The following is a 68,916-nucleotide window of genomic DNA, read 5'->3' as shown; positions in this document are numbered from 1 at the left end:
CGCCGGCACTCGGATAGTTATCTTGGGCATAGCATTTTACCAAATCACCTCATTCTTTGGGGCACACGTGAGGAACACAAATGCGAACAAGCCTGAATGGTCCCCAGGACAATATGCAACTGAAAACTCACACCCCAGAAGTGACTTGAACCCATACTCCCAGAAGCAACGCAACTGGTATGTACAAGACGCCTTAATCCACTTGACCATCACGACCGGACATAATGAGGTGATAGCCGAGGCTATTTGAACCACCCCACCGCCGGCACTCGGATAGTTATCTTGGGCATAGCATTTTACAAAATCACCTCATTCTTTGGGGCACACGTGAGGAACACAAATGCGAACAAGCCTGAATGGTCCCCAGGACAATATGCAACTGAAAACTCACACCCCAGAAGTGACTCGAACCCATACTCCCAGAAGCAACGCAACTGGTATGTACAAGACGCCTTAATCCACTTGACCATCACGACCGGACATAATGAGGTGATAGCCGAGGCTATTTGAACCACCCCACCGCCGGCACTCGGATAGTTATCTTGGGCATAGCATTTTACCAAATCACCTCATTCTTTGGGGCACACGTGAGGAACACAAATGCGAACAAGCCTGAATGGTCCCCAGGACAATATGCAACTGAAAACTCACACCCCAGAAGTGACTCGAACCCATACTCCCAGAAGCAACGCAACTGGTATGTACAAGACGCCTTAATCCACTTGACCATCACGACCGGACATAATGAGGTGATAGCCGAGGCTATTTGAACCACCCCACCGCCGGCACTCGGATAGTTATCTTGGGCATAGCATTTTACCAAATCACCTCATTCTTTGGGGCACACGTGAGGAACACATATGCGAACAAGCCTGAATGGTCCCCAGGACAATATGCAACTGAAAACTCACACCCCAGAAGTGACTCGAACCCATACTCCCAGAAGCAACGCAACTGGTATGTACAAGATGCCTTAATCCACTTGACCATCGCGACCGGACATAATGAGGTGATAGCCGAGGCTATTTGAACCACCCCACCGCCGGCACTCGGATAGTTATCTTGGGCATAGCATTTTACCAAAACACCTCATTCTTTGGGGCACACGTGAGGAACACAAATGCGAACAAGCCTGAATGGTCCCCAGAACAATATGCAACTGAAAACTCACACCCCAGAAGTGACTCGAACCCATACTCCCAGAAGCAACGCAACTGGTATGTACAAGACGCCTTAATCCACTTGACCACAGAAGCTGCTTTCTCTAGTATGTTAATGGTGGCCATATTGTTTCTATCATATTCCTGTCTGGGTCTTCTGTAATTTGGTGGTGGATTATATATGACTACGACTCTAATTTTTTTTGCCCTCCAGTTTTTATTGTTCCTATTATGTGAACTTGAAAGCCTGGAAACCCACTTCGGCCAATCATTAGCCAGATACCCACACCCACGTACAGACTGGCGAAGCGACTCAACGGCCTGCTGACTCCTTATGTTCCTTGCGCCTTCAGCCTGAAGTCTCCAAAGGAATTTGTGGACTTACTGCGGGGCGCACGGGCCACAGGGATAAGAGCCTCGTTGGACGTAGAATCGCTGTTTACCAACGTACCTGTGGACGAGACAATCGGAATGATAGCCGACAGAGTGTATCGTGATCCAGCCTGTACTCCTCTTGACATGCCTGAAAGTATTCTGAGGAAACTACTCCAAGCTTGTACTAAAGAGGCACCCTTCTTGAGCCCGGATGGGCACATGTATAAGCAAGTAGATGGGGTCGCCATGGGTTCTCCCCTAGGTGTCCTGTTTGCAAACTTCTACATGGGTACCATCGAGCAAAAAGTCTTAGTCGACATGAACTTGAAACCGGCCATATACTGCAGGTATGTTGACGACATTTTTACACAGGTACCTGATGTCAGACATCTGCAGGAGCTGAAGGAGGCATTTGAGCAGAGTTCCGTGCTGCGTTTCACTTACGAGACGGAAAAGGATGGGAAGCTGCCTTTTCTAGATGTAACAGTCATGGAAAAGGGCGGAGGTTTCCACACTGCAGTCTACACAAAGGAAACAAACATAGGAATGTGCCTAAATGCCAACAGCGACTGCCCTGACAGGTACAAGAGGAGTGTTGTTAACGCATACGTCGACCGTGCTCTCAGCCACAGCTCAGAATGGAAGCAAGTCGACGAAGAACTCTGTAGGGTAAGGCAGGTCCTAGTCAATAACGGCTTCTCCAATGGTTTCATCGAAGACATCATAAGAAGGAAAGTGAAAAGCCATGCAACCTCCGAAGAGACAACTAACACAACACCTATACCCCCTATTAGACTATTTTACAGGAACTTCTTTTCCACAGCTCATAAAACGGAGGAAAGGGTCCTGAAAGATATTGTTAATAGAAACGTTATCCCTACAGACAAAAATCAGAGGATACAACTGACGATTTACTATAAAACCAGAAAAACGGCCAGCCTACTCATGAGAAACTCTCCAGACACAAAACAGAACGCTTTAAAAGAGACTAACGTCGTCTATGCCTTCAAATGCCCACTTGGGGACTGTAAGCTCCAAAAAACCCAGTATATAGGCAAGACAACAACATCTCTTTCTAGGCGTTTAACGATGCATAAGCAACAGGGCTCCATTAAGGAACATATAATCTCTTCCCATAACCAAACCATCGCCAGAGAAATCCTAGTAAACAACACAGAAATCATCGATAGATACAGCGATAGCAGGCGGCTTGACGTTTGCGAGGCACTACACATCAAGAAGTCAACACCAGCAATCAACAGCCAATTATTGCACAACTATATTCTACCCACCTCAAGACTCCGCTCCAATATAGAAGCATCAAGAAATATGGACCAATAGGCTTTCTACAAACACTTCTATTCAATACCCATTGTTTCTGTTCTGTCTTGTGTTGATACTTTTAATACCCTATTAATATCCCCTAGTGTTCTGTCATGTGTTAATGCCACATCACCCTTCCCACCTCACTCAAATGTAGATATAAAATCAGGGAAACGCAAGTTCTAATCAGTTGTGTATTTGTGAAGTCTTTGAAAATGTAATAAGTTTTACGAAACGCGCCCGTGTCGCGTCAGACTAGAAATAAAAAATGAATTTTGGAGAAGTGATTTTTTATTTACCTCCAACAGTGAAGCGTAATGTACGAAAGATTGAGAAAATTCGTGTTAGAATTATTAATCTTACTTTTTCGGTCATATTTAATAATATATATATATATATATATATATATATATATATATATATATATATATATATATATATATAAATATATATATATATATATAATATATATATATAAATATATATATATATATATATATATATATATATATATATATATATATATATATATATATATATTTATGAAATATATATATATATATATATATATATATATATATATATATATATATATATATATATATATTTTTTTTTTATATTATATATATATATTATATATATAATTTTTTTATATTATATATATATATTTATATATATATATATATATATAAATATATATATATAATATATATATATATATATATATATATATATATATATATTTATATATATATATATATATATATATATATATATATATATATATATATATATATATATATATATATATATATATAAATATATATATATAATATATATATATATATATATATATATATATATATATATATATATATATATATATATATTTATATATAAATATATATATATATATATATATATATATATATATATATATTTATATATATATATATATATATATATATATATATATATATATATATATTTATATATAAATATATATATATATATATATATATATATATTTATATATATATATATATATATATATATATATATATATATATATATTTATATATATATATATATATATATATATATATATTTATATATAAATATATATATATATATGGCACAACTCTCCTAAACACGAGAGTTAAGTATACAACTTTAGAACACTTTCCCACCAGGAGACTCGAACCCTAGCCAGCACAGAAGCCTTCCAGCAACTGGCATAACAGGTACGCCTTAACCCGCTCCACCACCCGCTCAGACCCTTAAAAGAGATGGCAATTTCGGAGTATTTAAATACCCCAAAGATCAACACCTCCCAAGAGCACCAGAGCAAGTGAGGGGTCATTTATACGTTAATTTCATCAAGTCCCTGTTAATATGGGAAGACACAGTGTCTCTGCTTAAGGCACAACTCTCCTAAACACGAGAGTTAAGTATACAACTTTAGAACACTTTCCCACCAGGAGACTCGAACCCTAGCCAGCACAGAAGCCTTGTCAATGAGCTTGGAACCAAGATCCTTAAGAAACCTTCTTGCACTCTCTCCCCATGGGCCTAGGGTCTCAGACCCTATTGGAACGAAGTTGTACCGATGATCTAATTGCCTGTACTTGGCTGACTTGTCTCTTTCTCTGCGTGTCGCCGCGGCTCCTGCTGTGCCGGCAGAGAGGTTGATGTATGTGGTTGCCAGGATACACAAGTATAGTCCCATGCCAACTGTCTGCCACCTTTCTACGGTCGCAGTGTGATTCCGTCTGGTCGGCCGGCAAAGCTAACCGAGTCACGGTTCAGTAGGTTGCGGGGCTCTCTCTCCGCTGGACACTGAGCAGAGGCAAGGCTTCTTTTAATGATGTCATTGACTTCGTCGTGTCTAGTGTGCCAACCACCAGATTTTCCACAGTGCAGGCCATGCAGTCCATATTCGTCAGCATCTGCCTCGCCGCAAATACACCTAAGAACAGTGTGGATAGGGGCAGCAAGACGGAGAGCGATTGCAATACGGAGCTCCTGCGGATCAAGACGTGTGCCTGTCGCAGATATAAAATCGGAGATACGTAAGTTCTATTCAGTTGTGTATTTGTGAACTAAAGTCTTTGAAAATGTAATAAGTTTTACGAAATGCGCCCGTGTCGCGTCAGACTAGAAATAAAAATGAATTTTGGAGAATTGATTTTTGATTTACCTCCAACAGTGAAGCGCAATGTACGAAAGATTGAGAAAATTCGTGTTAGAATTATTAATCTTACTTTTTCGGTCATATTTAATAATATATGTCTACAGGAAAGACTGCTACCAAAATATACTAATATATATATATATATATATATATATATATATATATATATATATATATATATATATATATATATATATATATATATATATATATATATATATATATATATTTATATATATATATATATATATATATATATCCCCCAAGGATATATATCATATATATACACACACATATATATATATATATATATATATATATATATATATATATATATATATATATATATATATATATATATATATATATATATATATATATATATAATATATATGCATATATATATATAATATATATGTATATATATATATATTAGTATAATATAATATATATATATATTAGTATATTTTGGTAGCAGTCTTTCCTGTAGACATATATTATTAAATATGACCGAAAAAGTAAGATCAATAATTCTAACACAAATTTTCTCAATGTTTCTTATATTCTTTTTCACTGTTAATAGTAACTGAAAAATCAATTCTCCAAAATTCATTTTTATTTCTAGTCTGGCGCGACACTTGAACGCGTTTCGTAAAACTTATTAAATTTTCAAAGACTTTAGTTTACACACACAACTATAACTGAACAGAGTTTAAAACAGCTTCGATTTTTTATACCTGCATTTGGGTGAGGTGATATGTTATAACAGTTTTGGATGAGATGAAAACAAACTTTCAACACAAGACAGAACACGAAACAATGGGTATAATATTTTGTAAGTTAAAGGGAAGAATGGAAGTAACTGCAAAGGGCCTATTGGCCCATATTTCTTGATGCTTCTATATTGGTTCGGAGTCTTGAAGTGGGTAGAATATAGTTGTGCATTAATTGGCTGTTGATTGCTGGTGTCAACTTCTTAATGTGTAGTGCCTCGCAGATATCTAGCCGCCTGTTATCGCTGTATCTATCGATGATTTCCGTGTTTTTTGTTAAGACTTCTCTGGTGATGGTCTGGTTGTGGGAAGAGATTATATGTCCCCTAATGGAGCCCTGTTGCTTATGCATCGTTAATCGCCTGGAAAGAGATGTTGTTGTCTTGCCTTTATACTGAATTCTTTGAGGCTTACAGTCCCCAAGTGGGCATTTGAAGGCATAGACGACATTGGTCTCTTTTAAAGCGTTCTGCTTTGTGTCTGGAGAGTTTCTCATGAGTAGGTTGGCAGTTTTCTTGGTTTTATAGTAGATCGTCAATTGTATCTTCTGATTTTTGTCTGTAGGGATAACGTTTCTATTAACAATATCTTTCAGGGCCCTTTCCTCCGTTTTATGAGCTGTGGAAAAGAAGTTCCTATAAAATAGTCTAATAGGGAGTACAGGTGTTGTGTTAGTTGTCTCTTCAGAGGTTGCATGGCGTTTCACCTTCCTTCTTATGATGTCTTCAACGAAACCATTGGAGAAGCAGTTGTTGACTAGGACCTGCCTTACCCTACAGAGTTCTTCATCGACTTGCTTCCATTCTGAGCTGTGGCTGAGAGCACGGTCGACATAAGCGTTAACGACACTCCTCTTGTACCTGTCTGGGCAGTCACTGTTGGCATTGAGGCACATTCCTATGTTTGTTTCCTTAGTGTAGACTGCAGTGTGGAAACCTCCGCTCCTTTCCATGACTGTTACATCTAGAAAGGGCAGCTTCCCATCCTTCTCCATCTCGTAAGTGAAACGCAACACAGAATTCCGCTCAAATACCTCCTTCAGCTCCTGCAGATGTCTGACATCAGGTACCTGTGTAAAAATGCCGTCAACATACTTGCAGTATATGGCCGGTTTCAAGTTCATGTCGACTAAGACCTTTTGTTCGATGGTACCCATGTAGAAGTTCGCTAACAGGACACCTAGGGGAGAACCCATGGCGACCCCATCTACTTGCTTATACATGTGCCCATCCGGGCTCAAGAAGAGTGCCTTGTCATAGTGGATTTGTAATAGAGTTTTATGTGAGGGATGTTATGCCATTAGACATGTCAAAGGTCCAGGGTGACTACAACCTAGAATACATTTACGGTAATAATGTCAAGACCCACAAGCCTGGGTAGCCCTCCACGACCCATCATCAACCAGATCCCCACACCCACTTATAATCTAGCTAAACTACCTAACACTATACTGACTCCGTATGAATAGCTTGAGCTACCTCATTCCTTTGTGTGTGTATTTGACCTCAATAAACTTATTTCAATTTCAACTCCATATGTACCAAATATGTACAGCTTGAAATCAGTCGACGACCACTTAGATATAGTGCTTCTCCAAAGATAGACATTCTAGAGTCTGCCCTCCGTAATTATCTGGAGATTTGCACCAATATTACCCCATTCACAACCTTTTGGCAAGACATGTACACGGAGATAGACGGATTTCAGTCATGGGTAGTAGCCAGGGGCCAGATTCACGAAAGCACTTACGAACGTATACATCTTTCCTCAATCTTTGCCGGCTTTGGTTACATTTATTAAACATTTTACAAGCATGAAAACTTCCCAATCAACTGTTGTTATTGTTATAAACAGCCTCCTGGTGCTTCGGAGCTCATTAACTGTTCAATAATTGGAAACAAAGCCGGCAAAGATTGAGAAAAGATGTACAGGTTCGTAAGGGCTTGCTTGCATATGTGCTTTCGTGAATCTGGCTCCAGGGGTTTTAGATTTTTAATACAATAAAAATTAATTATTTTATATTCTTACAAAGCCACTAACACCCAGAGCATTTCTTATAATGTTTCCATTATTTCTGAGTTGGCCCAGAAATTTATTCCCCTAAATAAATAAACAATATCATCATTATGATTGACTAAATCTAGTCCTCGAAGGAGAGCTCGGTTGTGAACGCCAGCTAGCGTACAAATAGAAGAGCGCCCAAAATTAACACATAAGACATATGGAGAGAGACTTCTGACTTTGTTTTTATTAATTAATATTACATGTTAGGCGTTTATCTTTCTATTCCAGTATTTAATGCATATTATATATAAGTATAACTATAGCACAGTAAATGTAATAGGAATCTACCCAAAAACCGGCCACAGGCTAGTGTTTTGTGCGTTCGAACATGTTTGTGGGCCTTCAGATGTGAAGTGTTGACATTAGCTGGCGTCGTTCTTATGAAGCCTGGATTATGTCCGTCACATCACTCAACTTCATTAAATAACTATATACCTGTTAGTAGAAGATTTTAACTGTTATTAACACTATATTGTGGCTTTAAAACATTGAGCAATATGTATACGAAACGTATTTAGCTTTGTGTCCGAAATGGTAAATTATATGTATATATGTGCGATCCGTCATATGTTTCAAGTGTCTATAGTATCCTTTTCAAACTCAGTTGGCTGCGAGGTCTCGCAGCGTGTGGACGTGGGTTCCTCACCGCTGTTTTTAATTTGGTAACTACCTATTAATCTCTCTCCAGGTTTGGCTTAATATATTAGGCATGTTACTAATAATCACTTATTAATACTGCGATATTATTGTGGTGTGATTTTGACTATTATATTATTTCTGAGTGATTGGATAAGTGATAGTGATTGGCTCGTTAGGTAGTTCATAATTAATTTCAATTACAGCTTTACATTTATCAATTATAATGTCACTGGTGTATATTACTAGGTCATGGGGGAGCCTTGCTATCGTTTGTGTTATCTGGAACAGTAATTATAAGCAGCCATTGAACTCATAAATTTTGAACCCCGCAATTAGCAGTGCGAGACACTGCTAAAATAACTATTGCAGTGCCTTTGCTAGCATTTGTGCCTATTAAGTTTTCTTTCTATTCCTGCCTATTAATAAACCCTATTAAGCGTTTAAGAGTATTAATTTACTGGCACGTTGTCAAATAGATCTGTTACGATCTTGTATAATTTATTCTGCACCTGTGAAGAAAAAATACTGGTCAAATGTGAGTGGGTGTTTCCGACACTCTAAATTGTTGTTGACGGAACAATTTTGACGTTATCCGTGCTAGGATAACAGCAGTTGACGTTATTCATGGTAGGGTAACGTCAGTTTTGACGTCATCCGTGCTAGGATAACGTCAGTTTTGACGTTATCCATGGATTAAGGATTAAGGTAGGGGGGCTTAGCCACTTACTGGGTTAAGGTTACATTTGGGTAGTAGGGACGAGTCTAAACGGTTCATTTTTTTTTTGGGGGGGGGGGGGGGGTGGCGTTTAGACTGTCGGTTTTTAAGTTAATTTTAAATGGGCTGTTTACGCTGTCAGGTTTTCTAATAAATTTCCGATTTGGAGTATGAATTCTCTGAAAGGAAAATATTTTCAGATATCGTAGAAGTTTGTTATATAAGTCGGGGAAGGGGGGGGGGGGAAAGGTCCATGCCCATCTTACCGAGAATAAACTACGTTCATAAACGGATATTTTAGGCTACTTTTAAATTTTTACTTGAGTATTTCTATATAAGTAAATATGTAGCATTACATGATTACATGAGGCGTAATTAATTACCTAGCCTAGACCTTTCTCCCCCCTTCCTGCCAGACGCCGCCGCCGTAATATTAGGTCAGCTACTCCCCCCTTACCTGGTGTGGTTCTCAAGCTATATCTTGCTCTAGTTAGGCCCCATTTAGATTATGCAGTTCAGTTTTGGTCGCCATATTATAGAATGGATATAAATTCACTTGAACGTGTCCAGCGTAGGATGACTAAGTTAAATTCCCCAAATTAGAAATCTTTCATATGAAGAAAGATTAACAAAGCTTAAGTTGCATTCACTGGAAAGGCGAAGAGTTAGGGGTGACATGATAGAGGTTTACAAGTGGATGAATGGACATAACCGGGGGGATATTAATAGGGTATTAAAAGTATCAACACAGGACAGAACACGAAACAATGGGTATAAATTGGATAAGTTTAGATTTAGGAAAGACTTGGGTAAATACTGGTTCAGTAACAGGGTTGTTGATTTGTGGAACCAATTGCCGCGTAACATTGTGGAGGTGGGGTCCCTCGATTGTTTCAAGCACGGGTTGGACAAGTATATGAGTGGGATTGGGTGGTTATAGAATAGGAGCTGCCTCGTATGGGCCAACAGGCCTTCTGCAGTTGCCTTTCTTATGTTCTTATGTTCTTACCCTTCTCTCTACCTGTATACGACCTTACCTCGCTCCTTCGTATTTTCTTAGTTCTTTATGCATTTTGTTAAGGAAAATTAGACATCTTGGCAGTATATTGGACCCAAATATTGACAGTCTAGCAAAGAGACCTAAATTATTGTCCATATAAGATCAAAATGAAAGTCTAGTTTGAGACCTAAATTTGACAGTCAAGCTGTAAGACCGAAAATTAGTCAGTCCAGTAAAAGACCAAAATTGGTCAGACCAGTTGTAGACAGATTCATCAGAGTTCAGCTGTAAGATCGAAATTCAAGAGTACAGTTTGAGACCCAAAATTAATCAGTCCAATTGAAGATCCAACTTATAAGTGTAGTTTCGCTATTAACAACCCAATTTTATCCCAATTTGTCATATATCAAACTCTAGCTCATGTCCCCGCCTTAGCCCCTTCTCGTATTTTCGTTAATACCTGAAAAATTTCCCAGATATGTCGTATTTCAGACGTAGTAAATCAAATCAAAGCAGTTACTGAGTACCAGCTCCTGTCCCCCCCCCCCCCACCTTGGTTCCCTCTCGTATCTTCGTTAATACCTGAACAATTTTCCTGAAATTTAAACCCGCTGTATTTCAGACACGGTAAACAAGATCAAGTCAGTTGCTAAGCTCTAGCACCTGTTCCCTCACCTTAGATCATTTGTATGACTTAGTAACAGACCAATTTCCCTGAAATTTAAAATCTATTTGACATTTTTTTTTATTTTTTTTTTATTTTTATAAAAGAATACACAATGTACAAAACAGACACCCGCCGAATAAACAAGTTATGAACATACACAGGACAATAGAATAAAGGAAGTAAACACGGATACACTAAACATACCCAACAAAAACAAAGAAAGAAAACACATGACACAAGGCACAAAAAAAGAGAACCCAGAAACGGGGACAGTATGTACCACAAAAAACAGAACATGACATAAATAGCACACAATTGAAATAACATAAAACATAGGCACATCCACACAACCTTAAGTACAGAAATACAAAAGGAGAACGCACATACAAGCCCAGCCCAACAACCCAAACACAGGTGCATAAAAGTACAGAACAACAGGCCTCCGAAACCCCTAAGAGGCAAAATTACAAAACTACATTAAACAAAAAACATGGAAATACATACATTGAAAGTCAAACAGAAATAACTGAGTACATTTCTTTTTTCTTACTCCGTTTCCTCATGCATAATTAAAAAGACAGAATACAAAGGCAGAACACAAAACACAAATCAAGAAAGAACAGATAAATAATACATAAATAGCACAAGGCAAAGTACATGGCACATAAAAAGAGAAATAACAATCAGTAATGGCAAAAAAACACTCATAACACAGGTACATGAAAAGGGGGGGAGGGGGGGAGGACAAAACATAACCCGGGCACCCCAACCCCCACACAGAAAATCATCTATTTGACATGGTAAAATCAAAGCAAATTAGTTTCAGCTCATGTCCTCCGCTTTTGTTCATCAAAATTAATTCAGATGAAGACGGCCCCCAGTCTATCAAAAGTAAACATCCTGTCCTTTAATACCCTTTTTAACTCGGCTATGTAAATAATCACTAACGAGCTAATATTTACACTGTAATAATCACACGGTCAGATCATTCATAAACATTCAATAAACTTTGTTTACTCGGCTATGTAAATAGTCATTCACACATTAATGAATATCAAGCGGTCAAAGCGCACCTTGCCTTTTCCTACCCTTACCTTCCAAAAGCCTTACTCCACCACCCTTTATCCCCTAACCTTCCCCAACTCCCCACACCCTTTACAGCATTACAGTTCCCCCTATAAATTCACCCATTTTTATTTGCAAAAATAGTCAAATGAAATCTTCCAACTGTTCATAACTAACTACATCAATTGGCATTCGACTGAAAATAAAGGTTAACTTCTTTCAACACTTAACTAAAATTACTCGTCAGTCAACTGTAGCGTTCAATACTGTCTTAACTAAAATTATACTTGCGTTGCTTCAGGACCTCAACTTGACACACTCGATCATTTATTAGAAAAGATAGAGGCCCACGGGGGTGTTTTATTAAGTTGGATTGGTATGAATGGAGAAAAGTCAGTGGGAAAATGTTATAAGTGGAGTTCCTCAAGGCTCTGTCCTGGGACCTCTGTTATTCATAATATATATAAATGATTTAGATTTAGGTTTGAGCAGCGATATTTTCAAATTTGCCGACGATTCGAAAATCGGGAGGGTAATATATATACGGAAGACTCGCTATCACCTCAAGACGATCTAAATATGATTTTTGAGGATTGTCAGATGCAATTTAACGCTGACAAATATAAAGTTTTGAAGATGGGTAATAATAGTCAAGATACGAGCTGGATGGTGTTGAGTTAGCGAAGTCGGATTGTGGAAGGGAGAATTATTAGAAATTTAAGATGCATAGCATAACTACCAGGTAACACAATAGACGTAGGATCCATTGTTTGTTTCAAGCTGACAGGATAATCCTGGTCAACTATCACAACTATTGTGATTTGTGTGTATTAATAAAGTAAGTTCGAAGAGGTAGAACATCTGGGTGACAGTCCGGGTGCATGGGGGGAATTTTGTAAAACCCCTGTAACGTACGATTGTTACGTTGTTGGGTTGATTAGATACAGTGTTTAGTGAGTTTCATATTTATTTAGTAGTCCTGGATACAGCAGTGTCGTAGAGATGAAGCTTGGAGCAGAGCAGAGAGCTGAGTGAGGCCGGAGTCGTGGAGCTCTATGTGGGAGAGTGTGGAGGCTCGATTGGGAATTACGAGTGTCTGAATTCGGGGAGCGAGAGCGTTATAGCTGGATGCGGTCGGTCGTAGTCTGCTGTCTGCTCTGTGTCGAAGCTGTAGCGTCTTGGGTCGATTAGAACTGCCCACGCCGAGTACTACATTCTTGACTGGAAATTGTACTGGTTTGCTATTCTCAGATCGCTGACTTATATACGGTTACTACACCTCACAGTAAGATTGGAGCGTGGAAAAACCGTTACTTGTAAATAGGGATAGGATTATAGCTTGTGTAATTAGTTATGCCATTAAGATGAGATAATGGAGCTACACCCAGGTTTGTGTGTAGGAGAGGCTGCGGGATCCGTATGAAGGCAGTAGCGCTCCAGATTGCAATTCTTATACCTTGTCGTGGCGCATTCGACTAAGGCACGTCTGGAATCATCCCGAATTTGGATTTGAACCCTCATCACGGCCTTTGTGGATTTGTTCATTTGATGTATACGCTATTGTGATTTGTGTAAACAGCAATGAGTTTTGGTGGATATAAATAGCAGCAGCCTCGTGTGGCTTAATAGGCTTCTTTAGTATCCCCGATTCTTATGCTTTTATGATTTGGGTAATATTGTTAAAGAAGAATAATACACAATTAATATTGTGGATGTTTATTAAAAACTTTCATACATTTTTCAAGTTGAACGAGTGAGATTTGTTACATTTATATATAATACATGAAATAATAAATACAATATGCAGTACTTATAGCTCAAATACCATAAAACTGGTACAGCAATTTGCTTAGTTGGCACTCTTATTAACACTACTGACGATAATATAGTCTGTGTGGTTGTCACTGTCACCACTGGTGTCGTCGTCACCACAGTAATCGTAGTGACCATAGTCATCATCACTGGCGTCCTTGTCATCACTATTGTCGTCATAGGTTCTACTGCTAACGTTGACGTCATTATGACCTCTGGAGGTGTTCCTCCAGGCAGCAGTGTCAGCTTGGAGATCGGGCAGGCGACTGAAGGAGCCGGGGTCCAGAGGGCACCGAGTGAAGGGGTCGGAGGGGGACTCCAGCAGTAGGTGGACCAGCGTTGACTCGTCCACCACCATCTTGGACGACTGTAGCAACACTGGCTCCTCCATCACCACCTGCGTCAGGCTGTCCACGAACTGCTCCGGGCACTCTTCCGTAGACTCCTCCGGTGTTGGAAAGTTTTCGAAATGGAACCCTGTCACTGCCACCTTCTCGTTGAGGGAAGACAGCAGCTCAGCGTACCTTATGCGCAGAACTCGAGAAACAGTGCGGGTAACATGCGTTGTTGAAACTTCTTTGTAAAGGTCGTCCAGGCTAGGGAAGAGTCTTAAGAGGAGCGTATCATCTATAGCGGCAAATGAGGGGCTCATTGCGACTATAGAAGACGTTATAGTAAACAGAGAAACTGCAGCCGTCTGAGCCAAACCCGGACAACTGTATGCCTCTGTGGTGGGCTCGGTTGTCACCAAGAGCTGAAATAAATATACAATGTTTTCGAATGATTTTGCAGCGTGATAAATGCCCATAGATTTTGCAACATACTTTTCTGGTATTGCTTCTGCCGTCTGCTTCAGCAGCTGCAACATGTGGTTGAGAAACGATGCTTCTGGTCCAATCTTCAGACTTTTCACCTGGTCTACGGCTGCAGCGGCAACAACATTCATGTGACCGTACATATTAAGGCTGTACAACACTTTGACGAAATGATAGCAAAAGCTCATCACTGGGTTACTAGACATAATATGTTCCGTCTTCAGATAAGCGCTCGTGGCCACCAACCCTGCAGCTGCCTGCCTACCGGAAGTGCTGTCTTTAAGATAAGCCATTGGCCACATGCCAATAAATCTTAACATTTCCAGGCGAAGGTAAGGGTTTGGACACAATTTGGGATCAACGAATAACCTGAGAATCCAAGATCTGAAGATAGGAGAATGTTGGGCATTATCTAGTGTGAAGTCGAGCTTATAATGTTTAACAAGCTTGACAATGTCCCAGAGAACGTTCTCCCACTGACCAGTCATAATAACCGACTTTGTCCCCATAAACGAGGCAAATGTCTGTGCCCAAAACAGACCAAGGTTAGTCTTGGTTAAGTATAGCCTAGTTATATCAGTGTCTGTAAAATTATTTACATTCCTCATTGTTTCTAAAACTTGATCAACGCAAATTTTGGAAGGGTCGATCCTCGACGTGGCCGTGAGGAAAAATGTGCGAGTAGGAACGGAATCTTGGGTTAAGATCTTTTTCAAATGTTGATAATTTTTCTGTAGACAAAGTGCCTGCATTTTTGTGAGAGGCAACTTCGATGTTCCACAGAAGTCTTGGACTGAATAATTAATCAATGAGCCGGACATATATAGGGGGAGTGAGGTGGCGGAAGGAGTCGGTATCTGGGTTTAAATATGGCTGGATGGCCGAGTGACCACTAATTAGCTATTAATAACACAATTTTCAAGGAAACTGCAGAAGCCCCATAGGTGGCAGCTTTTATTTATATCCCTCCAAAGTCATTCATATATCTACTGTTGCCCGCTAATTGGTTCCACAAATAGACAACCCTGTTACCGAACCAGTATTTACCTAGGCGTCTCCCAACTCAACTTATCTAATTTACACCTTTGTTTCGTGTTCTATAATGTGTTAATACTTGTAATACCCCCCGTTAGTGTCCCCCCCTTCGTTATGCCCAGTCTTCCTCTTGTACACATCAGGTCATCCATAATTCTTCGCCTTTCTAGAGAATGTAAACTAAGCTTTGCCAATATCTATTCATATTAAAGGTTTCCGATTTGTCATCCTACGCTGGACGCGTTCTAACGAATTTATATTCGTTCTATAATATGGAAAAAGAGATTTCTTAGGTGGAATAGATTGGACACACTTGGGCACTGGGGGAGAGGCGTTCTCGTGAACCCAGCGGTGGTTGACGTAACAAGGAACTGCGATGTGGATTCAAAATATAATTAGTTAAACATATTCAAAGCAAAGCTCAAGAACGTGGTATACCATACAAATTAAACAGATGAATAATAATGACCTGAAATGGATAACAATGTATGTGAAGAACCTTAGCTTGGTACAAAGGTTTAAGAATGGTGAACATAAGTATGGAAGCAGTATGGAAGTTGTAGTGAAGGACCTGGTGACTCTAGTGGGAGCCCTGAGGACAGAGTTGGACTCTCTGCGGGAGGAGGTGCGTCAGCTTAAAAAACGAGAAGTAACGAAGGAGGAGTCCAGCAGTAAAGGGACCTCGTCTTGGAGAGTTGCGAAAGACAGGGGCCTTAAGAAGACTTTGATAAAGCCGCCTTCAAACGCCATAGCAACTTCAAATTCATTTGACGTTTTGGAGGACGAGTGCTGTGGAGAGACTGTGGATCGCGCAAAAGGGAAAGCAACGAAGAGAAAGGAAGCGCAGGCCCCTCAGAAAGTAAAGGAAGTACCTAAGCAAACATTAGTTGTGGGAGATTCCCAGATAAGGTATTTGGATAGAACGTTTTGTGCTAGAGATAGGGGGAACAGGTTAAGGGTTTGCTATCCCGGAGCTGGCATTGGTGATATTATAAACAACATGAATGATATTATGGCTGGTAATGGGAACAATCCCATTATTTGCATTAGCGTGGGAGGAAATGATGTTGGTCGAGTCAGGAGTGAGGAACTGATTCAGAGGTATAAAACAGCCATAGAGTTAGTTAGGAGCAAGGGAGGAATCCCGATCATATGTGGCATTCTTCCAAGAAAGGGAGTGGGAAATGAATGGATATCGAGGGCACTTGGTGTCAATTGCCGGCTGGAAAGATATTGCAAATCAAATGCAATATCTTTCATAGACAACTGGGAACACTTCTATGGAAGAAATGAAATGTATGCTCGTGATGGGGTGCATCTATCGAGAGCTGGGGTTGTTGCTGTTGCGAACTCGCTAGAAGAAGTGGTTAGAGGTGTTTGTTTGGGTTTAAACTGTTAGTAGATAGAGGTATGGGAATTGATTTGGAGGAAGGAGATAATAAAAGTATGTGTTTGTGGGAGAAAGGAATTGGCAAAACGATCAGGGAAAGAGAAGGTCCGCAAAATAACAATTCACTTAGGGTATATTACACTAACAGTAGAAGTCTAAGAAATAAAATTAACGAATTAAATGCTCTTGTCTGCACAGAAAAAATAGATATTATTGCACTTACCGAAACGTGGATGAATGTAGAAAATAGAGAACTATTAGCTGAATATCAAATATATGGATTTAAACTATTTCACACAGATAGATATATTAGACGAGGAGGTGGAGTAGCCATATATGTTAGGGACAATTTGAAATGGTCTCAAAGAGGGAATCAAAACAGAGCCACACACAGAAACTATTTGGATTGAATTAAACGAAAAAGCTAATAATATTATAATAGGAGTAATATATAGGCCACCAAATTTAGACAGAATGGAATTTAAATTTTTAAATTTTGCCCCGAGGGGCGAGTTTATTGGGCAGCGCCACTCATCTTGTGAGTGAACATACCGCCATAGCAGAATGTACAACACTCCCCAATAGGAAGAAAACCCGCTGGGTTGTTCATCCTGTCACTTGTACCCAGACACAGCTGGGACTTGCTTAACTGTCTCAAGTGAACAGCTCCTCAAACAAGAAGATTAACATTTATCAACCCTTAAAAGCTTACGTTATCTTGCGGGTGCAAAATGGGGAAATCTTTTAAGAACAGTATCAATATTTGACAAATAGTGTTTTCCTAACTCAAACAATGTGGGGTTTATTATTCTACAGTTATTCCTAATGTCTCTCAGGTGTTCACATTCACGTAGATAGTGGTCAAGGCGGTGTCCATCACTCTCACCACAGATTCTGCAACTTCGCTGATCAACTGTTGTTTCCATTCCAAATCTCCATGGATATTTGTATCCAAGACGGATTCTCGCTATTACAGATTCTCTCACTCGTCGTCCTCCTCTTCGGCCATACTGATTGGGATTGCCAGCTGCAACCATGTTGTACCATCGTACAGATTCACTGGTTTGTGCTTCTATCCTCCTTTCCTCAGTTACCTTGTCACGGTGATGTTGCCTGATAATACCTCTAATTTGTAGTCGAGTCTTGGGTATGAAGTATTCAATATGGTCTCCTTCAGCGCCTTCAGCAGCCAGCACATCTGCTCGTTCATTCCCACATATTCCAACATGGGAGGGGATCCACAGAAACTTGATGACTCTTCCCTGATTGGTAAGTACTCTCACAGCTCTCTTGATTTCAGCGACTATTGCAAGATTTTCTGCCTGATTTTTACTTAGGCTTTGCAGTGCTGCTTTTGAATCGGTGCAAATCACTGCACCATTAGTGTTCCGTTCAAGAAACCTTAACGCCATAACAATGGCAGTTAGCTCTGCTTGCGTTGAAGAGGCATAGTTCTCAATACGTGCTTTTTCTTCATTTCTGCGTTGGAAGGTATTATCCTTGATTACCGTGTATGCTGCACCAGCCCTGCCATTGATAGGATTAGATGACCCGTCAGTGTAGATTTGATCTAGTTCGTCTCCGGCTTCTTTATAAATGTCCTCGAGATACTTGTGCCTCATTTCTTGTGGTATCATGTTGGATTTTTTCATTGCCATTTCATTGATGATGATCTTGCATGAGTCATCCTCCCAGGGAGGTAACCTCTCTACAGGCAGCAGCTCACGGGCTTGCTCAAGCAGGTGAAGCTCTTCAAGGTAGCAGACTGCTCTGTGATGCCATTTTTTGCTTCTCCTGTTTCCCCCTGAAAGTAGCACAGAGCTCAGTTTTTTCTTGGCAATATCATTGTAATGGGGATCTCTGGCTATCCTAATTGCAAGCTTAGCATTCAGCTCCTGAATTCTGCTTTTAATACTGGGAAGGGACAACTCCTCTCGTAGATTAGACGTTTTGGCAGTTCTTGGGACTCCAAGAATGATTGTCATGGCTTCATTTTGAATGCTTTCAAGCCTTTTCATATCGGTTTGGGAGTAGGTGCACAGTACTGGTGCGGCATAGTCTATGACGGAGCGCACATAGGCTGTGTACATCATTTTGAGCACGGCAATTGAGGCTCCATGTCCATTCCAGGTCATAGCTTTCAGTGCCTTGAGTCGACTTTTGCATGTTCCTATGAGTTGATTGAGCTCCTCTTTCTTTCCTTTGTTAGAGCCGACAGTGACGCCAAGGTACCGGTAGTGGTCAACCCATTCAAGTGTTACACCATTAATTTGCAGTTCTTCATTTGCTCTCCGCTTGTGATGGGAGTATGCCTTCGTCTTGTTTGTGGAGAGAGTGAAACCGAGCTCAATACATTTCCTTCCGAGGAGTTCAATGGACTGTTCAATTTTTCCCAAGGTGGGAGCTTGTATTAGGACATCATCTGCATATCCCACTTGTTGTGTTCCTTCCGGAAAATCAATATTTGCAATGGCGTTCATAAGTACATTGAATAGTGTAGGGCTTAAGACTCCGCCTTGGGGGGTCCCGAGTTCCATACTCATTGTTCTGGAGACTGCTCCATTGAAGCAAACCTTGGCTTCCCTTCCTGTGAGGTAGTCTTCAACCCATTTCATGAGTCTCCCCTTGACACCCATGCATGCAAGCTCGTCCAGGATCGCAATCCCCTGTGCTTTGTCGAAGGCTCCTTTGATGTCAACAAATACAGAGTACCTAGCCGTGTCATTAACCAAGTAATTAACTATACAATTTGCTGTGCTCCGTCCTTTAACAAATCCATTGACCCCCTCCCCTAACCTGCCTATTTTGTGCAACAGTCGGTTTAGGATGATCCTTTCAAGCATCTTTCAAGTGCATGACACGAGGCTGATAGGTCTGTAATTACCAGGGTCATTAGGCTTCGGTATGGGAATAATTATTGCGTGTTTCCATTGTGTGGGCAACACTCCACTTAGGAATGACTTGTTAAACAGGTGGAGTAGTGGATTCCCAGACACTGCACACAGTGCATTGAGTATGTCGTAGGTGACGCCATCTTCACCAGGTGCTGTACTTTTACCCTTTTTCATAGCGCCCCTTACTTCTTGGGCTGTGATTGGTTCCCCATACTCGTCATCACTAGACAGTGCTCTTGTTATCCTAATTCTTCTGTCATCATGTCGCAGGAGCTGTTCCCTGCTGATTTCTGCAGGGAGGGAGGAGGAGGATGCTGCATCACTCCACTTGTGAATTAGTTCCTCAGCCTTACCCTGGGGGTCTTTGTGAGCCGCAGGCCGGGCTCTGCCCCCCTTAGCTATCTGAATTTTTGCCCACACTTGTCTTGCAGATGTTTCCCGTCCAATAGAGCTAGTGAACTCAAGCCATTGTCTTTCCCGCTCTATAATCTCCTCTTCCCTGGCTACTTGACACACTGTCTTAAACAACTCTTGGTTACTTTCAGTGGGATGTCTCCGGTACTCTCTACTCATGTCTCGCACATTTGCGTTAAGCATCTTTATGTAATCATTCTCATACCATTTTATTTTCTTCCTCTGAGGGTTACTTCGCCCAGGCGTACGGCGCGGAACTCTTAGACAGCTCTCAATTTGGTGGTTAAGGTCATCAACAAATGTGTTAATGTCTTCTGGGATTTGGTATTCCGTGAACCAGTCACTCATCCTGTTTATGAAGTGCGGCCTCATATCTGGTCCGAGTGATAACCTTTTTCTTTTATTTGTCTCTTTCCTTCTCTTGCTCATGTCGACGGTGGTAATCAGTGCCCAATGGTCACTACATAAACTGTGCACAATGTGTGTACTGGCATCCGTGTCCTGTGCATTCAGCAGGAGAGCATAATCTAATCTTCCTCCTCTGAGGTGAGTTGGCTGTTCATCACCCAGGACCCTAAGGTTTTCACTTCCCCTGACAAAGAGTGACAGTTTCCGTCCATTGACATTGGGCTGATGACAGTTGGCATCATTTAGACAGAATGGAAGCAAAGCATCTATGAGATGAAATATCTAGAGCATCTAGATCTAACAGTATTTATGTCATGGGTGACTTTAATTTTAGCGGAATAAACTGGTTGAACAAAACAGGGAATAGTGAAGCAGAAGATTTTCTAGAATTAATTGACGATTGCTTTCTTACGCAACACATTAAGGAACCAACACGGGAAAATAATATTTTAGATTTAGTGTTAACTAACAGGGAAACGCAAATTAATGACATCGAAATAGGGAGTGAGCTAGGGAGCAGTGATCACAAAGAAATCAGATTTAGCATAGAATGGAATAGACCAGTAGGAGAAAATTCTGTTAAAGTGCCAGATTTTCGAAAAGCTGATTTTAATAGCCTAAGAAATTTTTTGGGTCAAATTGATTGGAAAGTCTTGGGTATGGGGTGTGGGCCGGTCTTGGAGCGAGACATGAACCCAGCGATAGGTGACTTAAATGGGGATTTCGATGTGGATTCAATATATAACTTATTTAAGAATATTCTAAACAAAGCACAGGAACGTAGTATACCATACAAATTGAATAGATCGAATACTAATGACCCAAAGTGGATAACAAAGAATTTGAAGAACCTTATAGGTAAAAAGAGAGCTTGGTACAAAAGGATTAAAAATGGGGAGGTCACTTTAGAACAGGAATTCGTACAACTGGTTAGAAATGTCAAAAAAGAGATAAGGAAAGCAAAAAGAAACTATGAAGTTCGCATAGCAGGGCAAGCAAAGACAAATCCTAAAGGGTTTTTTCAGTTATATCGTACTAAGACTAGGGAAAGGATAGGTCCATTAAAAACTGAGACAGGTCAAATAACAGATAGTGATGAAGAGATGAGTAGTATTTTTAATAAATGTTTTGTATCTGTATTTACTAAAGAGGAACTTAACAATATGCCTTCAGCCGAACAAGTCTATGTGGGTGGGGACGAGGACAGATTGACGAGTTTAGCAGTTACCAGGGAGGATGTTCTTAAACAAATAGTAAAACTCAAACCAAACAAATCCCCAGGGCCGGATGAAGTGTTTGCCAGGGTGCTTAAAGAATGCAAAGAGGAGCTTTGTGACCCACTGTCAACCATATTTAATAAATCAATAGAGTCAGGCAGAGTGCCAGAGTTTTGGAAAGTTGCTAATGTGATACCAGTTTTTAAGAAAGGAGATAGATCACTTGCGTCTAACTATCGACCAATTAACCTAACGTCTATTGTGGGAAAGTTACTCGAATCTATAATAGCAAATAAAATTCGTCTTCATCTTGAAAAACATAAATTAATAATCGAGTCGCAACATGGTTTTATAAATGGCCGTTCATGTTTAACAAATTTGTTATCTTTTTATTCTAGCATTGTTGAGGCAGTTGATAGTGGTAAGGATTGCGATGTTGTATACATTGACTTTAGCAAAGCTTTTGATACAGTGCCACATGAAAGACTGATTAAAAAGAGTCTCATGGTATTGGGGGTGCTATATTAAGCTGGATTAGGGCATGGCTATACCAAAGGAAACAGAGTTAGTTAAATGGAATCAAGTCAGAGTGGGAAAATGTTGTAAGTGGAGTGCCTCAAGGCTCTGTCCTGGGACCTCTGTTGTTTATAATATATATAAATGATTTAGATTCAGGTTTGAGTAGCAACATTTGCAAATTTGCCGATGATACGAAAATCGGTAGGGAAATTAATTCGGAGGAGGACTCGCTATCACTTCAAGATGATCTAGATAGGGTTTTGAAATGGTCAAAGGATTGGCAGATGCAGTTTAATGCTGATAAATGTAAAGTTCTGAGGTTAGGTAATGATGATAGAGTTACAAGATACGAGCTAGATGGTGTTGTGATTGCGAAGTCGGATTGCGAAAGGGATCTGGGAGTTATGATTAGTAAGAATTTAAAACAAAAGGATCAATGCATAAATGTTCGTAATAAGGCAAATCGGACACTTGGATTTATTAATCGCAGCGTTAGTAACAAGACACCTGGTGTGGTTCTCAAGCTATATCTTGCTCTAGTTAGGCCCCATTTAGATTATGCAGTTCAGTTTTGGTCGCCATATTATAGAATGGATATAAATTCACTTGAACGTGTCCAGCGTAGGATGACTAAGTTAATTCCCCAAATTAGAAATCTTTCATATGAAGAAAGATTAACAAAGCTTAAGTTGCATTCACTGGAAAGGCGAAGAGTTAGGGGTGACATGATAGAGGTTTACAAGTGGATGAATGGACATAACCGGGGGGATATTAATAGGGTATTAAAAGTATCAACACAGGACAGAACACGAAACAATGGATATAAATTGGATAAGTTTAGATTTAGGAAAGACTTGGGTAAATACTGGTTCAGTAACAGGGTTGTTGATTTGTGGAACCAATTGCCGCGTAACATTGTGGAGGTGGGGTCCCTCGATTGTTTCAAGCACGGGTTGGACAAGTATATGAGTGGGATTGGGTGGTTATAGAATAGGAGCTGCCTCGTATGGGCCAATAGGCCTTCTGCAGTTACCTTTGTTCTTATGTTCTTATGTTCTTATGTTATGTCCATTCACCCACTTGTAAACCTCTATCATGTCACACCTAACTCTTCACTTTTCCAGTGAATGCAACTTAAGCTTTGTTAATCTTTCATTATATGAAAGATTTCCAATTTGGGGAATTAACTTAGTCATCCTACGCTGGACACGTTCAAGTGAATTTATATCCATTCTATAATACGGCGACCAAAACTGAACTACATAATCTAAATGGGGCCTAACCAGAGCAAGATATAGCTTAAGAACCACACCAGGTGTCTTGTTACTAACGCTTCGATTAATAAATCCAAGTGTCCAATTTGCATTATTATGAACATTTATGCACTGATCCTTTTTTAAATTCTTACTAATCATAACTCCCAGATCCCTTTCACAATCTCATAACCATCTAGCTCGTATCTTGTGACTATCATCATTACCTAGCCTCAGAACCTTACATTTATCAGCAATTTAACTGCATCTGCCAATCCTTTGACCTTTTCAAAACCCTATTTAGATCAACTTGAAGTGATAGTGAGTCTTCCGTATTTATTTCCCCACCGATTTTTGTATCATCTGTGGGATAAACCTGCTGAGATTGATATGAGGAGTACTACCAGGGACTTGTACTGAACTAAATTAAAAATTACTGTCTGCAAATTAATTTAACTAAAATCTCTAGCTAGGGTTGTAAATCCTAGCTCCTCTTTTTTTAATGACAGATTGTAGGCTGTAAGGGGCAGGTAGGGTGAATGAATTAGTTGTATCATCAGCTTGTATTTTATACAAGGAAAAGATTTAATAAATTCAGTTATATGACTGAACACAGGCTCTGTTTAAATCAGAGATTTAAACATGTACATAGTCTAGCCTAGCACCATAACTATTAACAGCCAATATATTCTTATTCTATAAACAACAATTTAAATTGTAAAAATATAATAAATGACTTTAAATGTAGAACACTGTTACTAAGTAAAAGAAATTATATTCAATTAAATGAACTTTTGATAACTTAAAAAATAACTAGGCAAGCAATTGTTAACTTAATTTATATATTCAAGTATCTATGCAATGTATTTATTTTCAATTTATATGATGTACAGCCAGCTTGAATCCTTTCCCACACAATCGACACTCGTGAGGTTTTATTTACTTATTGCAGCTGAATCTTTTCTGACACAATGGACACTAATAAATAAAATAAATAAATAATGTATTTAGGTAAGGTACATACAAACAAGAGATTTTACAAGGAATGATGGATTTATAGATTCATGAGGTCTAGTGCTTGGATAAAGATTCACTGCTACACTACTATGTTAATAAACTTACTGAGGTATGAGGCATTGCCTCGCTTTATAACAGACAGACAGACTGACTTGTAGGATATTAAAGTCATACAAGCATACAATTGGCCAATTAATACACTACTGTAATAACCTTCAATATACTTATCTGAAGCCGGGTGCCTGTCTGACAGTGTGCCAGACTTGATAACTCTCTTGTCACGAGTTTAGGCACGATATTTTATATCAGTCTTGCTGTAGATTTTTGTTGTAGCATTGCTACATGATTTTATTTTAACTGCTTTGCAATAAGATGAGGGTTGATGAAGGTGGAGACAAGTCACTGTGCTCCACTCTACACTTATAGATATAAATGTTCTAGAGATTTTCCTTGTAGATATATTGTCCAGGTACTCCCCCAGTTCTAGAGTGTTCACTGGTGATAAAATAATTAGATAAGATGTCCTGAGCTAAATGTTTGCTAAGGATCCGTCAATGTTCACTCGGTTGTAAACAAACGCGAAGTGCCGCGGGGTATAGTGGGCGCTTTTTGTTTCCGAGATGCTCCTCCCTCTCCCTTGAGAGGGGTAGCTTTCAATGAATACTGATTATTTTTACTGTCTAGACATATGATTGAGATAAGATGTGATTATAATATAATCTTTATATCCTATATCTAATTATAAGTAGTACTTGATAGTACCACTGATTCATATTAAGGATTCTATTTATAATCCCTACCAGAAGCGATTAATGTTCCAATAGTTTTTTTAATTAACAAATCCTTCTAGAAGCTTTTGGATCCTTGAGAGATCATGCAGTCACGTAGGCATCTATAGTCACGTAGGCATCTAGGGCCCTATGGCGTACGTGATCCAAGTGGCATTGTCATCTAGGATCAAGATGTATAATGATTCGGATTTGATTTTGATATTTGATACGATTTTGATACAAAAATTTCCCACATCATTGGCCACTTTGCCCATTTGTTTCTGCCTAGGTAGGGAATCGAACCCGCGCCACAGAATTAAGTCCTGCGTGCTATCCACCAGGCTACCAGGTCCCCCTCTGTGTGTGTGTGTGTGTGTGTGTGTACTCACCTAGGTGTGTTTGCGGGGGTTGAGCTCTGGCTCTTTGGTCCCGCCTCTCAACCGTCAATCAACAGGTATACAGATTCATGAGCCTATCGGGCTCTGTCATATCTACACTTGAAACTGTGTATGGAGTCAGCCTCCGCCACATCACTTCCTAATGCATTCCATTTGTCAACCACTCTGACACTAAAAAAGTTCTTTCTAATATCTCTGTGGCTCATTTGGGCACTCAGTTTCCACCTGTGTCCCCTTGTGCGTGTTCCCCTTGTGTTAAATAGACTGTCTTTATCTACCCTATCAATCCCCTTCAGAATCTTGAATGTGGTGATCATGTCCCCCCTAACTCTTCTGTCTTCCAGTGTGTGTGTGTGTGTGTGTGTGTGACACAGTAGTATTGTAATAATAGTAGTGTATTTTGTTTACACTATTTCGCATCTAGTTGAGATAGATTCACAAGTAAGTTTAGGCTGAAAAAAGCTATCAATATTTCAGGATTCTCACTATCAAAACCCCAGCCCACGTCAGCAGCGTCAGCAACAACAACAGCAGCAGGAGCAGCAACACCACCAACTGGGTAGATCTATTGCTTTTCCCTCTACTAGTGGATTAACTTTCCCACAATTTCTCGCTAAGCATTGCACAACCTCATTCCTCACATACAAACACCCCCCCACACACACCATATGTTGATTGTGTCTAGTGAGGAGGAGGAAGATGGAGGTAGAGAGGATAAGAGAAAGGAGGGAGAAGTGTAGTAGTACTAGCTAGTGATGAAGATTGAGGAAGTGGAGGCAGTACCAGTAGTGCTCTCTCTCCACCCCCTGATCACCCAATTCCCCCAGAATCACCTGCCTCTCCACCCTCACCAGAGGTCCCCGCTTCTCCACCCCACCTTCGGGGTCCTCCCACTACCCCCACCACCCATAATCCCTCAGATGACTAAATAGAAAATTTTAATAGCGTACACCATGCAGCTTCTTTTTTCAATTCCAGAACATGTAAATACATCCCCAGGTGTATATTTAAGAGCGTATGCAGTTTTTATTTATCTTATCCTCGCTCAATTCTCTAATCACCCATCACTTTTATCCTGATCTAATCCTAATCATCGACAATTTAAACGTTCCTAATGAAGAAGACCGTGATCCTATCAACAATGATGGATTCCCTATATGCGGTGAGGGGAGAACTATCATTCGAGATTTCGTGGTAATCTCCCTCTCTTCCTTCAAAGCTTTCTCTTTCATCGTACCTTTCGAGTCAGGCTTGGTGCCACTCTCTGAATCTTTTCGGCAGGATGACGGTGTGACCCAGGGTAGTGTTCTGAGTAATACTCTTTTGCTGGTTGCCCTCAATGGTCTTCTTTCCTCCCTTCCTTCTGGCATCTTCTCTGCTCTTTATGTTGATGATCTTACTCTTTGCTGTCGGGGTGATGATTCGCCTCTCCTTCAATGGTGGCTTCAACTTGCAATTGATGCCGTGTCATCTTGGGCCACCAATCATGGCTTCAAGTACTCTAATACTAAGACTTGTGCCATGACTTTTACTCGGAAGCGGGTCGTTCTTCGTCCCTCTGTCACTTTATGGTCATTCCCTTGAGTACAAAGATTCCGCGAAGCTTTTGGTTATTCTTTGACACTCGTTTGTCTTGGTCGCCCCATGTCTCTTACCTCCATGTTGAATGCTCTAAAGCCCTTAACCTACTTAAGGTTTTGTCCCATACTTCTTGACGAGCGGATAGACGCACGCTCCTTTATTTACATTCCTCTCTCGTCCTGTCTAAGCTCGATTATGGTTGCCCCTCCTACTCTACACCGTCTTGATCCTTTGCACCATACTGGGTTGCGCATCGACTCTGGTGCTTTTTGTTAAACTCCTACCCTCAGCTTGTACGCTAACACTGGCTTTGTCTGTCCAGGATTGCCGTGATCGCTACAGTCTTCGCTATCTTGCGAGATCCTTACAGCATCCTCACTCTCGCCTCTTTCGTGCTTTGTCTTTTATCCCTCCTGTAGTTCCTGTTCCTCTTCACCACCTTCCTCTTTCTGTCCGTTTGTCTCGCTTACAGGATTCTCTTTCAGCTCGTATTACTTTTTCAATGTTTGAAAATGTTTCTCCTCGTATTGTTCCATCCTTGCCCCCGTGGAGGATCCCCCTTCCCAAATTTTGTACCTCTCTGACCCGCATCACTAAAGCTTTTACCCCTCCTACAGTTCTAAAACGCCTCTTCCTTGAGCACTTTTCTTCTCGCTCCCACTCCGTCCCCATCTTCACCGATGGGTCTAAGTCTGCTGACGGTGTAGGCTACTCTGTTGTTTTTCCTGACCACACTTATGTGTCGCCTTCCTCCGGAGTCTAGCATCTTCACGGCAGAACTTTATGCTATCTCTATGCTCTTCGCCTCCTATTTTCTCGGTGTCAATCCTCCTTTGTGGTGGTAGTTGACTCTCGTAGTGCCCTCATGGAGTTAGGGTCCTTTAATCCGCTCCACCCGGTGGTTGTCAAGATTCAACATTAGCTGTTTCTTATCTCCAGTAAATTTAAGTCGGTTGCATTTTGCTGGGTTCCCAGCCATGTTGGTGTCTCTTTAAATGAGCGTGCGGATGCTGCCGCTAAGGAAGCTGTCCGCGCTTGTCCCATCTTTCGTAAAAGTATTCCTTATTCCGCCTTTTACCCAGTTATTCATTCCTCCATCCTTGCCTGCTGGCAGAGTTGTTGGTCTTCTGTTATTGGTAACAAACTGCGTACTCTTAGTCGCGTGTCCCAGTGGCCTTCCTCCTGCCACCGTAACCGGCGGTGGGTAATGGCTCTGGCTAGGTTAGGTATTGGCCATACCAGTTTAACTCGTGGTCACTTAATGGAGCGCTGCCCTGCTCCTTATTGCCCATATTGCATTGTCCCTCTTACGGTCGTGCATATCCTTGTTGAATATGTCCTGACTTTCAGGACGAGCGTGTGTGTCGTCTTCCGACCGTCCCCTGCGGTCGCTTGTCCCTCGATAGAATTCTTGGCGACTTGGATTCTTTTGATATCTTTCGCCTTGTGCGTTTTTGTTCTCGTATTGGCATCCTTGGTGATATTTAGCGCCCTCTGATTATCCTGCACATTTGATGGTGCTACATAACCTTCCCGGTTCGGTGCCTTGAGATATACAAGAGTTGTTACATTCTTGTACAGCCACTAGTACGCGTAGCGTTTCGGGCAGGTCCCTGGAATACGATCCCCTGCCGCGAAGAATCGTTTTTTCATCCAAGTACACATTTTACTGTTGCGTTAAACAGAGGCTACAGTTAAGGAATTGCGCCCAGTAAATCCTCCCCGGCCAGGATACGAACCCATGACATAGCGCTCGCGGAACGCCAGGCGAGTGTCTTACCACTACACCACGGAGACTGTTTGATAATTTTATTCTTACAAATTCTTTCTTGCAAATGTTGCTACTCAAACTTGAATCTAAATCATTTATATATATTATTAACAAGAGAGGTCTCAGGACAGACTTGAGGCACTCCACTTACAACATTTTTCCACTCTGACTTAACCCCATTTATACTATTTCCTTTGGTATAGCCATGCCCTAATCCAACTTAATATAGCACCCCCAATACCATGAGCCTTTATCTTTTTAATGTCTTTCATGTGGCACTGTATCAAAAGCTTTGCTAAAGTCAAGGTACACATCACAATCCTTACCACTATCAACTGCCTCAACTATGCTGGAATAAAAAGATAGCAAATTTAAGCATGAACAGCCATTTGTAAAACCATGTTGAGACTCGTATATTAATTTGTTTTTCAAGATGAACCGATAATTGCAAATGCAATAAGTCTTCAAGTAACTTTCCCACAATAGACGTTAGGCTAATTGGCCGATAGTTTGACACAAGTGATCTCTCCTTTCTTAAAAAAAACATTAGCTACTTTCCATGACTGGCACTCTGTCTAACTATTGATTTATTAAATATGGTAGACAGTGGCTTGCAAAGCTCCTCTTTGCATTCTTTAAGCACCCTAACAAACACTTCATCCGGCCCTGGGGATTTGTTTGGTTTGAGTTTTACCGTTTAACTACATCCTCCCTGGTAACTGCAAAACTAGTAAACCTGTCCTTGTCTCTACCACATAGACTTGTTCGGCTGATGGCATATTATCAAGTTACTCTTTAGTAAATATAGATATAAAATGTTTAATAAAAATACTACTCGTCTCTTCATTATCCGTTATTTGACCTGTCTGTTTTTAATGGGCTTATTCTTTCCCTAACCTTTGTTAGATATAACTGAAAAACCCTTTAAGATTTGTCTTTGATGGCCCTGCCATACGAACTTCAAAGTTTTTTTTTTTTTTTTTATCCTTCCTTGTCTGGGGGCTTAGTGGGCGGCTGCCGGAGTGTGATGCTCCTTGGGACAGTCCTCTGTCCTTTTCTAGCCTTGTGCTCCTGCTGCCGTCCTCTCCAATTCTGCTGGGCATCTTTTCCTTTTCCTTCTGTTTCGTTTTTCTCCCCCCTCTTCTCCTATCTGCTTGCCGTTTCCTGCCGACCTTTTGCTCGTTCTGGTTCTTCCCTTGGACTTCTTCTACTTTGACGCCCGGGTGCTTGAGGAGGCATACTCTTGCACCCGTAGAACTGCAGTACCCGACGTCGAGAGCGAGGGGAACCTTTTATTGTCAATCCCCACTTCGTCACTGAACCCGATCTCGACGGACTGTCGGTTTCTTAAGGTGGCGTTTGTGGGGCGTATACTCACGACGCACCCCTAGGAGGCCCCGACAAGATCGGCGATAGCTTCTTGTTGGGTGTCCTGCCTCTAATTGTGGCTCCATGGTGGGTGTGGGGGCACATTCGTGAGTGAATTCGTAATTTCGTCAAGATGATAACCCCTGTTTCGGCTGCTTCTGGCTTACCTTTTCAGGCTCGTGGGGTGGGCGACCAAGCCCCCGAGTCGGTCCGTATTGGAAGACCGGGCTCTGTAGCCTCCGCTGCATTGGGCCCCGACCTTGCTCCTCCTTTGGCCTCTCTGACTCCTTCCCCTGGCTCCCCTCCCTCCTCTGTGGTTGGGTCGAGCCCCAAGCCCCCAGTGGTGACTACCTCGTCCCCTGGCGCGGCTCCTTCTCTAGTTGTTACTACTGCGCCTTTTAACCCCTCTCTCTCTGGGGGTTCTCACCGCCGTTCTCGTCACGGCCGCCCTCGCTCGATTCCTTCCAGTTCTGCTACCTATCAAGCCTTGTTTGGTCCCGCTTCGTGGGCCAAATATTTTGATCTCCTCCCTCTTGATTCTGCGCCTCCTGGCGATTTCTCCCTCCATCGACATCTCATTGATTCCGTGGATGCCTCCATTACTTTTAACCCCACTCGTCTCGGTACGCGTGTCGTTGCTGCTCCTTCTCAGGATGCTGCTTCCCGCTTGGCTGCCTTATCCTGCCTTGGCGAGACCCCCGTTCGGGTCTCGAAGAACGTCCAGTTGAATGCCAGTGTTGGCACTATTTTGCTCCCGCCCCATGTTGCGACCGGTGTTCGGGACCTACGCGACTGCCACGACGATATTCGACATATCCTCGCTGCCCAGGGCCATTCTATTCTCCAGGTGGACACGTTTACTCGTCCCCCTCGTGGTAGTCGCCGTCAACCCCTCCGGGTTGTGAAGATTACCTTTGATGGTAGGACCCTTCCACCCTCTGTCATTCTTGCTGGTGCCAGGTGCTCTGTCCAGGAGTACATTCCTTCTCCTCGGCTCTGCAACAAGTGCTGGAGGTTTGGGCATGGTGCCCTCCGCTGCTCCGGGACTGTCTCTCTCTGTCCTTTGTGTGGTGGCGAAGGTCACTCTAAGTCGGAGTGCGCTTCTCCCCAGGCTCGTTGCCTCAACTGCGGTGAGGCCCATCCTACCTTCTCCCGTGCGTGTGTCCATTACAAGCTTGAGGCAGCCGTCCTCAACTTGAAGCACCGGGAGCGTTTATCTTTTCCTGAGGCGAGGCGCCAGGTTCGCCGGCTCCCGCCTTACGCTAATATCTCTTATGCTCGCGTGTTGCGCTCTTCCTCTCCTCGTCCTTCCCACCTTCCTCAGACTCACAACCGTTTCCAGGCCTTGGACCCTGATGCGTCCACTGCCCCCTCCTCTGTCCCTTTGGGTTCTCTCCCGAAGGATCCTCCTCCTGATCCTCTGTCTGGGGTTCCCCTTCCTTCTACCCGGTCTGTCGTGTCTTCTGTGTCTCCTTCCTCGTCCCCCTCCGATCCTCCTTCCCATCCTCTTCCTCCATCTATCGGCTCTCCCCGCCGCCTGTCGGTGCGGGCGGATGTCCATCGCTCTCCTAATGGCCGTCGTGTGTGCTCTCGTTCGGCTTCTCCTGTTGAGACACTGGAATCCGTTGCCCGGTACGTAGTTGCTGGGACACCGGTCTCTTTAAGTCAGAAGCGTAAGCCTGGCTCCTCTCCTTCCTCTTCCCCGGCGGGTAAGAAGGCTTCGCTTTCTTCCTCAGCTCCTCCTTCTGGCTCTGTTGCTCCTTCCACTCCCGTTTCAGTGCTTGCGCCCCCTGTTCCTGCTATGGAGGTTTCTTTGGCCCCTGCTTCCCTTTCGGTTGCTGCTCTTGCTGGGGTGCGCTCCTCTCTTTCTCCTCCCCCTCTTCCTGCTGCTGTCCTTGACTGCTCCTCTCCATTGTCTCCTCCTCCTCCTCCTCCTCCTCCTCCTCCTCCTCCGGACCCTGCCCGCCCACCTCTGATCTGTTCTCCCGTTTCCTTCCCTCCGTCTTTGCTCAGTTTACCCATGCCCCCTAACCCTGACTTTGCTGACCCTGATCCCGACCCTGATATTCTTTAACGTGCTCTGTTGGTCTTTCGCCTTTGTTTCTTCCTTGTTCTCTGTTTTTGTCCTTTCTCTTCTCGTCGTTGTCCATTCTTCAATGGAACGTTCGAGGTTATTACGCCAATTTCCTCGAACTCCAACTTCTGGTTTCGCGGTTTTCGCCCCTTTGTGTCTGTCTCCAGGAGCCGATGCTTGGTGCTCGTCCTGGTCGTTTTCGTGGCTATTCCTTTCTCTCCCCCCCCCCCCCCCCCAGCGATTGCTGGGGCTTCTAATTCTTCTGCTCTCTTGATTCGGGCTGATGTTCCCTTTGTTCCTTTACTTTTTCCTTCGCCTCTCCATTGTTCTGCTGCTCGTATCTTTGTGGGGAAATGGTACACAGTTTGTTCCATTTATCTCCCCCCGAGTGTCCCGCTCTCTCTTCCTAATTTGAAACGCCTCCTAGACTCCTTGCCGGAGCCTGTGCTCCTGCTGGGTGACTTCAATTGTCGTCATTCTCTTTGGGGTGACGTTCTGACGAATACCCGGGGTCGCCTCCTTGAGCCGTTTCTCCTCTCTTCTTCCCTGTCTCTTCTGAATTCTGGTGAGCCCACTCATTTGGACTCTCGAACTCGCACCCTTTCTTCTCTTGATCTTTCTCTCTGCTCTTCTTCTCTTTACTTAGATTTCACATGGCAGGTTCTTGATGACCTCCATGGAAGTGATCATTTCCCCATCCTTGTTTCCTTTTTCTCTTTTCGCCCTTCCCTCTCTTTCCCTAGGTGGCAGTTTGCTAAGGCGGACTGGACCCTGTTTTCCCTCAGTGCTACTCTCTCTGACCTCTCCCTTCTGCCCCTCTCTCGCGCTCTCCTCCTTTTTCATGACACTGTCTTCGACGCTGCCCTCCGCTCTATTCCTCGCTCTTCCTCTCGGGGTCCACGGAAGTGCGTTCCCTGGTGGAATGCGGACTGTGCTCGGGCTGTCCGCTGTAAGCGTGCAGCCTGGAAGAAGCACCGCCGTAGGCAGACGACCGATTCTTTTCTTTTCTTTCGGAAAGCGAGTGCGGTGGCCCGTAGGGCCATCCGTATGGCTAAACGTGAATGTTGGGCATCTTATGTCTCGACAATTACGTCCGAAACCCCTCTGGCCCAGATCTGGAAGCGTATCCGCAAGATAGCGGGTAAGTTCGTTCCCGATGTTTCACCGGTCCTTCACCTCCATGATACTCTTGTGGCGGACCCGTTGCAGGTCGCTTCCGAACTGGGTTCCCACTTTTCTTCTGTTAGCTCTGGTCTTCATCTTCCCCAATCTTTCCTTCTTCGTAAACCTGTCCTTGAGTCTCGTCCTTTAGATTTCTGCACTCATCTTCAGCTTCCCTATAATGATCCCTTCTCTCTCTGAACTTCGTTCTGCCCTGGCCCTCTGCGGTTCTACGGCGGCGGGCTCCGATGGTATTCATTATGAGATGCTTCGCCATCTCCCTCCGAGCACGTCTCGGTATTTACTGAGTCTGTATAATCGGATCTGGGAGTCGTCGTCAGTCCCTGAGGACTGGCTCGATGCCGTTGTCCTCCCTGTTCGCAAACCAGGGTCTCTGGGTACTTCCCCTAAGGACTTTCGCCCTATTGCTCTCACAAGTTGTGTCTGCAAACTCTTTGAACGTATGGTTAACGTTCGTCTGATGTGGTTCCTGGAACACCATCACCTCCTCTCCCCTTCTCAATTTGGTTTCCGCAAGTGCCGCAGCACGACAGATGTCCTGGTGAACTTGGAGGTCTATATACGTACTGCTTTTGCTGCGAAGACCTCCGTTGTTGCCGTCCTTTTTGACCTAGAAAAGGCTTACGACACCACTTGGCGTTATCATATCCTATCTCAACTTCATTCTTTTGGCCTTCGTGGTCATCTCCCTCTCTTTCTCCGCAGCTTCCTCTCTCGTCGTTCCTTTCGGGTGCGCCTTGGTACCGCTCTCTCTCCCCCTTTTCAGCAATACGAAGGTGTGCCCCAGGGTAGTGTTCTGAGCACTACTCTTTTTCTGGTTGCCCTCAATGGTCTTCTTTCCTCTCTTCCTTCTGGTGTCTTCTCCGCTCTCTATGTCGATGATCTTACCCTTTGTTGTCAGGGTGATGATTCGCCTCTCCTTCAACGCCGGCTTCAACTTGCGATTGATGCCGTGTCGTCTTGGGCCACAGGTCATGGCTTCAAGTTCTCTACTTCTAAGACTTGTGCCATGACTTTTACGCGGAAACGGGTTGTTCTTCGTCCCTCTTTGTCACTTTATGGTCATCCCCTTGAATACAGAGATTCCGCGAAGCTTTTGGGGTTATTCCTTGACACTCGTTTGTCTTGGTCTCCCCATATCTCTTACCTCCGTGTTGAGTGCTCTAAGTCCCTTACCCTCCTTCGGGTCTTGTCCCATACTTCTTGGGGGGCAGATAGGCGCACTCTCCTTGCTTTACATTCCTCTCTCGTCCTGTCTAAGCTCGATTATGGTTGCCCTGCTTACTCGTCTGCTTCTCCTTCTACTCTTCGCCGTCTTGATGCTTTGCACCATACTGGGTTGCGCCTCAGTTCTGGTGCCTTTCGTTCGACTCCCGTCCTTAGCTTGTATGTTGACACTGGCTTCCTGTCTCTCCAGGACCGCCGTAATCGCTACTGTCTTCGCTATCTTGCGCGGTCCTTGCAACATCCTTCCTCTCGTCTCTGTCGTGCTTTAACTTTTACCCCTCCTGCGGTTCCTGTCCCTCTTCACCACCTCCCTCTTTCTGTCCGGTTATCTCGCCTGCAGGATTCTCTTTCCGTTCGTATTTCTGATGTTTCTCCTCGTGTTGTTCCTTCTTTGCCCCCGTGGAGGGTCCCTCTTCCGCGGTTTTGTACATCCTTGACTCGTATCACTAAAGCTTTTACCCCTCCTACAGTTCTAAAACGCCTTTTCCTCGAGCACTTTTCTTCTCACTCCCGCTCAGTTTCTGTCTTCACCGATGGGTCTAAGTCAGCGGACGGTGTTGGCTACTCTGTTGTTTTTCCTGATCGCACTTATATGTGTCGCTTGCCTCCGGAGACTAGCATCTTTACAGCGGAACTTTATGCTATTCTCTATGCTCTTCGTCTCCTGCTTTCTCGTTGTCAGTCTTCCTTTGTGGTTGTTGTTGACTCTCGTAGTGCCCTCATGGCTCTCGGGTGCTTTAATCCAGTTCATCCGGTAGTTGTCGAGATCCAGCATTGGCTGTTTCTCGTTCACAGTAAATTTAAGTCGGTTGAGTTTTGTTGGGTTCCCAGCCATATTGGCGTGTCTTTAAATGAGCGTGCGGATGCTGCCGCTAAGGAAGCTGTCCGCTCTTGTCCCATCTCTCGTAAAGGCATTCCGTATTCCGACTTTTACCCGGTTATCCATTCCTCGGTCCTTACCCGTTGGCAGGCTTCTTGGTTGTCTGTTACTGGTAACAAGCTACGTACTCTTAAATGTTGTGTTTCCTCGTGGCCGTCCTCCTTCCACCGTAACCGGCGGTGGGAAACAGCTCTAGCGAGGTTGCGTATTGGCCATACTCGCTTAACCCATGGTCACTTGATGGAGCGCCGCCCTGCTCCTTATTGTCCTAGTTGCATTGTCCCTCTTACGGTCGTGCATGTCCTTCTTGAATGTCCTGACTTCCAGGACGAGCGTGTGTCTTGCTTTCCGACCGCCCCTCGCGGTCACCTGTCCCTCGATAGAATTCTTGGTGACTCGGATACTTTTGATATCGTTCGCCTTATGCGTTTTTGTTCTCGTATTGGCATCCTTGGTGATATTTAGCGCCCTCTGATTATTTTGCGTATTTGATGGTGCTACATAGCCTTCCCGGTTTGGTGCCTTCTTTTGATAATTACTTACTTACTTATCCTTCCTTGTTCACTTTTTTAGCATTCTAACCAGTTTGACGAACTCTTGTTGTAGTGTTTTCCCCATTCTTAAACATTTTGTACCAAACTCTCATTTTAACTGTAAGGTTCTTCAGATCCATCGTTATCCATTTCAGGTCATTATTATTCGATCTGTTCAATTTGTATGGTATACCACGTTCTTGAGCTTTGCTTTGAATATGTTTAACTAAATCATATTTTGACTCCACGTCGCAGTTCCTTGTTACGTCAACCACCGACCCCCCCTTCCCCAGTGCCCAAGTGTGTCCAGTCATGAACTCTTGATTATTTCAAGCGTAGGTTAGACATATATATGAATAACTTTATATGGATATAAATAGGATCTGCCACCTATGTGCCTTCTGCAGTTTCCTTGATTGTTATTTATAGCCAATTAGTGGTCACTCAGCCATCCAGCGTTAGGATCTTTACACCTCGGATACTGACTCTTCCAGCCATTTAACTCGCCTATATAGTCAACTCCCGTTCATTAATTTCAATTACAGCCCCGCTCCTGTGCCAGGTAAGTCCACTACGGGCTCACCTCAGCCCGTGCTACTTGGAACTTTTGTTCCAAGTAGCTGAATCTAAAAAAACAACATTCATTAATTTAATTATTCTGTTTGGCAGTCCAAGACATCGGTGGAACATCGACGTTTCCTCTCACAAAAATGCAGGCACTGAGGCTATATTTTCTAGAGAGAAATTATCAACGTTTGAGAAAGAGCTTAATCCCAGATTCCATTGCTTCACATCAAGGTTTCCTCACGGCCGCGTCGAGGATCGACCCTTCCAGAATTTGTGTTGATCAAGTTTTAGAAACGATGATGTTTGTAAATGACTTCACAGACACTGACATAACTAGGCTATACTTAACAAAGACTCGCCTTGGTCTGTTTTGGGCACAAACATTTGCCTCGTTTATGGGGAGGCAAATGTCGGTTATTATGACTGGTAAGTGGGAGGACGTTCTCTGGAACATTGTTAAGCTTGTTAAACACTGGAGGCCAGACTTCATACTGGATAATGCCCAACATTCTCCTATCTTGAAATCATGGATTCTCAGCTTATTCGTTGATCCCAACTTGTGTCCAAACCCTTACCTTCGCCTGGAAATGTTAAGATTTATTGGCATGTGGCCAATGGCTTATCTTAGAGACAGCACTTCCGGTAGGAAGGCAGCTGCAGGGTTGGTGGCCACGAGCGCTTATCTGGATATAGATAATCTCATAGCCAGTGAACTAGAGATAAGCGTCTACCATCATCTCGTCAAAGTATGGAACAGCCTTAATATATACGGTCACCTGAATGTTGTTGCCGAAGCGGCGATAGACCAGGTGAGAAGTCTAATTATTGGACCAGAAGTATCGTTTCTCAACAACATGTTACAGCTGCTGATGCAGACGGCAGCAGAAATACCGAGAAGGTATGCTACATATTCTAATGGCATATATCATGCTGCAAAATCATTTCAAAACATCGTATATTTATTTCAGCTGTTTGTGACAACTAAGCCCATCATAGAGGCATATGATTGTCCTGGTCTGACTCAGACTGCTGCAGTTTCTCTGTTTACTATAACGTTTCATATAATAACAATGAGCTCCACATTTGCCGTCATAAGGAGGCTAGATGTCGGCCTCCTCTTAAGACTCTTCCCTAGCCTGGATGACCTTTACAAAAAAGTTTCATCAACGCATATCTCTAGAGTTCTGCGCATAAGGTACGCTGAGCTGCTGTCTTCCCTCAACGAGAAGGTGGCAGTGACAGGATTCCATTTCAATAACTTTCCAACACCGGAGGAGTCTACGGAAGAGTGCCCGGAGCAGTTCGTGGACAAGCTGACGCAGGTGGTGATGGAGGCGCCAGTGTTGCTACAGTCGTCAAAGATAGTGGTGGACGAGTCGACGCTGGTCCGCCTACTGCTGGAGTCCCCCTCCGACCCCTTCACTCGGTGCCCTCTGGACCCCGGATCCTTCAGTCGCCTGCCAGACCTCCAAGCTGACATTGCTGCCTGGAGGAACACCTCCAGAGGTCATAATGACGTCAACGTTAGCAGTAGAACATACGACGACAACGGCGATAGTAGTGATGTCGACAGTAATGATGACGACGATGAAACTGGTGACGACTATTACATTGGTGACGACGACGACTATTTCTTTGGTGACGACGCGTACCGCTGGAGTGACGACCTCTACTACTGGAGTAACGACGACTATGACGACTTTTACGACTTCAACATTGGACATGATGACACCAATATAAGACATGATGACTCCAATATAAGCAGTGACGACGACACTGACGATATAATCGTCAGTAGTGTTAACAGGAGTGAGTGCCAACTAAGCAATTTGTTGCACAAGTTTTATCATATTTGAGCTCGAAGTACAGCATATTCAATTTTTATTTCATTTATTATTATAGATGTAACAAATCTCACTCGTTAAATGTAAAAAATGTAATTTTTTTTATTTTTTTAAGTTTTTAGTTAATAAACATCTACAATATAAATACAAATGAATTGTGTATTATTCTTTAATAACAATGTTACCAAATTCATAGAAGTAAAAGAATCTGGGATATTGAGGAAGCCTATTAGTCCACAAGAGGCTGTTTCTATTTATATCCACCCAAAGTCATTCCTGTATGTTTAACCTACACTTGAAACAAAGGATCTATTATGTTGTGTATTGATATTTTTGTTTTAACTTCTCACTAATCATTCGGGGTGGTGATTCGCCTCTCAACTTGAGATTGATGCCGTGTCGTCTTGGGCCACCGATCATGGCTTAAAGTTCTCTCCATCTAAGACTTGTGTTGTGACTTTTACTTGGAAGTGGGTCATTCTTCGTCCCTCTGTCACTTAAGAATATAAGAACAAAGGCAACTGCAGAAGGCCTATTGGCCTATACGAGGCAGCTCCTATTTATAACCACCCAATCCCACTCATATACATGTCCAACCCATGCTTAAAACAATCGAGGGACCCCACCTCCACAATGTTACGCGGCAATTGGTTCCACAAATCGACAACCCTGTTACTGAACCAGTATTTACCCAAGTCTTTCCTAAATCTAAACTTATTCAATTTATACCCATTGTTTCGTGTTCTGTCTTGTGTTGATACTTTTAATACCCTATTAATATCCCCTTTGTTATGTCCATTCACCCACTTGTAAAACTCTATCATGTCCCCCCTAACTCTTCGCCTTTCCAGTGAATGCAACTTAAGCTTTGTTAATCTTTCTTCATATGAAAGATTTCTAATTTGGGGAATTAACTTAGTCATCCTACGTTGGACACGTTCAAGTGAATTTATATCCATTCTATAATATGGCGACCAAAACTGAACTACATAATCTAAATGGGGCCTAACTAGAGCAAGATATAGATTGAGAACCACACCAGGTGTCTTGTTACTAACGCTGCGATTAATAAATCCAAGTGTCCGATTTGCCTTATTACGAACATTATCACTGCATGGACATCCCGTTGTGTACAAGGATTCCGTTAAGCTTCTGGGGTTAATCTTTGTCACTTGTTTGTCTTGGTCAGCCCATATCTCTTACCTCCGCGCTGAATGCTCTAAGGTCCTTTCCCTCAAGGTTTTGTCCCATACATCTTTGGGGTGGATAGGCGTACGCTCCTCTTTTCATTCCTCATTCGTCTTGTCTAAACTCGATTGTGGTTGCCCTGCTTACTCGTCCACTTCTCCTTCTACTCTTCGCCGTCTTGATGCTTTGCACCATACTGGGTTGCGTCTTCTTTTCCGGTGCCTTTCGTTCGAACCCCACCCTCAGCTTGTATGTTGACATTGGATTCCTATCTCGCCAGGACCGCCGAGATAGTTACTGTCTCCACTATCTGGCGCGGTCCTTGCAACATCCTTCCTCTCGCCTCTGTCGTGCTTTGACTTTTACCCCTCCTGTAGTTCCTGTTCCTCTTCACCACCTCTTTCTGTCCGGCTATCTCGCTTACAGGACTTAACATTCGTCTTTCACTTATTTCTCCTCGTATTGTTCCTTTTTTGCCGTGGAGGGTCCCCCTTCTGAAGTTTAGTAATGCGGATCAAGGATGTACAAAAGCTTTTACTCCTCCTACGGTTCTGAAATGCCTTTTTCTTGCACTTTTCTTCACATTCCCGCTCCGTTTCCATCTTCACCGATGGGTCGAAGTCCGCGGACAGTGTACTCCGTTGTTTTTCCTGACTGCACTTGTATGTGTCGCCTCCCTTCAGAGACTAGCATCTTCACAGCGGAGCTTTATGCTGTTCTCCATGCTCTCAGTCTCCTCCTTTCTCGTTGTCGATACTCCATTGTGGTTGTAGTTGACTCTCGTAGTGCCCTCCTGGCTCTCGGGTACTTTAATCCTGTCCATCCGGTAGTCGTAGAGATTCACCATTAGCTGTTTCTTATCTCTAGTAAATTTAAATCTGTAGTTTTGCTGGATTCCCAGCCATATTTTTCTTTAAATGAGCGTGCGGAAGCTGCCGCTAGAAAGGCTATCCGCTCTTGTCCCGTTTCCCATGAAGATATTCCTTTTTCAGCCTTTTACCCGGTTATTCATTCCTCCATCCTTGCACGTTGGCAGGGTTGCTGGTCTTCTGTTGAAAACAAACTGCGTACTCTTAAGCGTTCCTCCTGTCTCGTTAAGCAGCGGTGGGAAACAGCTCTGGCAAGGTTGTCTCGGCCATACTCGCTAAAATACTCAAGTCACTTAATGGAGCGCCACCCAGCTCCTTATTGTCCAAATTGCATTCTCTCTCCACGTTGTGCATATCCCGTTGAATGTCCTGACTTTGCTTTCCGACCATCCCTTGCAGTCAGTCGTCTTCGATAGAATTCTTGGTGAATCGGACACTTGATGTCGCTCGCCTTATGCATTTCTGTTCTCGTATTGGCATCCTTGGTGATAGTTAGCGCCCGCCAATATTATGATTATTCCGCGCATTTGGTGCTACATAGCCTTCCTGGTTTGGTGCCTTCTTTTGATAATTAATTCTCGCTAATCATAACCCAGATCCCTTCGGCAATCTGATTTCACAATCTCGGTCATCTAGCTCGTATCGTGTAACTATCATCATAGCCTCAACACCTTACATAGTTTAGCGTTAAATTGCATCTGCCAATCTTTTGACCATTTCCACGTCTCATGTTTGAGACAAAAAATACATCTCAAAGGGATAGAGTAGCTTAGGCTATTTTTACCCTCCTCTACTTCGTCTCACAAGGGACTCTCAAATTCAGTGAGTACAAATACACAAATCACAATACAAGAATCCCATTTAACATTGCAGGTTAATATTTAGCACAGCATATAAGTGTTGCACTCTTGGGGCAAAGTTCTTGTAGCTCCTAAGTATTCTATTATACCATTATCACACATCCAAACAATTTGATGTGGTACACTACTTGTTTCCTTATTTCTATAGTTATCAATTTGATATTCTAATACATAATGTTCTAAGGTGTGGGCGTGCGGCATACTACATATTTTACTTATCTTTTTCACTGACATAAACACCATATTGTCAGATATATTTGTATCCTAATCTTAATCTCGTGTAAATTGAATCCTTTCAAGTAGATTTAAGTCTACCATAAGTGAAGGACGAATTTGTATTAATTATTGCATAATTGTTACTACTGTCCACCACTGCCATTGTCTTTACATTTCTTAACATAAGAACAAAGGTAACTGCAGAAGGCCTATTGGCCCATACGAGGCAGCTTCTATCTATAACTACCCAGTCCCACTCATATACACGTCCAGCGAAACAAGTTCGTTGAGGATGAGATGTTCCAAGAGGATGAACTTATTCCTCTTGGATCATCTTGATTCTTGTTTTTGTTTCAAAGTTGTCTGACATACAACATCAACAAGAGTTTTTTCCGTGACTCTTCGCTATCTCATCATCTACCTCATTCAACAGTATTATTATTTATTTAAATACTTTATTTTATTTAATGGCTATTTAAAGACTTTAAAGCTCCTCTACTGTCAACAAAGAAGCAGGCATTTTTACCACCTTTGACTACTTCCTGTAATCCTGGTAATACACCTTGGAGTTCAGCCTGAGTTGAAGAGACATTGTCAGTTAAGCGGCGTCCAATAACAGTATCTACAGTGCCGATGTCAGTGTACTCCCTGATCAAGACTTCACATCCTGCCTTCCCATCCCTAGCTACTGACCCATCGCAATATACACGAGTGTAAAATCCTGGTTTGTTTCGGAGAGGCTACGGGATTCAGTAGAACTTCGGTTTCAACCCTTTTACCCTGTCGTAGCTCAGTCGATAAAGGCAGTGTCTGGGATGCTCCCGGACGCATGTTCGAATGCTCGAATCCGCAGGCCCTAGTGGATTTGTTCATTTGATGCACCACGTTAGTGTGATCTCTGTGTGTCTTGTCCTATGACTTTTACTCGGAAGCATGTCGTTCTTCGTCCTTCTTTGTCGCTTTATGATCTCCCCCTTGTGTACAAGGATTCTGCTAAGCTTTTCGGGTTATTAGACACTCCTTTGTCTTGGTCGCCCCATATCTCTTTCCTCGGAGCTGATTTCTCAAAGACCCTTACCCTCCTTCCTCCAGGCAGCAATGTCAGCTTGGAGGTCGGGCAGGCGACTGAAGGAGCCGGGGTCCAGAGGGCACAGAGTGAAGGGGTCGGAGGGGGACTCCAGCAGTAGGTGGACCAGCGTCGACTCGTCCACCACCATCTTGGACGACTGTAGCAACACTGGCGCCTCCATCACCGCCAGCGTCAGGCTGTCCACGAACTGCTCCGGGCACTCTTCCGTCGACTCCTCCGGTGTTGGAATGTTATTGAAATGGAATCCAGTCACTGCCACTGACCAGTCATAACAACAGACTTTGTCCCCATAAACGAGGCCAATGTTTGTGCCCAAAACAGACCATGGCGAATCTTGGTCAAGTATAGTCTAGTTATATCGTTGTATGTAAAGTCACTTGCATTCCTCACCGTATCTAAAACTTGATCAACACAAATTCTGGAAGGGTCGATCCTCGTCGTGGCCATGAAGAAAGCTTTATGTATAGCAACGAAATCTTGGTTTAAGGTCATTCTCAAACGTTGATAATCTCTCTCTTGAGAATGTGGCGTCTCTGCCATGATGGAAAAGCAGTAATGTTCCACCCAATTGATTGATGAAGATTAAGCCACCCAAAGGTGGCTTGGGGATGGGTAGCCCGTAAGTTGATCCGCCAAAGTATTGCACTGTCAAACGACGTGTTGTTGTTAAAGATTCAGCTACTGGAAACAAAGTTCCAAGTAGCACGGGCTATGGTGAGCCCGTAGTGGACTTACCTAGCACAGGAGCGGTGCTGTAACTGATGAAGGAAACGAAGACTGTTGTTTTAGATTTAGCTACTCTGAACTAAGTGTCCATGTAGCACTGACTATGGTGAGCTCAGTTATTCGCGGTAACCTTGTTACTGTGATATTTGGGTCAAAGTTTTAAATGGAGGTGGGGATTCCTCTTTTTTTTTCCCTGTTTCTTTTTCGCTTCTGTTTTAGTGCACTGGTTTTAGTCTTGTTTTATTAACATTATCTTGGTGGCGGATGTAGATGTAGTATGCTCACTAGTGAGTCCCATTCCCCAACGGCTTTTCTAATCATTGTAGTCGCCGTGGAATGTGCATCTAATGCAGCTGCTGTCGTTGGATTAATGTTGAGTTTGATGCGCAGGGCTTCAGTAGCTTCACATTCCAGTAAGTACCCCCTCCCCTTCCGGCCCGTTGGCGTCGTGAGGGGGCTTGGTGGACGGCTGCCGGAGTGTGATGCTCCGTTGGGCAGTCCTCTGTCCTTTTCTGGCCTTGCACTCCTGCTGCTGTCTTCTCCAATTGTGCCGGATCGCTTTTCCTTTTCCTTATGTTTCGTTTTTCTCCCCCCTCTTCTCCTATCTGCTTGTCGTTTCCTGCCGACCTTTTGCTTGTTTTGGATTATTTCTTTGGACTTCTTCTATTTTGACGCCCGGGTGCTTGAGGAGGCATACTCTTGCACCCGTAGAACTGTAGTACCCGACGTCTCGAGCGAGGGGAACCTTTTATTGTCAATCCCCCTTTCGTCGCTGAACCCGATTTCGACGGACTGACGGTTCTTAAGGTGGCGTTTGTGGGGCGTATACTCACGACGCACCCCTAGGGGGCCCCGCACCCCTAGGGGGCCCCGGCCCCCTAGGGGTGCGATAGCTTCCTGTTGATCAGCGATAGCTTCCTGTTGGGTGTCCTGCCTCTAATTGTGGCTCCATGTTGGGTATGGGGGCACATTCGTGGATGAATTTGTCACTTTTCGTCTCTATGTCGTTGAATGTTTCCGTTGTACCCTCTCAGGCTCGTGGGGTGGGCGACCAAGCCCCCGAGTCGGCCTGTATTGGAAGACCAGGCTCTGTAGCTCCCGCTGCGTTGGGCCCTGACCTTGCTCCTCCTTTGACCGTCCTGACTTCTTCCCCCAGCTCCCCTCCCTCCTCTGAGGTTGGGTCGAGCCTCCAGCCCCCGGTGGTGACCACTTCGTCCCCTGGTGCGGCTAAGTCTTTCGTTGTGACTACTGCGCCTTTTGACCCCTCTCTCTCTAGGGGTTCTCAACGCCGTTCGCGCCCCAACCGCACTCGCTCGATTCCTTCCCGTGCTGATGCATATCAGGCCTTGTTTGGTCCTGCTTCATGGGCCAAATACTTTGATCACCTCCCTCTTGATTCTGCGCCTCCTGACGATTTCTCCCTCCATCGGCATCTTGTAGATTCCGTGGATGCGTGTGTTCCTTTCAACCCCACTCGTCTCGGTACACGTGTCGTTGCTGCTCCTTCTCAGGATGCGGCTTCCCGCTTGGCTGCCTTATCTTGCCTTGGCGAGATCCCTGTTCGGGTCTCCAAGAACGTTCAGATGAATTCCAGTGTTGGCACTATTCTCCTCCCACCCCATGTTGCAACCGGTGTTCGGAATCTGCAGGATTGCCACGATGATATTCGGCATATCCTTGATGCCCAAGGCCATTCTGTCCTCCAGGTTGACTCGTTTACTCGTCCCCCTCGTGGTCGTCGCCGTCAACCCCTTCGCGTTGTGAAGATCACCTTTGGTAGGACCCTTCCATCCTCTGTCATTCGTGCTGGTGCTAGGTGCTCTGTCCAGGAGTATATTCCTTCTCCTCGACTTTGTAATAAGTGCTGGAGGTTTGGGCATGGTGCCCTCCGCTGCTCTGGGACTGTCTCTCTCTGTCATTTGTGTGGGAGTGAAGGTCACTCTAAGTCGGAGTGCACTTCTCCCCAAGCTCGCTGCCTCAACTGCGGTGAGGCCCATCCTACGTTCTCCCGTGCCTGTGTCCATTACAAGCTTGAGGCGGCCGTCCTTAACCTGAAGCACCGGGAGCGTTTGTCTTTTCCTGAGGCGAGGCGCCAGGTTCGCCGGCTCCCGCCTTATACTAACATCTCTTATGCTCGCGTGTTGCGCTCTTCCTCTCCTCGTCCTTCCCCCCTTCCTCAGACTCTCAACCGTTTCCGGGCCTTGGACCCTGATACGCCCACTGCCCCCTCCTCTGTTCCTTTGAGTTCTTTCCCGAGGGGTCCCCCTCCTGGTCCTCTGTCTGGGGTTCCCCTTCTTTCAACCCGGTCTGTCATGTTTCCTGTGTCTTCTTCCTCGTCCCCTTCCGATCCTCCTTCCCATCCTCTTCCTCCATCTATCGGCTCTCCCCGCCGCCTGTCGGTGCAGGCGGATGTCCATCGCTCTCCTAACGGCCGTCGTGTGTGCTCTCGTTCGGCTTCTCCTGTTGAGACACTGGAATCCGTTGCCCGGTACGTAGTTGCTGGGACACCTGTCTCTTTAAGTCAGAAGCGTAAGCCTGGCTCCTCTCCTTCCTCTTCCCCGGCGGGTAAGAAGGCTTCGCTTTCTTCCTTAGCTCCTACTTCTGGCTCTGTTGCTCCTTCCCCTCCCGTTTCAGTGGTTGCGCCCCCTGTTCCTGCTATGGAGGTTTCTTTGGCCCCTGCTTCCCTTTCGGTTGCTGCTCTTGCTGGGGTGCGCTCCCCTCTTTCTACTCCCCCTCTTCCTACTGCTGTCCTTGACTGCTCCTCTCCGTTGTCTCCTCCTCTTCCTCCTCCTCCTCCGGACCCCGCCCGCCCACCTCTGATCTGTTCTCCCGTTTCCTTCCCTCCGTCTTTGCTCAGTTTACCCATGCCCCCTAACCCTGACTTTGCTGACCCTGATCCCGACCCTGCTATTCTTTAACGTGCTCTGTTGCTCTTTCGCCTTTGTTTCTTCCTTGTTCTCTGTTTTTGTCCTTTCTCTTCCCGTCGTTGTCCATTCTTCAATGGAACGTTCGAGGTTATTACGCCAATTTCCTCGAACTCCAACTTCTGATTTCGCGGTTTTCGCCCCTTTGTGTCTGTCTCCAGGAGCCAATGCTTGGTGCTCGTCCTGGTCGTTTTCGTGGCTATTCCTTTCTCTCCCCCCCCCCCCCCCAGCCATTGCTGGGGCTTCTAATTCTTCTGCTCTCTTGATTCGTGCAGATGTTCCCTTTGTTCCTTTACTTTTTCCTTCGCCTCTCCATTGTTCTGCTGCTCGTATCTTTGTGGGGAAATGGTACACAGTTTGTTCCATTTATCTCCCCCTGAGTGTCCCGCTCTCTCTTCCTGATTTGAAACACCTCCTAGACTCCTTGCCGGAGCCTGTGCTCCTGCTGGGTGACTTCAATTGTCGTCATTCTCTTTGGGGTGACGTTCTGACGAATACCCGGGGTCGCCTCCTTGAGCCGTTTCTCCTATCTTCTTCCCTGTCTCTTCTGAATTCTGGTGATCCCACTCATTTGGACTCTCGGACTCGCACCCTTTCTTGTCTTGATCTTTCTCTCTGCTCTTCTTCTCTTTACTTAGATTTCACGTGGCAGGTTCTTGATGACCTCCATGGAAGTGATCATTTCCCCATCCTTGTTTCCTTTTTCTCTTTTCGCCCTTCCCTCTCTTTCCCTAGGTGGCAGTTTGCTAAGGCAGACTGGACCCTATTTACCCTCAGTGCTGCTCTCTCTGACCTCTCCCTTCTGCCCCTCTCTCGCGCTCTCCTCCTTTTTCATGACACTGTCTTCAACGCTGCCCTCCGCTCTATTCCTCGCTCTTCCTCTCGGGGTCCACGGAAGTGCGTTCCCTGGTGGAATGCGGACTGTGCTCGGGCTGTCCGCTGTAAGCGTGCAGCCTGGAAGAGGCACCGCCGTAGGCAGACGACCGATTCTTTTCTTTTCTTTCGGAAAGCGAGTGCGGTGGCCCGTAGGGCCATCCGTACGGCTAAACGTGAATGTTGGGCATCTTATGTCTCAACAATTACGTCCGAAACCCCTCTGGCCCAGATCTGGAAGCGTATCCGCAAGATAGCGGGTAAGTTCGTTCCCGATGTTTCACCGGTCCTTCACCTCCATGATACTCTTGTGGCGGACCCGTTGCAGGTCGCTTCCGAACTGGGTTCCCACTTTTCTTCTGTTAGCTCTGGTCTTCATCTTCCCCAATCTTTCCTTCTTCGTAAACCTGTCCTTGAGTCTCGTCCTTTAGATTTCTGCACTCATCTTCAGCTTCCCTATAATGATCCCTTCTCTCTCTCTGAACTTCGTTCTGCTCTGGCCCTCTGCGGTTCTACGGCGGCGGGCTCCGATGGTATTCATTATGAGATGCTTCGCCATCTCCCTCCGAGCACGTCTCAGTATTTACTGAGTCTGTATAATCGGATCTGGGAGTCGTCGTCAGTCCCTGAGGACTGGCTCGATGCCGTTGTCCTCCCTGTTCGCAAACCGGGGTCTCTGGGTACTTCCCCTAAGGACTTTCGCCCTATTGCTCTCACAAGTTGTGTCTGCAAACTTTTTGGACGTATGGTTAACGTTCGTCTGATGTGGTTCCTGGAACACCATCACCTCCTCTCCCCTTCTCAATTTGGTTTCCGCAAGTGCCGCAGCACGACAGATGTCCTGGTGAACTTGGAGGTCTATATTCGTACTGCTTTTGCTGCGAAGACCTCCGTTGTTGCCGTCCTTTTTGACCTGGAAAAGGCTTACGACACCACTTGGCGTTATCATATCCTATCTCAACTTCATTCTTTTGGCCTTCGTGGTCATCTCCCTCTCTTTCTCCGCAGCTTCCTCTCTCGTCGTTCCTTTCGGGTGCGCCTTGGTACCGCTCTCTCTCCCTCTTTTCAGCAATACGAAGGTGTGCCCCAGGGTAGTGTTCTGAGCACTACTCTTTTTCTGGTTGCCCTCAATGGTCTTCTTTCCTCTCTTCCTTCTGGTGTCTTCTCCGCTCTCTATGTCGATGATCTTACCCTTTGTTGTCAGGGTGATGATTCGCCTCTCCTTCAACGCCGGCTTCAACTTGCAATTGATGCCGTGTCGTCTTGGGCCACTGATCATGGCTTCAAGTTCTCTACTTCTAAGACTTGTGCCATGACTTTTACGCGGAAACGGGTTGTTCTTCGTCCCTCTTTGTCACTTTATGGTCATCCCCTTGAATACAAAGATTCCGCGAAGCTTTTGGGGTTATTCCTTGACACTCGTTTGTCTTGGTCTCCCCATATCTCTTACCTCCGTGTTGAGTGCTCTAAGGCCCTTACCCTCCTTCGGGTCTTGTCCCATACTTCTTGGGGGGCAGATAGGCGCACTCTCCTTGCTTTACATTCCTCTCTCGTCCTGTCTAAGCTCGATTATGGTTGCCCTGCTTACTCGTCTGCTTCTCCTTCTACTCTTCGCCGTCTTGATGCTTTGCACCATACTGGGTTGCGCCTCAGTTCTGGTGCCTTTCGTTCGACTCCCGTCCTTAGCTTGTATGTTGACACTGGCTTCCTGTCTCTCCAGGACCGCCGTGATCGCTACTGTCTTCGCTATCTTGCGCGGTCCTTGCAACATCCTTCCTCTCGCCTCTGTCGTGCTTTAACTTTTACCCCTCCTGCGGTTCCTGTTCCTCTTCACCACCTCCCTCTTTCTGTCCGGTTATCTCGCCTGCAGGATTCTCTTTCCGTTCGTATTTCTGATGTTTCTCCTCGTGTTGTTCCTTCTTTGCCCCCGTGGAGGGTCCCTCTTCCGCGGTTTTGTACTTCCTTGACCCGTATCACTAAAGCTTTTACCCCTCCTACGGTTCTAAAACGCCTTTTCCTCGAGCACTTTTCTTCTCACTCCCGCTCCGTTTCTGTCTTCACCGATGGGTCTAAGTCAGCGGACGGTGTTGGCTACTCTGTTGTTTTTCCTGATCGCACTTATATGTGTCGCTTGCCTCCGGAGACTAGCATCTTTACAGCGGAACTTTATGCTATTCTCTATGCTCTTCGTCTCCTACTTTCTCGTTGTCAGTCTTCCTTTGTAGTTGACTCTCGTAGTGCCCTCATGGCTCTCGGGTCCTTTAATCCAATTCATCCAGTGGTTGTCGAGATCCAGCATTGGCTGTTTCTCGTTCATAGTAAATTTAAGTCGGTTGAGTTTTGTTGGGTTCCCAGCCATATTGGTGTGTCTTTAAATGAGCGTGCGGATGCTGCCGCCAAGGAAGCTGTCCGCTCTTGTCCCATCTCTCGTAAGGGCATTCCGTATTCCGACTTTTACCCGGTTATCCATTCCTCAGTCCTTACCCGTTGGCAGGCTTCTTGGTTGTCTGTTACTGGTAACAAGCTACGTACTCTTAAATGTTGTGTTTCCTCGTGGCAGTCCTCCTTCCACCGTAACCGGCGGTGGGAAACAGCTCTGGCGAGGTTGCGTATTGGCCATACTCACTTAACCCATGGTCACTTGATGGAGCGCCGCCCTGCTCCTTATTGTCCTAGTTGCATTGTCCCTCTTACGGTCGTGCATGTCCTTCTTGAATGTCCTGACTTCCAGGACGAGCGTATGTCTTGCTTTCCGACCGCCCCTCGCGGTCACCTGTCCCTCGATAGAATTCTTGGTGACTCGGATACTTTTGATATCGTTCGCCTTATGCGTTTTTGTTCTCGTATTGGCATCCTTGGTGATATTTAGCGCCCTCTGATTATTTTGCGTCTTTGATGGTGCTACATAGCCTTCCCGGTTTGGTGCCTTCTTTTGATAATTACTTACTTCCAGTAAGTAGTGCAATAGCGGCGCCTCCCCTTCTGTTTCACAGATGTGACACTCTTTAACTATTGGGTTCATTACGTCCCTAACCAAGTCTGAGTCTGTGTATGGCTACTGCAATGTCTCTGGATATCTTTTTGCCAGGCTTGAAAGAGGAGTACCCACCCTGGAAACACAAACCGAAACTGTCTCTATTTTCCGCTTGTTACAACTTGTAATAAAGTTACATCTTGGCTTAACGTGTTTATGACGTATTAGAACGTTGTTACAACTTGCTATATTGGTTGTTATATCTGGTTAGGTGTTAAAACTTGTTCGAACGTTGTAGTTTCGATGTGTGTTTGGTGGGGGCATGCAGTGGCTTGTTCGTACTATATCGCAGTAGATCTTTCTTCCGCTACTTTAGCTGTGACGATTTTTGATAGTTGAGAATATTTTCTTCTTGATTTGCTCCTTAATCTGTGAGAAACTTGGAGGTATGTTATATGCTATCAATATCCTGTATTGTGCCTATTAATCTTTATTAAATCATCAATCAAGCTGTCAATGCTATCAATCAGAGCTACCGATGTACTTTAATATATTTTCTAATCTCTCTCATCATTCTTTCTTGCAATGTACATGTTAATTTAACATTTTATAAATGTTGCTAGAATTTACCTTCTGAAAATTATCTGTTAGATTAAGGACCTTCCCGGAACGCTGCGCGTACTAGTGGCTTTACAAGAATGTAAACACCATGCTATGTATCCTCACAAACCCATTGTACCGTCTTGTATATAAATAAATACTTCAGGACCTCAACCCGACACCCCCAACCATTGATTAAAAAAAAAAAAGAGGCCTTTTTTAAAAAGATTAATAAAAAATATAGCAAAAAAGGAGGTGCTATATTAAGTAGAATTATGGTATAGCTATACCAAAGGATATATAGTATGTATGGAGGTAAGTGGGAAATTGTTAAAAGTTGGGTGCCTCAAGGCTCTGTCCTGGTATAACATGGAATAACACCTCTGTTATTCATAATATATATATAAATGATTTAGATTTAAGCAGCAATATTTGCAAATTTGTCTGATACGAAAATCGGGAGGGAAATAGACAAGGAATAAGACTATCACTTCAAGGCGATCTAAATAGGGTTTTAAAAAGGTCAAAAGAACAAATCCACACGGGGCGTGACGAGGATTCGAACCTACGTCCGAGAGCATCCCAGAAGCTGCCTTATGGTCAAAAGACTGTCAGATGCAATTTAGCATTGACAAATGTAATGTTTTCTGGCTAGGTAATAATGATAGTTTCGAGGTAGATGGTGTTGAGATTGCGAAGTCCGATTGCGGAAGGGATCTGGGAGTTATGATTAGTAAGAATTTAAAATCAAAACATCAGTGCATTACATAACTAACAGGTAACATAAGAGACGTAGAATCCATTGATTGTTTCAAGTCTGCATAAAGAATGAATTTGGGTGAATATGAATAGGAGCAGTCTCGTGTGGACTAATAGGCTTCTTCAGTATCCCCGATTCTTATACTTCTTATTACCTACTTCTATGTTTTAGGTAATATTGTTATTAAAGAATAATAATAATGTATTTATATTGTGGATGTTTATTAATTAAGAACTGTCATACATTTTTCGCATTGAACGAATGATATTTGTTACATTTATATATAATAAATATAAATATATATAATAAATGAAATAATAAACAACATGCAGTACTTCGAGCTCAAATACCATAAAACTTGTACAGCAATCTGCTAAGTTGGCACTCTCTCTTGGTAACACTACTGATGATAATATAGTCTGTGTGGTTTTCACTGCCACCATTGGTGTTGTCGCTACCACTTATGTAGTTATTTCTGCCACCACTGGCGTCGTCCTTACCATCACCACTGGCATCCTTGTAATCGCTAGTGCTGTCGTCGTTGTTATCATTATGACCTCTGGAGGTGTTCCTCCAGGCAGCAATGTCAGCTTGGAGGTCGGGCAGGCGACTGAAGGAGCCGGGGTCCAGAGGGCACCGAGTGAAGGGGTCGGAGGGGGACTCCAGCAGTAGGTGGACCAGCGTCGACTCGTCCACCACCATCTTGGACGACTGTAGCAACACTGGCGCCTCCATCACCACCTGCGTCAGGCTGTCCACGAACTGCTCCGGGCACTCTTCCGTAGACTCCTCCGGTGTGGGAAAGTTTTCGAAATTGAATCCTGTCACTGCCACCTTCTCGTTGAGGGAAGACAGCAGCTCAGTGTACCTTATGCGCAGAACTCGAGACACAGTGCGGGTAACATGCGTTGTTGAAACTTCTTTGTAAAGGTCGTCCAGTCTAGGGAAAAGCCTTTGGAGGAAGCTGGCATCCATAGCTGTAAATGAGGGGCTCATTGCGACTATAGAAGACGTTATAGTAAACAAAGAAACTGCAGCCGTCTGAGCCAGGCCAGGACGACCATATGCCTCTGTGGTGGGCTCAGCTGTCACAAACAGCTGAAATAAAAATATAATGTTTTTGAATAATTTTGCAGCTTGATAAATTCCCATAGATTTTGCGACATACTTTTCTGGTATTGCTTCAGCCGTCTGCTTCAGCAGCTGCAACATGTGGTTGAGAAAGGATGCTTCTGGTCCAATCTTCAGACTTTTCACCTGGTCTACGGCTGCAGCGGCAACAACATTCAGGTGATCGTATACATTAAGGCTGAACACCACCTTGATGAGATGATAGCAGAGGCCTATGTCTGGGTCACTGGAGATGAGATGTTCCATCTTCAGATAAGCGCTCGTGGCCACCAACCCTGCAGCTGCCTGCCTACCGGAAGTGCTGTCTTCAAGATAAGCCATTGGCCACATGCCAATAAATCTTAACATTTCCAGGCGAAGGTGAGGGTTTGGACACAATTTGGGATCAACGAATAACCTGAGAATCCATGATTTTATGATAGGAGAATGTTGGGCATTATCCAGTTTAAATTCTGGCCTCCAATGTCTAACAAGCTTGACAATGTCCCAGAGGACGTTCTCCCACTGACCAGTCATAATAAACGACTTTGTCCCCATAAACGAGGCAAATGTTCGTAGCCAAAACAGACTAAGGCGAGTCCTGGTGGAGTATAGCCTAGTTATGTCAGTGTCTGTAAAGTTATTTAGATGTATCATTGTTTCTAAAACTTGATCAACACAAATTCTGGAAGGGTCGATCCTCGACGCAGCCGTGAAGAAAGCTCGATGTGAAGCAACGGGATCTTGTCTTAAGTACGCTCTTAAATGTTGACAATTTATCTCTAGGTTATATTGCCTCAGTTCTTGCATTGTTGTGAGAGGAAACTAATGTTCTACCGATGTCTTGGACGGTCAGAGTAATTAATGAAGCGGAGACCTGCCTATATAGGCGTGTGAGGTGGCGGGCGGAGTCAGTAGTGAGAGGAGTCACAATTGACTTGAGAATGGTCCAGGACGGACCGAAACATCATCGTCCCTTCACTTTCTAGTGTGTGGTTTCGTCAACATATCAGCCACGTTATTGTGACACCTCGTCTGCACAGGAGTCAGTATCTGAAGTGTTAAGATCATAAGAACAAAGGTAACTGCAGAAGGCCTATTGGCCCATACGAGGCAGCTCCTATCTATAACCACCCAATCCCACTCATATACTTGTCCAACCCGCGCTTGAAACAATCGAGGAACCCAACCTCCTCTACGTTGCCACGGTAATTGGTTCCACAAATCAACAACCCTGTTACCGAACCAGTATTTACCCAAGTCTTTCCTAAATCTAAATTTATCCAATGTATACCTATTGTTTCGTGTTCTGTCTTGTGTAATACTTTTAATACCCTATTAATATCCCCTTTGTTGTGTCCATTCATCCACTTGTAAACCTCTATCATTTCTCCCCTAACTCTTCGCATTTCCAGTGAATGCAATTTAAGAACATAAGAACAAAAGTAACTGCAGAAGGCATATTGGCCCATACGAGGCAGCTCCTGATTCAGAGGTATAAAACAGCCATAGAATTAGTTAGGAGCAAGGGAGGAATCCCGATCATATGTGGCATTCTTCCAAAAAAGGGAGTGGGAAATGAATGGATGTCGAGGGCACTTGGTGTCAATTGCAGGCTGGAAAGATATTGCAAATCAAATGCAATATCTTTCATAGACAACTGGGAACGCTTCTATGGAAGAAATGGAATGTATGCTCGTGATGGGGTGCATCTATCGAGGGCTGGGGTTGTTGCTGTTGCGAACTCGTTGGAACCAGTGGTTAGAGGTGTTTGTTTGGGTTTAAACTGTTAGTAGATAGTGGTATGGGAATTGATTTGGAGGAAGGAGGTGATAAAAGTATGTGTTCGTGGGAGAAAAGAATTGGCAAAATGATCAGGAAAAGAAAAGGGCCTCAAAATAACAATTCACTTAGGATATATTACACTAACAGTAGAAGTCTAAGAAATAAAATTAATGAATTAAATGCTCTTGTCTGCACAGAAAAAATAGATATTATTGCACTTACCGAAACGTGGATGAATGTAGAAAATAGAGAACTATTAGCTGAATATCATATAAATGGATTTAAACTATTTCACACAGATAGATATATTAGACGAGGAGGGGGAGTAGCCATATATGTTAGGGACAATTTGAAATGTAGTCTGAAAGAGGGAATCAAAACTGAGCCACACACAGAAACTATTTGAATAGAATTAAACGAAAAAGCAAATAATATTATAATAGGAGCTATATATAGGCCACCAAATTTAGACAGAATGGAAGCAAAGCATCTATGGGATGAAATATCTAGAGCATCTAGATCTAACAGTATTTATGTCATGGGTGACTTTAATTTTAGTGGAATAAACTGTGTGAACAAAACAGGGAATAGTGAAGCAGAAAATTTTCTAGAATTAATTGACGATTGCTTTCTTACGCAACACATTAAGGAACCAACGCGGGAAAATAATATTTTAGATTTAGTGTTAACTAACAGGGAAACACAAATTAATGACATCGAAATAGGGAGTGAGTTAGGGAACAGTGATCACAAAGTTATCAGATTTAGCATAGAATGGAATAGACCTGTAGGAGAAAATTCTGTTAAAGTGCCAGATTTTCGAAAAACTGATTTTAATAGCCTAAGAATTTTTTTGGGTCAAATAGATTGGAAAGTCTTGGGTATGGGGGTGTGGGCCGGTCTTAGAGCGAGACATGAACCCAGCGACAGGTGACGTAAAAGGGGATTTTGATGTGGATTTAATATATAACTTATTTAAGAATATTCTAAACAAAGCACAGGAACGTAGTATACCATACAAATTGAATAGATCGAATGCTAATGACCCAAAGTGGATAACAAATCATTTAAAGAACCTTATAGGTAAAAAGAGAAATTGGTACAAAAGGATTAAGAATGGGGAAGTCAGGTTAGAACAGGCATTCATACAACTGGTTAGAAATGTTAAAAAAGAGATTAGGAAAGCAAAAAGAAACTATGAAGTTCGCATAGCAGAGCAAGCAAAGTCAAATCCTAAAGGGTTTTTTCACTTATATCGAACTAAGACTAGGGAAAGGATAGGTCCATTAAAATCTGAGACAGGTCAAATAACGGATAATGACAAGGAGATGAGTAGTATTTTTAACAAATATTTTATATCTGTATTTACTAAAGAAGAACTTAACAATATGCCTTCAGCCGAACAAGTCTATGTGGGTGAGGATGAGGACAGGTTGACTAGTTTAGCAGTTACCAGGGAGGATGTAATTAAACAATTAGAAAAACTAAAACCAAACAAATCCCCAGGGCCGGATGAAGTGTTTGCCAGGGTGCTTAAAGAATGCAAAGAGGAGCTTTGTGACCCACTGTCAACCATATTTAATAAATCAATAGAGTCAGGCAGAGTGCCAGAGTTTTGGAAAGTTGCTAATGTGATACCAATTTTTAAGAAAGGAGATAGATCACTTGCGTCTAACTATCGTCTAAATAGTAGTCTAAATACTAATTAATTTCCCTACCGATTTTCGTATCATCGGCAAATTTGCAAATGTTGCTACTCAAACCTGAATCTAAATCATTTATATATATTATAAACAACAGAGGTCCCAGGACAGAGCCCTGAGGCACCCCACTTACAACATTTTCCCACTCTGACTTGACTCCATTTATACTAACTCTCTGTTTCCTTTGGTATAGCCATGCCCTAATCCAGCTTAATATAGCACCCCCAATACCATGAGACTCTAACTTTTTAATCAGTCTTTCATGTGGCACTGTATCAAAAGCTTTGCTAAAGTCAAGGTACACAACATCGCAATCCTTACCACTATCAACTGCCTCAACAATGCTAGAATAAAAAGATAACAAATTTGTTAAACATGAACGGCCATTTATAAAACCATGTTGCGACTCAATTATTAATTTATGTTTTTCAAGATAAGATGAATTTTATTTGCTATTATAGATTCGAGTAACTTTCCCACAATAGACGTTAGGCTAATTGGTCGATAGTTAGACGCAAGTGATCTATCTCCTTTCTTAAAAATTGGTATCACATTAGCAACTTTCCAAAACTCTGGCACTCTGCCTGACTCTATTGATTTATTAAATATGGTTGACAGTGGGTCACAAAGCTCCTCTTTGCATTCTTTAAGCACCCTGGCAAACACTTCATCCGGCCCTGGGGATTTGTTTGGTTTTAGTTTTTCTAATTGTTTAATTACATCCTCCCTGGTAACTGCTAAACTAGTCAACCTGTCCTCATCCCCACCCACATAGACTTGTTCGGCTGAAGGCATATTGTTAAGTTCTTCTTTAGTAAATACAGATATAAAATATTTGTTAAAAATACTACTCATCTCCTTGTCATTATCCGTTATTTGACCTGTCTCAGATTTTAATGGACCTATCCTTTCCCTAGTCTTAGTTCGATATAAGTGAAAAAACCCTTTAGGATTTGACTTCGCTTGCTCTGCTATGCGAACTTCATAGTTTCTTTTTGCTTTCCTAATCTCTTTTTTAACATTTCTAACCAGTTGTATGAATGCCTGTTCTAACCTGACTTCCCCATTCTTAATCCTTTTGTACCAATTTCTCTTTTTACCTATAAGGTTCTCTAAATGATTTGTTATCCACTTTGGGTCATTAGTATTCGATCTATTCAATTTGTATGGTATACTACGTTCCTGTGCTTTGTTTAGAATATTCTTAAATAAGTTATATATTAAATCCACATCAAAATCCCCTTTTACGTCACCTGTCGCTGGGTTCACCTGAGTCGGTCAGGTGAAGTCACAGTGAGAGGTTGTGTTAACCGGAGCTCCTGAGTGTTGTTATAGCAATATGGAAGTTGTAGTGAAGGACCTGGTGACTCTAGTGGGAGCCCTGAGGACAGAGTTGGACTCTCTGCGGGAGGAGGTGCGTCAGCTTAAAAAACTACGAGAAGTAACGAAGGAGGAGACCAGCAGTAAAGGGACCTCGTCTTGGAGAGTTGCGAAAGACAGGGGCCTTAAGAAGACTTTGATAAAGCCGCCTTCAAACGCCATAGCAACTTCAAATTCATTTGACGTTTTGGAGGACGAGTGCTGTGGAGAGACTGTGGATCGCGCAAAAGGGAAAGCAACGAAGAGAAAGGAAGCGCAGGCCCCTCAGAAAGTAAAGGAAGTACCTAAGCAAACATTAGTTGTGGGAGATTCCCAGATAAGGTATTTGGATAGAACGTTTTGTGCTAGAGATAGGGGGAACAGGTTAAGGGTTTGCTATCCCGGAGCTGGCATTGGTGATATTATAAACAACATGAATGATATTATGGCTGGTAATGGGAACAATCCCATTATTTGCATTAGCGTGGGAGGAAATGATGTTGGCCGAGTTAGGAGTGAGGAACTGATTCAGAGGTATAAAACAGCCATTGAGTTAGTTAGGAGCAAGGGAGGAATCCCGATCATATGTGGCATTCTTCCAAGAAAGGGAGTGGGAAATGAATGGATATCGAGGGCACTTGGTGTCAATTGCCGGCTGGAAAGATATTGCAAATCAAATGCAATATCTTTCATAGACAACTGGGAACACTTCTATGGAAGAAATGAAATGTATGCTCGTGATGGGGTGCATCTATCGAGAGCTGGGGTTGTTGCTGTTGCGAACTCGCTAGAAGAAGTGGTTAGTGGTGTTTGTTTGGGTTTAAACTGTTAGTAGATAGAGGTATGGGAATTGATTTGGAGGAAGGAGGTAATAAAAGTATGTGTTTGTGGGAGAAAGGAATTGGCAAAACGATCAGGGAAAGAGAAGGTCCGCAAAATAACAATTCACTTAGGGTATATTACACTAACAGTAGAAGTCTAAGAAATAAAATTAACGAATTAAATGCTCTTGTCTGCACAGAAAAAATAGATATTATTGCACTTACCGAAACGTGGATGAATGTAGAAAATAGAGAACTATTAGCTGAATATCAAATATATGGATTTAAACTATTTCACACAGATAGATATATTAGACGAGGAGGTGGAGTAGCCATATATGTTAGGGACAATTTGAAATGTAGTCTCAAAGAGGGAATCAAAACAGAGCCACACACAGAAACTATTTGGATTGAATTAAACGAAAAAGCTAATAATATTATAATAGGAGTAATATATAGGCCACCAAATTTAGACAGAATGGAAGCAAAGCATCTATGGGATGAAATATCTAGAGCATCTAGATCTAACAGTATTTATGTCATGGGTGACTTTAATTTTAGCGGAATAAACTGGTTGAACAAAACAGGGAATAGTGAAGCAGAAGATTTTCTAGAATTAATTGACGATTGCTTTCTTACGCAACACATTAAGGAACCAACACGGGAAAATAATATTTTAGATTTAGTGTTAACTAACAGGGAAACGCAAATTAATGACATCGAAATAGGGAGTGAGCTAGGGAGCAGTGATCACAAAGAAATCAGATTTAGCATAGAATGGAATAGACCAGTAGGAGAAAATTCTGTTAAAGTGCCAGATTTTCGAAAAGCTGATTTTAATAGCCTAAGAAATTTTTTGGGTCAAATTGATTGGAATGGCTTGGGTATGGGGTGTGGGCCGGTCTTGGAGCGAGACATGAACCCAGCGATAGGTGACTTAAATGGGGATTTCGATGTGGATTCAATATATAACTTATTTAAGAATATTCTAAACAAAGCACAGGAACGTAGTATACCATACAAATTGAATAGATCGTATACTAATGACCCAAAGTGGATAACAAAGAATTTGAAGAACCTTATAGGTAAAAAGAGAGCTTGGTACAAAAGGATTAAAAATGGGGAGGTCACTTTAGAACAGGAATTCGTACAACTGGTTAGAAATGTTAAAAAAGAGATAAGGAAAGCAAAAAGAAACTATGAAGTTCGCATAGCAGGGCAAGCAAAGACAAATCCTAAAGGGTTTTTTCAGTTATATCGTACTAAGACTAGGGAAAGGATAGGTCCATTAAAAACTGAGACAGGTCAAATAACAGATAGTGATGAAGAGATGAGTAGTATTTTTAATAAATATTTTGTATCTGTATTTACTAAAGAGGAACTTAACAATATGCCTTCAGCCGAACAAGTCTATGTGGGTGGGGACGAGGACAGGTTGACGAGTTTAGCAGTTACCAGGGAGGATGTTCTTAAACAAATAGTAAAACTCAAACCAAACAAATCCCCAGGGCCGGATGAAGTGTTTGCTAGGGTGCTTAAAGAATGCAAAGAGGAGCTTTGTGACCCACTGTCAACCATATTTAATAAATCAATAGAGTCAGGCAGAGTGCCAGAGTTTTGGAAAGTTGCTAATGTGATACCAGTTTTTAAGAAAGGAGATAGATCACTTGCGTCTAACTATCGACCAATTAGCCTAACGTCTATTGTGGGAAAGTTACTCGAATCTATAATAGCAAATAAAATTCGTCTTCATCTTGAAAAACATAAATTAATAATTGAGTCGCAACATGGTTTTATAAATGGCCGTTCATGTTTAACAAATTTGTTATCTTTTTATTCTAGCATTGTTGAGGCAGTTGATAGTGGTAAGGATTGCGATGTTGTATACCTTGACTTTAGCAAAGCTTTTGATACAGTGCCACATGAAAGACTGATTAAAAAAATAGAGTCTCATGGTATTGGGGGTGCTATATTAAGCTGGATTAGGGCATGGCTATACCAAAGGAAACAGAGAGTTAGTATAAATGGAATCAAGTCAGAGTGGGAAAATGTTGTAAGTGGAGTGCCTCAAGGCTCTGTCCTGGGACCTCTGTTGTTTATAATATATATAAATGATTTAGATTCAGGTTTGAGTAGCAACATTTGCAAATTTGCCGATGATACGAAAATCGGTAGGGAAATTAATTCGGAGGAGGACTCACTATCACTTCAAGTTGATCTAGATAGGGTTTTGAAATGGTCAAAGGATTGGCAGATGCAGTTTAATGCTGATAAATGTAAAGTTCTGAGGTTAGGTAATGATGATAGAGTTACAAGATACGAGCTAGATGGTGTTGTGATTGCGAAGTCGGATTGCGAAAGGGATCTGGGAGTTATGATTAGTAAGAATTTAAAACAAAAGGATCAATGCATAAATGTTCGTAATAAGGCAAATCGGACACTTGGATTTATTAATCGCAGCGTTAGTAACAAGACACCTGGTGTGGTTCTCAAGCTATATCTTGCTCTAGTTAGGCCCCATTTAGATTATGCAGTTCAGTTTTGGTCGCCATATTATAGAATGGATATAAATTCACTTGAACGTGTCCAGCGTAGGATGACTAAGTTAATTCCCCAAATTAGAAATCTTTCATATGAAGAAAGATTAACAAAGCTTAAGTTGCATTCACTGGAAAGGCGAAGAGTTAGGGGTGACATGATAGAGGTTTACAAGTGGATGAATGGACATAACCGGGGGGATATTAATAGGGTATTAAAAGTATCAACACAGGACAGAACACGAAACAATGGATATAAATTGGATAAGTTTAGATTCTTATGTTCATGTCTCGCTCTAAGACCGGCCCACACCCCCATACCCAAGACTTTCCAATCTATTTGACCCAAAAAATTCTTAGGCTATTAAAATCAGTTTTTCGAAAATCTGGCACTTTAACAGAATTTTCTCCTACAGGTCTATTCCATTCTATGCTAAATCTGATAACTTTGTGATCACTGTTCCCTAACTCACTCCCTATTTCGATGTCATTAATTTGTGTTTCCGTTAGTTAACACTAAATCTAAAATATTATTTCCCCGCGTTGGTTCCTTAATGTGTTGCGTAAGAAAGCAATCGTCAATTAATTCTAGAAAATTTTCTGCTTCACTATTCCCTGTTTTGTTCACCCAGTTTATTCCACTAAAATTAAAGTCACCCATGACATAAATACTGTTAGATCTAGATGCTCTAGATATTTCATCCCATAGATGCTTTGCTTCCATTCTGTCTAAATTTGGTGGCCTATATATAGCTCCTATTATAATATTATTTGCTTTTTCGTTTAATTCTATCCAAATAGTTTCTGTGTGTGGCTCAGTTTTGATTCCCTCTTTCAGACTACATTTCAAATTGTCCCTAACATATATGGCTACTCCCCCTCCTCGTCTAATATATCTATCTGTGTGAAATAGTTTAAATCCATTTATATGATATTCAGCTAATAGTTCTCTATTTTCTACATTCATCCACGTTTCGGTAAGTGCAATAATATCTATTTTTTCTGTGCAGACAAGAGCATTTAATTCATTAATTTTATTTCTTAGACTTCTACTGTTAGTGTAATATATCCTAAGTGAATTGTTATTTTGAGGCCCTTTTCTTTCCCTGATCATTTTGCCAATTCTTTTCTCCCACGAACACATACTTTTATCACCTCCTTCCTCCAAATCAATTCCCATACCACTATCTACTAACAGTTTAAACCCAAACAAACACCTCTAACCACTGGTTCCAACGAGTTCGCAACAGCAACAACCCCAGCCCTCGATAGATGCACCCCCATCACGAGCATACATTCCATTTCTTCCATAGAAGCGTTCCCAGTTGTCTATGAAAGATATTGCATTTGATTTGCAATATCTTTCCAGCCTGCAATTGACACCAAGTGCCCTCGACATCCATTCATTTCCCACTCCCTTTTTTGGAAGAATGCCACATATGATTGGGATTCCTCCCTTGCTCCTAACTAATTCAATGGCTGTCCTAAATCTCTGTATTAGTTCCTCACTCCTAACTCACCCAACATCATTACCCCCTGCACTAATACAAATAATGGGTTTGTTCCCATTTCCCGTCATAATATCATTCATGTTTTCAACAATATCACCAATTCCAGCTCCCGGATAGCAAACCCTTAATCTGTTCCCTCTATCTCTGGCACAAAACGTTCTGTCTAAATACCTCGCCTGGGAATCTCCCACAACCAAAATTCGCTTCGGTACCGTCTTAACTTTCTGAGCAGCCTGAGGGGCCTGCACTTCGTCGTTCCTCGCTGATTTCCTAGCTGCAGGCGCACTACAGCACTCGTCCTCCATCACGGCAAATGAATTTGCCGTCCTTAGGGCGGCACGAAACCAGAACACGAAACAATGGGTATAAATTGGACAAGTTTAGATTTAGGAAAGACTTGGGTAAATACTGGTTCAGTAACAGGGTTGTTGATTTGTGGAACCAATTGCCACGTAACATTGTGGAGGTGGGGTCCCTCGATTGTTTCAAGCATGGGTTGGTCATGTTTTACGAGTGGGATTGGGTGGTTATAAATAGGAGCTGCCTCGTATGGGCCAATAGGCCTTCTGCAGTGCCTTTGTTCTTGTATAAGATACGAGCTAGATGGTGTTGAGATTGCGAAAGGGATCTGGGAGGTATGATTAGTAAGAATTTAAAACAAAAGGATCAATGCATGAATGTGCATAAAGAATTTAAAACAAAAGGATCAATGCATAAATGTTCGTAATAAGGCGAATAGGACACTGGGATTTATTAATCGAAGCGTTAGTAACAAGACACCTGGTGTGGTTCTCAAGCTATATCTTGCTCTGGTTAGGCCCCATTTAGATTATGCAGTTCAGTTTTGGTCGCCGTATTATAGAATGGATATAAATTCACTTGAACGTGTCCAACGTAGGATGACTAAGTTAATTCCCCAAATTAGAAATCTTTCATATGAAGAAAGATTAACAAAGCTTAAGTTGCATTCACTGGAAAGGCGAAGAGTTAGGGGTGACATGATAGAGGTTGACAAGTGGATGAATGGACATAACGGGGGGAATATTAATAGGGTATTAAAAATATCAACACAAGACAGAACACGAAACAATAGGTATATATTGGATAAGTTTAGATTTAGGACAGACTTGGGTAAATACTGGTTCAGTAACAGGGTTGTTGATATGTGGAACCAATTGCAGCGTAACGTGGTGGAGGTGGGGTCCCTCGATTGTTTCAAGCGCGGGTTGGACAAGTATATGAGCGGGATTGGGTGGTTATAGATAGGAACATAAGAACATAAGAACAAAGGTAACTGCAGAAGGCCTATTGGCCCATACGAGGCAGCTCCTATTCTATAACCACCCAATCCCACTCATATACTTGTCCAACCCGCGCTTGAAACAATCGAGGGACCCCACCTCCACCACGTTACGCGGCAATTGGTTCCACAAATCAACAACCCTGTTACTGAACCAGTATTTACCCAAGTCTTTCCTAAATCTAAACTTATCCAATTTATACCCATTGTTTCGTGTTCTGTCCTGTGTTGATACTTTTAATACCCTATTAATATCCCCCTTGTTATGTCCATTCACCCACTTGTAAACCTCTATCATGTCGCCCCTAACTCTTCGCCTTTCCAGTGAATGCAACTTAAGCTTTGTTAGTAACATTGTGGAGGTGGGGTCCCTCGATTGTTTCAAGCATGGGTTGGACATGTTTTACGAGTGGGATTGGGTGGTTATAAATAGGAGCTGCCTCGTATGGGCCAATAGGCCTTCTGCAGTGCCTTTGTTCTTGTATAAGATACGAGCTAGATGGTGTTGAGATTGCGAAAGGGATCTGGGAGGTATGATTAGTAAGAATTTAAAACAAAAGGATCAATGCATGAATGTGCATAAAGAATTTAAAACAAAAGGATCAATGCATAAATGTTCGTAATAAGGCGAATAGGACACTGGGATTTATTAATCGAAGCGTTAGTAACAAGACACCTGGTGTGGTTCTCAAGCTATATCTTGCTCTGGTTAGGCCCCATTTAGATTATGCAGTTCAGTTTTGGTCGCCGTATTATAGAATGGATATAAATTCACTTGAACGTGTCCAACGTAGGATGACTAAGTTTATTCCCCAAATTAGAAATCTTTCATATGAAGAAAGATTAACAAAGCTTAAGTTGCATTCACTGGAAAGGCGAAGAGTTAGGGGTGACATGATAGAGGTTGACAAGTGGATGAATGGACATAACGGGGGGAATATTAATAGGGTATTAAAAATATCAACACAAGACAGAACACGAAACAATAGGTATATATTGGATAAGTTTAGATTTAGGACAGACTTGGGTAAATACTGGTTCAGTAACAGGGTTGTTGATATGTGGAACCAATTGCAGCGTAACGTGGTGGAGGTGGGGTCCCTCGATTGTTTCAAGCGCGGGTTGGACAAGTATATGAGCGGGATTGGGTGGTTATAGATAGGAACATAAGAACATAAGAACAAAGGTAACTGCAGAAGGCCTATTGGCCCATACGAGGCAGCTCCTATTCTATAACCACCCAATCCCACTCATATACTTGTCCAACCCGCGCTTGAAACAATCGAGGGACCCCACCTCCACCACGTTACGCGGCAATTGGTTCCACAAATCAACAACCCTGTTACTGAACCAGTATTTACCCAAGTCTTTCCTAAATCTAAACTTATCCAATTTATACCCATTGTTTCGTGTTCTGTCCTGTGTTGATACTTTTAATACCCTATTAATATCCCCCTTGTTATGTCCATTCACCCACTTGTAAACCTCTATCATGTCGCCCCTAACTCTTCGCCTTTCCAGTGAATGCAACTTAAGCTTTGTTAGTAACATTGTGGAGGTGGGGTCCCTCGATTGTTTCAAGCATGGGTTGGACATGTTTTACGAGTGGGATTGGGTGGTTATAAATAGGAGCTGCCTCGTATGGGCCAATAGGCCTTCTGCAGTGCCTTTGTTCTTGTATAAGATACGAGCTAGATGGTGTTGAGATTGCGAAAGGGATCTGGGAGGTATGATTAGTAAGAATTTAAAACAAAAGGATCAATGCATGAATGTGCATAAAGAATTTAAAACAAAAGGATCAATGCATAAATGTTCGTAATAAGGCGAATAGGACACTGGGATTTATTAATCGAAGCGTTAGTAACAAGACACCTGGTGTGGTTCTCAAGCTATATCTTGCTCTGGTTAGGCCCCATTTAGATTATGCAGTTCAGTTTTGGTCGCCGTATTATAGAATGGATATAAATTCACTTGAACGTGTCCAACGTAGGATGACTAAGTTTATTCCCCAAATTAGAAATCTTTCATATGAAGAAAGATTAACAAAGCTTAAGTTGCATTCACTGGAAAGGCGAAGAGTTAGGGGTGACATGATAGAGGTTGACAAGTGGATGAATGGACATAACAGGGGGAATATTAATAGGGTATTAAAAATATCAACACAAGACAGAACACGAAACAATAGGTATATATTGGATAAGTTTAGATTTAGGACAGACTTGGGTAAATACTGGTTCAGTAACAGGGTTGTTGATATGTGGAACCAATTGCAGCGTAACGTGGTGGAGGTGGGGTCCCTCGATTGTTTCAAGCGCGGGTTGGACAAGTATATGAGCGGGATTGGGTGGTTATAGATAGGAACATAAGAACATAAGAACAAAGGTAACTGCAGAAGGCCTATTGGCCCATACGAGGCAGCTCCTATTCTATAACCACCCAATCCCACTCATATACTTGTCCAACCCGCGCTTGAAACAATCGAGGGACCCCACCTCCACCACGTTACGCGGCAATTGGTTCCACAAATCAACAACCCTGTTACTGAACCAGTATTTACCCAAGTCTTTCCTAAATCTAAACTTATCCAATTTATACCCATTGTTTCGTGTTCTGTCCTGTGTTGATACTTTTAATACCCTATTAATATCCCCCTTGTTATGTCCATTCACCCACTTGTAAACCTCTATCATGTCGCCCCTAACTCTTCGCCTTTCCAGTGAATGCAACTTAAGCTTTGTTAATCTTTCTTCATATGAAAGATTTCTAATTTGGGGAATTAACTTGGTCATCCTACGCTGGACACGTTCAAGTGAATTTATATCCATTCTATAATATGGCGACCAAAACTGAACTGCATAATCTAAATGGGGCCTAACTAGAGCAAGATATAGCTTGAGAACCACACCAGGTGTCTTGTTACTAACGCTGCGATTAATAAATCCAAGTGTCCGATTTGCCTTATTACGAACATTTATGCATTGATCCTTTTGTTTTAAATTCTTACTAATCATAACTCCCAGATCCCTTTCGCAATCCGACTTCGCAATCACAACACCATCTAGCTCGTATCTTGTAACTCTATCATCATTACCTAACCTCAGAACTTTACATTTATCAGCATTAAACTGCATCTGCCAATCCTTTGACCATTTCAAAACCCTATCTAGATCATCTTGAAGTGATAGCGAGTCCTCCTCCGAATTAATTTCCCTACCGATTTTCGTATCATCGGCAAATTTGCAAATGTTGCTACTCAAACCTGAATCTAAATCATTTATATATATTATAAACAACAGAGGTCCCAGGACAGAGCCTTGAGGCACTCCACTTACAACATTTTCCCACTCTGACTTGATTCCATTTATACTAACTCTCTGTTTCCTTTGGTATAGCCATGCCCTAATCCAGCTTAATATAGCACCCCCAATACCATGAGACTCTATCTTTTTAATCAGTCTTTCATGTGGCACTGTATCAAAAGCTTTGCTAAAGTCAAGGTATACAACATCGCAATCCTTTCCACTATCAACTGCCTCAACAATGCTAGAATAAAAAGATAACAAATTTGTTAAACATGAACGGCCATTTATAAAACCATGTTGAGACTCAATTATTAATTTATGTTTTTCAAGATGAAGACGAATTTTATTTGCTATTATAGATTCGAGTAACTTTCCCACAATAGACGTTAGGCTAATTGGCCGATAGTTAGACGCAAGTGATCTATCTCCTTTCTTAAAAACTGGTATCACATTAGCAACTTTCCAAAACTCTGGCACTCTGCCTGACTCTATTGATTTATTAAATATGGTTGACAGTGGGTCACAAAGCTCCTCTTTGCATTCTTTAAGCACCCTGGCAAACACTTCATCCGGCCCTGGGGATTTGTTTGGTTTGAGTTTTACTATTTGTTTAAGAACATCCTCCCTGGTAACTGCTAAACTCGTCAACCTGTCCTCGTCCCCACCCACATAGACTTGTTCGGCTGAAGGCATATTGTTAAGTTCCTCTTTAGTAAATACAGATACAAAATATTTATTAAAAATACTACTCATCTCTTCATCACTATCTGTTATTTGACCTGTCTCAGTTTTTAATGGACCTATCCTTTCCCTAGTCTTAGTACGATATAACTGAAAAAACCCTTTAGGGTTTGTCTTTGCTTGCCCTGCTATGCGAACTTCATAGTTTCTTTTTGCTTTCCTTATCTCTTTTTTAACATTTCTAACCAGTTGTACGAATTCCTGTTCTAAAGTGACCTCCTCATTTTTAATCCTTTTGTACCAAGCTCTCTTTTTACCTATATGGTTCTTCAAATTCTTTGTTATCCACTTTGGGTCATTAGTATTCGATCTATTCAATTTGTATGGTATACTACGTTCCTGTGTTTTGTTTAGAATATTCTTAAATAAGTTATATATTGAATCCACATCGAAATCCCCATTTAAGTCACCTATCGCTGGGTTCATGTCTCGCTCCAAGACCGGCCCACACCCCATACCCAAGACTTTCCAATCAATTTGACCCAAAAAATTTCTTAGGCTATTAAAATCAGCTTTTCGAAAATCTGGCACTTTAACAGAATTTTCTCCTACTGGTCTATTCCATTCTATGCTAAATCTGATTTCTTTGTGATCACTGCTCCCTAGCTCACTCCCTATTTGGAGTTGCGAAAGAAAGGGGCCTTAAGAAGACTTTGATAAAGCCGCCTTCAAACGCCATAGCAACTTCAAATTCATTTGACGTTTTGGAGGACGAGTGCTGTG

General features: G+C 42.7%; 1 protein-coding gene across 1 annotated transcript; it reads left to right on the top strand.

Moving 5' to 3' along the window:
* The first annotated feature begins 8,464 nt into the window (after nt 1–8,464).
* Nucleotides 8,465–39,095, top strand: LOC138364594 (uncharacterized). The gene is made up of 3 exons (XM_069324418.1): nt 8,465–8,551; nt 26,395–26,476; nt 37,203–39,095. Exon 3 carries the CDS (start codon nt 37,244–37,246, stop codon nt 38,954–38,956), a length of 1,713 nt encoding a protein of 570 aa, XP_069180519.1. The 5' UTR covers nt 8,465–8,551; nt 26,395–26,476; nt 37,203–37,243; the 3' UTR covers nt 38,957–39,095.
* The last annotated feature ends 29,821 nt before the right edge of the window (nt 39,096–68,916 follow it).

This window comes from Procambarus clarkii, chromosome 14, assembly GCF_040958095.1.
Source record: "Procambarus clarkii isolate CNS0578487 chromosome 14, FALCON_Pclarkii_2.0, whole genome shotgun sequence".
In the NCBI taxonomy this organism is placed as follows: Eukaryota; Metazoa; Arthropoda; class Malacostraca; order Decapoda; family Cambaridae; genus Procambarus; species Procambarus clarkii.
Note: the sequence above shows the minus strand (reverse complement) of the source record. Positions and strands in the feature narration are given on the sequence as shown.

Excerpts from the sequence above, each read along its gene's own strand:
- LOC138364594 (XM_069324418.1), top strand. The coding sequence starts at position 37,244 with ATGCAGGCACTGAGGCTATATTTTCTAGAGAGAAATTATCAACGTTTG.